The sequence below is a fragment of the Lolium perenne genome, chromosome 1, assembly GCF_019359855.2.
Source record: "Lolium perenne isolate Kyuss_39 chromosome 1, Kyuss_2.0, whole genome shotgun sequence".
Taxonomy (NCBI): domain Eukaryota; kingdom Viridiplantae; phylum Streptophyta; class Magnoliopsida; order Poales; family Poaceae; genus Lolium; species Lolium perenne.
Genome location: NC_067244.2, coordinates 190,664,807 through 190,736,895, shown reverse-complemented (window position 1 = coordinate 190,736,895; position 72,089 = coordinate 190,664,807). Strand labels below are relative to the sequence as shown.

Here is a 72,089-nt window from a genome sequence, read left to right as displayed (position 1 = left end):
TCTAGTACTTGTGTTGTTACTAACCATGTAGAGGAAATCAAAGAGCTCAAGGCCCAAGTCACTTCTTTGAAGACCGACTTGGTAAAGAGTCATGAAGGGAAATGCAAACTTGACACGATGTTAAGTGTGCAACAATCCCCCAATGACAAGAGTGGACTTGGATTCAAATCCAACAACAAGAAAAAGTCCAACAACAACAACAACAACAACAAGGGCCAAGTACAAGTCAAAGACCCGGCCAAGATTGTTTGCTTCAAGTGCAAAATTGAAGGGCACCATGTTAGATCTTGCCCTTTGAAGAAGAAGCAAAAAGGGAAGCGGCCTCAAGCTCAAACTCATATTCAACCTCAAGTTGAAGAAATGTCACTTCCCAAGAAGAATCAAGCCAATGCTCCCATTGTGGAGAAATCTCGTGAGAAGAAGGAGAAGAAAAGAACTTGCTACATATGCTGCAAGTATAAGGTTTGCTCTTGATAGGGTTTCTTTCTCACCAGTCTCATAGTGTAGTTGGAGACCGGTTTTTAGTTTAGTTGTCGTACTATCAAGAGGGCTCTCGAGTGAGTAACTCGATCGTATCGTTCGGAGAGAGCTCAAACCTTTGCATCCTTGCATCATCTTTCTTGGTTGTTATTTGGACCTTATCCATGTGATGTTTTAGAGCTTGTGCTTATTCTCATGACAAGCTCTAGTTCATCGAAAACGGATTTTGCATAGATCACTTGTTGCGTTTTCGAGTTTGGTTCATCATCTTTCTTGGTTATTATTTGGATCTTATCCATGTGATGATTTAGAGCTTGTGCTTATTCTCATGACAAGCTCTAGTTCATCAAGAATGGTTTTTGCACGGGCAACTTGTTGCATTTTCAAGATTGGAGGTTTTACCGGTATGTCTTTTTTAGATAGGTCAAACCTTTCATCATTTGTTTCTATCCTCCCTTGTTGGACTATGATGGTTTCCTGCATGATCTTGTAGAGCTTGTTCCTAGCTTTAAAACAAGCCCAAGATCATCAAAATCGGAGTCCGGATGCTAAAGTTATGCCCGTTTCAGTTTGATGTTTCTGCCAGTTTTCAGGGGGCGGATATTCCGGTCCAAGTTTGGGGCGGATAATCCGGCCCCCCGGAAAAATCCGGTTTTTGGACAAATCCGGGCAAATATCCGGCCAAATGTCTGGCCCCCATCCTGAGAGCAGTTTTCTCATGTCCTTAGCCGTTTTTCGGGGCCCGGATATTTTGCAAATATCCGGCCCGGAAAATCCGGCCTAAGCTGACCCAAATGGTCATATTTCGATGGGAGGGGGTATTTAAGCCCCCCTTCTTCCTCCTTGGGCAGCTACCTCTTCCCCTTTGTGCTCTCCACCATTGTTGACCTTGAGAGCTTCCCTTTCCCTCTACTCCTCCTATGCTTCTTGAATCTTTTTGAGGGAAAAGGAAGAGGAGATCTAGATCTACATTCCTACCAATCAAATCCCACTCTTTGTGAGGGGAATCCACTAGATCTAGATCTTGGAGAAATTTGGTGTTCCTCCTCTTATTTGTTCTTCCTCTCTTATTCCCCCAATAGCTTTTGTAGCTTTGTTGGAATTTGAGAGAGAAGGACTTGAGCATCTTTGTGGTGTTCTTGCCATTGCATTTGTTGCATCGGTTTGAGTTCTCCACGGTGATTCGTGGAGGTGAAAGCAAGAAGGTTGTTACTCTTGGGTTCTTGGAACGCTAGACGGATTCTAGGCCTTTGTGGCATCTTAATGGTGTTCTTGGGGACTGATGGCGTGTAACTCACACGTTCGTTGGGAACCCCAAGAGGAAGGTATGATGCGCACAGCAGCAAGTTTTCCCTCAGAAAGAAACCAAGGTTTATCGAACCAGGAGGAGCCAAGAAGCAGGTTGAAGGTTGATGGCGGCGGGATGTAGTGCGGCGCAACACCAGGGATTCCGGCGCCAACGTGGAACCTGCACAACACAACCAAAGTACTTTGCCCCAACGAAACAGTGAGGTTTTCAATCTCACCGGCTTGCTGTAACAAAGGATTAACCGTATTGTGTGGAAGATGATTGTTTGCAGAAAACAGTAGAACAAGTATTACGATGGGATTGTATTTCAAGATAGAGAATTGGACCGGGGTCCACAGTTCACTAGAGGTGTCTCTCCCATAAGATAAACAGCATGTTGGGTGAACAAATTACAGTTGGGCAATTGACAAATAAAGAGGGCATGACCATGCACATACATATTATGATGAGTATAGTGAGATTTAATTGGGCATTACGACAAAGTACATAGACCGCCATCCAGCATGCATCTATGCCTAAAAAGTCCACCTTCAGGTTATCATCCGAACCCCCTCCAGTATTAAGTTGCTAACAACAGACAATTGCATTAAGTATTGCACGTAATGTAATTAGTGACTACATCCTTGAACATAGCACCAATGTTTTATCCCTAGTGGCAACAGCACATCCATAACCTTAGAGGTTCTTGTCACCCCTCCAGATTCACGGAGACATGAACCCACTATCGAGCATAAATACTCCCTCTTGGAGTTACTAGCATCAACTTGGCCAGAGCATCTACTAATAACGGAGAGCATGCAAGATCATAAACAACACATAGACATGAATTGATAATCAACATAACAAGTATTCTCTATTCATCGGATCCCAACAAACGCAACATATAGAATTACAGATAGATGATCTTGATCATGTTAGGCAGCTCACAAGATCCGACAATGAAGCACAATGGGGAGAAGACAACCATCTAGCTACTGCTATGGACCCATAGTCCAGGGGTAGACTACTCACACATCACTCCGGAGGCGACCATGGCGGCGTAGAGTCCTCCGGGAGATGATTCCGCTCTCCGGCAAGGTGCCGGAGGCGATCTCCTGGATCCCCCGAGATGGGATCGGCGGCGGCGGTGTCTCTGGAAGGTTTTCCGTATCGTGGCTCTCGGTACTGGGGGTTTCGCGACGGAGGCTTTAAGTAGGCGGAAGGGCAGGTCAGGAGGCGGCACGAGGGCCCCACACCACAGGGCCGCGCGGCCAAGGGGGTGCCGCGCCGCCCTAGGGTGTGGCCACCTCGTGGCCCCACTTCGTCTCCTCTTCGGACTTCTGGAAGCTTCGTGGCAAAATAGGACCCTGGGCGTTGATTTCGTCCAATTCCGAGAATATTTCGTTACTAGGATTTCTGAAACCAAAAACAGCAGAAAACGACAAGCGGCACTTCGGCATCTTGTTAATAGGTTAGTTCCAGAAAATGCACGAATATGACATAAATTGTGCATAAAACATGTAGATAACATCAATAATGTGGCATGGAACATAAGAAATTATCGATACGTCGGGGACGTATCAGCATCCCCAAGCTTAGTTCTGCTCGTCCCGAGCAGGTTAAACGATAACACAGATAATTTCTGGAGTGACATGCCATCATAACCTTGATCATACTATTTGTAAAGCATATGTAGTGAATGCAGCGATCAAAACAATGTATATGTCATGAGTAAACAAGTGAATCATAAAGCAAAGACTTTTCATGAATAGCACTTCAAGACAAGCATCAATAAATCTTGCATAAGAGTTAACTCATAAAGCAATAATTAAAAGTAAAGGTATTGAAGCAACACAAAGGAAGATTAAGTTTCAGCGGTTGCTTTCAACTTGTAACATGTATATCTCATGGATATTGTCAACATAGAGTAATATAATAAGTGCAATATGCAAATATGTAGGAATCAATGCACAGTTCACACAAGTGTTTGCTTCTTGAGGTGGAGAGAAATAGGTGAACTGACTCAACACTGAAAGCAAAACAATGGTCCTCCATAGAGGAAAAGCATCGATTGCTATATTTGTGCTAGAGCTTTGATTTTGAAAACATGAAACAATTTTGTCAACGATAGTAATAAAGCATATGTATCATGTAAATTATATCTTACAAGTTGCAAGCCTCATGCATAGTATACTAATAGTGCCCACACCTTGTCCTAATTAGCTTGGACTACCGGATCATCGCAATGCACATGTTTTAACCAAGTGTCACAAAGGGGTACCTCTATGCCGCCTGTACAAAGGTCTAAGGAGAAAGCTCGCATTGGATTTCTCGCTATTGATTATTCTCAACTTAGACATCCATACCGGGACAACATAGACAACAGATAATGGACTCCTCTTTTATGCATAAGCATGTAACAACAATTAATAATTTTCTCATATGAGATTGAGGATATTTGTCCAAAACTGAAACTTCCACCATGGATCATGGCTTTAGTTAGCGGCCCAATGTTCTTCTCTAACAATATGCATGCTTAATCATAAGGTGGTAGATCTCTCTTACTTCAGACAAGACGAACATGCATAGCAACTCACATGAAATTCAACAAAGAGTAGTTGATGGCGTCCCCAGTGAACATGGTTATCGCGCAACAAGCAACTTAATAAGAGATAAAGTGCATAATTACATATTCAATACCACAATAGTTTTTAAGCTATTTGTCCCATGAGCTATATATTGCAAAGGTGAATGATGGAATTTTAAAGGTAGCACTCAAGCAATTTACTTTGGAATGGCGGAAAATACCATGTAGTAGGTAGGTATGGTGGACACAAATGGCATAGTGGTTGGCTCAAGTATTTTGGATGCATGAGAAGTATTCCCTCTCGATACAAGGTTTAGGCTAGCAAGGCTTATTTGAAACAAACACAAGGATAAACCGGTGCAGCAAAACTCACATAAAAGACATATTGTAAACATTATAAGACTCTACACCGTCTTCCTTGTTGTTCAAACTCAATACTAGAAATTATCTAGACCTTAGAGAGACCAAATATGCAAACCAAATTTTAGCATGCTCTATGTATTTCTTCATTAATGGGTGCAAAGCATATGATGCAAGAGCTTAAACATGAGCACAACAATTGCCAAGTATCACATTACCCAAGACATTTATAGCAATTACTACATGTATCATTTTCCAATTCCAACCATATAACAATTTAACGAAGGAGAAACTTCGCCATGAATACTATGAGTAGAAACTAAGGACATACTTGTCCATATGCTACAGCGGAGCGTGTCTCTCTCCCATAAAGTGAATGCTAGGATCCATTTTATTCAAACAAAACAAAAAACAAAAACAAACCGACGCTCCAAGAAAAGCACATAAGATGTGATGGAATAAAAATATAGTTTCAGGGGAGGAACCTGATAATGTTGTCGATGAAGAAGGGGATGCCTTGGGCATCCCCAAGCTTAGATGCTTGAGTCTTCTTAGAATATGCAGGGGTGAACCACCGGGGCATCCCCAAACTTAGAGCTTTCACTCTCCTTGATCATGTTGCATCATACTCCTCTCTTGATCCTTGAAAACTTCCTCCACACCAAACTTAGAACAACTCATTAGAGGGTTAGTGACAATAAAAATTAACATATTCAGAGGTGACAAAATCATTCTTAACACTTCTGGACATTGCATAAAGCTACTGGACATTAGTGGATCAAAGAAATTCATCCAACATAGCAAAAGAGGCAATGCGAAATAAAAGGCAGAATCTGTCAAAACAGAACAGTTCGTATTGACGAATTTTATCGAGGCACCAGACTTGCTCAAATGAAAATGCTCAAATTGAATGAAAGTTGCGTATATATCTGAGGATCACTCACGTAAATTGGCATAATTTTCTGAGTTACCTACAGGGAAAACAGCCCATATTCGTGACAGCAAAGAAATCTGTTTCTGCGCAGTAATCCAAATCTAGTATGAACTTTTCTATCAACGACTTTACTTGGCACAAAAAAACACTAAACTAAGATAAGGAGAGGTTGCTACAGTAGTAAACAACTTCCAAGACACAAAATAAAAACAAAGTACTGTAGGTAAAAACATGGGTTGTCTCCCATAAGCGCTTTTCTTTAACGCCTTTCGGCTAGGCGCTAAAGTGTGTATCAAGTATTATCAAGAGACGAAGTGTCAACATCATAATTTGTTCTCATAATAGAATCAAAAGGTAACTTCATTCTCTTTCTAGGGAAGTGTTCCATACCTTTCTTGAGAGGAAATTGATATTTTATATTACCTTCCTTCATATCAATGATAGCACCAACAGTTCGAAGAAAAGGTCTTCCCAATATAATGGGACAAGATGCATTGCATTCAATATCCAAGACAACAAAATCAACGGGGACAAGGTTATTGTTAACGGTAATGCGAACATTATCAACTTTCCCCAAAGGTTTCTTTGTAGAATGATCAGCAAGATTAACATCCAAATAACAATTTTTCAGCGGTGGCAAGTCAAGCATATTATAAATTTTCTTAGGCATAACAGAAATACTTGCACCAAGATCACATAAAGCATTACAATCAAAATCTTTAACCTTCATCTTAATGATGGGCTCCCAACCATCCTCTAGCTTTCTAGGAATAGAGGCTTCGTGCTCTAGTTTCTCTTCTCTAGCTTTTATGAGAGCATTTGTAATATGTTGCGTGAAAGCCAAATTTATAGCACTAGCATTAGGACTTTTAGCAAGTTTTTGCAAGAACTTTATAACTTCAGAGATGTGGCAATCATCAAAATTCAAACCATTATAATCTAAAGCAATGGGATCATCATCCCCAATGTTGGAAAAAATTTCAGCAGCTTTATCACGGGCTTTCAGCGAGTTTTAGCGATTTAGCGCTTTCTCGCACTTTGCATTAGAAGTGGAAACATTGCTAACACCAATTCTTTTATTATTAATAGTAGGAGGTGCAGCAACATGTGTAGCATTAGCATTACTAGTGGTGGTAAAAGTCCAAACTTTAGCTACATTCTTCTCTTTAGCTAGTTTTTCATTTTCTTCTCTATCCCACCTAGCACGCAGTTCAGCCATTAATCTTATATTCTCATTAATTCTAACTTGAATGGCATTTGCTGTAGTAACAATTTTATTTTCAATATCCCTATTAGGCATAACTTTCGATTTCAAAAGATCAACATCAGCAGCAAGACTATCGACTTTAGAAGCAAGTATATCAATTTTCCCAAGCTTTTCTTCAACAGATTTGTTAAAAGCAGTTTGTGTACTAATAAATTCTTTAAGCATGGCTTCAAGTCCAGGGGGTGTGTTACTATTATTGTTGTAAGAATTCCCATAAGAATTACCATAGCCGTTGCCATTATTATAAGGATATGGCCTATAGTTGTTACTAGAATTGTTCCGGTAAGCATTGTTGTTGAAATTATTATTTTTAATGAAGTTTACATCAACATGTTCTTCTTGTGCAACCAACGAAGCTAACGGAACATTATTAGGATCAATATTAGTCCTATCATTCACAAGCATAGACATAATAGCATCAATCTTATCACTAAAGGAAGAGGTTTCTTCGACAGAATTTACCTTCTTACCTTGTGGAGCTCTTTCCGTGTGCCATTCAGAGTAGTTGATCATCATATTATCAAGAAGCTTTGTTGCTTCACCAAGAGTGATGGCCATAAAGGTACCTCCAGTAGCTGAATCCAATAAATTCCGCGAAGAAAAATTTAGTCCTGCATAGAAGGTTTGGATGATCATCCAAGTAGTCAGTCCATGGGTTGGGCAATTTTTAACCAGAGATTTCATTCTTTCCCAAGCTTGAGCAACATGTTCAGTATCTAATTGTTTAAAATTCATTATGCTACTCCTCAAAGATATAATTTTAGCAGGGGGATAATATCTACCAATAAAAGCATCCTTGCATTTAGTCCATGAATCAATACTATTCTTAGGCAGAGATAGCAACCAAGCTTTAGCTCTTCCTCTTAATGAGAAAGGGAACAATTTTAGTTTTATAATGTCACCATCTACATCTTTATATTTTTGCATTTCACATAGTTCAACAAAATTATTAAGATGTGCAGCAGCATCATCAGAACTAACACCAGAAAATTGCTCTCGCATAACAAGATTCAAGAAAGGTGTTTAATTTCAAAGAATTCTCTTTGTAGTAGCAGGTGGAGCAATAGGTGTGCATAAGAAATCATTATTATTTGTGGTTGTGAAGTCACACAACTTAGTATTTTCAGGGTTGGCCATTTTAGCAACAGTAAATAAAGCAAACTAGATAAAGTAAATGCAAGTAACTAATTTTTTTGTGTTTTTGATATAGCGAACAAGATAGCAAATAAAGTAAAACTAGCAACTAATTTTTTTTGTATTTTGATTTAGTGCAGCAAACAAAGTAGTAAATAAAACTAAGCAAGACAAAAACAAAGTAAAGAGATTGGGAAGTGGAGAATCCCCTTGCAGCGTGTCTTGATCTCCCCGGCAACGGCGCCAGAAAAAGAGCTTGATGGCGTGTAACTCACACGTTCGTTGGGAACCCCAAGAGGAAGGTATGATGCGCACAGCAGCAAGTTTTCCCTCAGAAAGAAACCAAGGTTTATCGAACCAGGAGGAGCCAAGAAGCACGTTGAAGGTTGATGGCGGCGGGATGTAGTGCGGCGCAACACCAGGGATTCCGGCGCCAACGTGGAACCTGCACAACACAACCAAAGTACTTGCCCCAACGAAACAGTGAGGTTGTCAATCTCACCGGCTTATTGTAACAAAGGATTAACCGTATTGTGTGGAAGATGATTGTTTGCAGAAAACAGTAGAATAGTATTGCAGTAGATTGTATTTCAGTATAGAGAATTGGACCGGGGTCCACAGTTCACTAGAGGTGTCTCTCCCATAAGATAAACAGCATGTTGGGTGAACAAATTACAGTTGGGCAATTGACAAATAAAGAGGGCATGACCATGCACATACATATTATGATGAGTATAGTGAGATTTAATTGGGCATTACGACAAAGTACATAGACCGCCATCCAACTGCATCTATGCCTAAAAAGTCCACCTTCAGGTTATCATCCGAACCCCCTCCAGTATTAAGTTGCTAACAATAGACAATTGCATTAAGTATTGCGCGTAATGTAATTAGTGACTACATCCTTGAACATAGCACCAATGTTTTATCCCTAGTGGCAACAGCACATCCATAACCTTAGAGGTTCTTGTCACCCCTCCAGATTCACGGAGACATGAACCCACTATCGAGCATAAATACTCCCTCTTGGAGTTACTAGCATCAACTTGGCCAGAGCATCTACTAATAACGGAGAGCATGCAAGATCATAAACAACACATAGACATGAATTGATAATCAACATAACAAGTATTCTCTATTCATCGGATCCCAACAAACGCAACATATAGAATTACAGATAGATGATCTTGATCATGTTAGGCAGCTCACAAGATCCGACAATGAAGCACAATGGGGAGAAGAAAACCATCTAGCTACTGCTATGGACCCATAGTCCAGGGGTAGACTACTCACACATCACTCCGGAGGCGACCATGGCGGCGTAGAGTCCTCCGGGAGATGATTCCCCTCTCCGGCAAGGTGCCGGAGGTGATCTCCTGGATCCCCCGAGATGGGATCGGCGGCGGCGGCGTCTCTGGAAGGTTTTTCGTATCGTGGCTCTCGGTACTGGGGGTTTCACGACGGAGGCTTTAAGTAGGCGGAAGGGCAGGTCAGGAGGCGGCATGAGGGCCCCACACCACAGGGCCACGCGTCCAAGGGGGGGCCGCGCCGCCCTAGGGTGTGGCCACCTCGTGGCCCCACTTCGTCTCCTCTTCGGACTTCTGGAAGCTTCGTGGCAAAATAGGACCCTGGGCGTTGATTTCGTCCAATTCCGAGAATATTTCGTTACTAGGATTTCTGAAACCAAAAACAGCAGAAAACAGCAACTGGCACTTCGGCATCTTGTTAATAGGTTAGTTCCAGAAAATGCACAAATATGACATAAAGTGTGCATAAAACATGTAGATAACATCAATAATGTGGCATGGAACATAAGAAATTATCGATACGTCGGGGACGTATCAGGGACTCCAATTAAGTTGTGGAGAATCTTCAAGGGCAAGGCCTTTGTGGCATCTTTGTGGTGTTCTTGGGGACTCCAATTAAGTTGTGGAGAATCTTCAAGGGCAAGGCCTTTGTGGCATCTTTGTGGTGTTCTTGGGGACTCCAATTAAGTTGTGGAGAATCTTCAAGGGCAAGGCCTTTGTGGCAATTTGTTGGGAGCCTCCAATTAAGTTGTGGAGATAGCCCCAAGCTTTGTGCGGGTTCGGTGACCTTCCTAAGGTCCCATAGTGGATCGAGGACATCCCTTTTGGTGGGAATTCTCGAGGAGAATACGGTGGCCCTCGTGCATTTGGAGTGACTTGTCCTCCACACCGCTCCAACGGAGAGTAGCACTCGCAAGAGTGTGAACTTCGGGCTACATCGTTGTCTCCGCGTCACTTCGGTTATTCCTATACCCGAGCTCTTTACTTATGCACTTTACTTTGTGATAGCCATCGTGCTTGAAGTTATATATATATCGTGCTATCACATAAGTTGCTTGTCTTGCTTAGCATAAGTTGTTGGTACACATAGGTGAACCATTGCTTAGAATAAGTTGTTGGTGCACATAGGTGAACCATAGTTTATAGGCTTTGGGCTTGACAAAGTAAACGCTAGTTTTATTCCGCATTTGTTAAGCCCATTGATGACCCACAAGTATAGGGGATCGCAACAGTCTTCGAGGGAAGTAAAACCCAATTTATTGATTCGACACAAGGGGAGACAAAGAACACTTGGAAGCCTTAACAGCAGAGTTGTCAATTCAGCTGCACCAGGAAACAGACTTGCTCGCAAGAGTTTATCAGTAGTAACAGTTTTATAGCAGTAGCAGTAGTGAAATAACAGCAGCAGAGTAACACAGACAGCAGTAGTGATTTTAGTAAACAGCAGGATTAAAATACTGTAGGCACGGGGACGGATGACGGGCGTTGCATGGATGAGAGAAACTCATGTAACAATCATAGCAGGGCATTTGCAGATAATAATAAAACGGTGTCCAAGTACAAAGCAATCAATAGGCATGTGTTCCATATATAGTCGTGCGTGCTCGCAATGAGAAACTTGCACAACATCTTTTGTCCTACCAGCCGGTGGCAGCCGGGCCTCAAGGGAAACTACTGGATATTAAGGTACTCCTTTTAATAGAGTACCGGAGCAAAGCATTAACACTCCGTGAACACATGTGATCCTCACATCGCTACCATCCCCTCCGGTTGTCCCAATTCTTGTCACTTCGGGGCCATTGGTTCCGGACAGCGACATGTGTATACAACTTATAGGTAAGACCATAAACAATGAATATCTTGATGAAACAATAACATGTTCAGATCTGAGATCATGGCACTCGGGCCCTAGTGACAAGCATTAAGCATAACAAGTTGCAACAATATCATCAAAGTACCAATTACGGACACTAGGCACTATGCCCTAACAATCTTATGCTATTACATGACCAATCTCATCCAATCCCTACCATCCCCTTCGGCCTACAGCGGGGGAATTACTCACACATGGATGGGGGAAACATGGCTGGTTGATGTAGAGGCGTTGGCGGTGATGATGGCGATGATCTCCTCCAATTCCCCGTCCGGCGGAGTGCCGTAACGGAGACTTCGGCTCCCGCGACGGAGTTTCGCGATGTGGCGGCGTTCTGGAGGGTTTCTGGCGACTTCGACTTCTCCCCGTGCGTTTTTAGGTCGAGGCCGATAAATAGTCCGAAGGAGGGCGTCGGAGGCCGGCCGAGGGGGCCACACCATAGGGCCGCGCGGGCCCCCCCTAGGCCGCGCCGCCTTATGGTGTGAGGCCCTCGGGCCTCCACCTTACTTGTCCTTCTGGCTCCATCAGTATTCTGGGAAAATAGGGCCTTCTGCATAAATTCCGAGGATTTTCCCGAAAGTTGGATTTCTGCACAAAAACGAGACACCAGAACAGTTCTGCTGAAAACAGCGTTAGTCCGTGTTAGTTGTATCCAAAATACACAAATTAGAGGCAAAACAATAGCAAAAGTGTTCGGGAAAGTAGATACGTTTTGGACGTATCAACTCCCCCCAAGCTTAGCTTATTGCTTGTCCTCAAGCAATTCAGTTAACAACTGAGCGATAAAAGAACTTTCACGAACACATTTGCTCATATGATGTATATATTCTCATGCTATGGCTAATACTTAAGTAGTTCATAGTGAGATACATGCAAATAAGATCATCTAACAGCTATGTCAATCATGAAGAGGTACCAACAATTAATAATAAGCATCATGAATCATGTATGTAAGCAGGATTGCAATGTTCATAAGAGAGTATGATAAAGTGGTATCTCGCTTGCCTGTATTTGATTGGCAAAACATAAATGCCCGGGCACCTCTGGAGTTCATAGAAAGACTAGAAGTAGTGATTGTCGAAGATAAAAGCATCAAAGTTATACCACAATCAATCATATTTTGAGACAAGCATATTATACTAAGAATGAAAGTTGTGCTCTCAAGATAGTGCTCAAAGAAATAATGGAGACACAACATAAAAGTAAAAAGATTGACCCTTCGCAGAGGGAAGCAGGGATTAACATGCGCTAGAGCTTTTCATTTTTGAAATCAGGAGTAGAATCATTTTGAGAGGTGTTTATTGTTGTCAACGAATGGTAATGGGTACACCAACTACCTCGCCAACCGGACTTCCAAGAGCGGCTCCCATGAATTATTGCATATTTATGTGGCACTCCTTCCAACCTTTCTTACACAAACCATGGCTAACCGAATCCTCGGGTGCCTGCCAACAATCTCATACCATGAAGGAGTGCCTTTTTATTTTATTTTTATTATGATGATGACACTCCCCCCAACCTTTGCTTACACAAGCCATGGCTAACCGAATCCTTCGGGTGCCGTCCAACAATCACAAACCATGGAGGAGTGTCTATTTAAGTTAATTAATTCGGGACTGGGAATCCCATTGCCAGCTCTTTTTGCAAAATTATTGGATAAGCGGATGTGCCACTAGTCCATATGAGAGTCCGTCAAAAGTAAATGACAAGGTTGAAAGCTAAACACCACATACTTCCTCATGAGCTATGAAACATAAACACAAATTGAGAAGCATTTTGAAGGTTTTAAAGGTAGCGCATGAGAATTTACTTGGAATGGTTTGAAATGCCATGCATAGGTATTTATGGTGGACACTCTGGAATAACTTGGTTTTCATGTGTTTGGAAGCACGAGCAGCGTTCCCGCTCAGTACAAGTGAAGGCTAGCAATAGACTAGGGAGCGACAAATCAAGAGAGCGATGCTTGTCATAATCATGCTTGCGGCAAAATAAATTAACGGAGGCATAAAAGTGATACAAGAACTCTGAAGCAATATAGATCATCGAGGCTTAATTGACTTTTTGTTCAGTCATATGCATGCGTGAGCATGTGCCAAGTCGATATAAATGAATTATTTAGAAGAGGTTACCACAATGCCATACTTACTTATGAATAAAACAATGCAAGCAAACATCCATGACATGCTACTCATATTAATAAATTGGAGCTAAACATGAGAGATCATAAACTACTAGACTTTCTTAAATAACATATACCTCACATGAACCAACTAAGCATGCTCACATGGATGAGTATATGTACAAAAATGAAAACAAATAGAGTTCATACCAGCCTCTCACCACAATCAGATTGTCGTAGATCGTCATTATTGCCTTTCACTTGTGCAGCTTGGATAATATGAAATGAAAACCACGCTCCAGCCACCGAAGACCATTGAACTCAAGATGAACTTTACAAAACCAAAGAAGAACAGCAAATATTTTTGGTGTTTTCTAATTGCAAACAAGAACAAAAAGAAACAAGCAAACAAAGCAAAATCTTTTTGGGTTTTCTTATAACAAACTAGCAACAGCAAATAAAGCGAAACAAATGCAAGAAACCAAAGCAAACAAATGGTGAAGAGAAACAACAGAAATATTTTTGGTCTTTTTGTGTTTTGGGAAAGAAACAAAGCAAAAACAAGAAATAGCAAACTAAAAGAAACACATAAAAGCGAGATGGCAGAAATCTGCCAAAACCTGACAGCAGTACAGAAATCGATTTTTACAAAAATCTTACGTTGCTCAGCTCGAAAAGTGTTAAACTAATGAAAGTTAGATAACAACCTGGGGAACCTGCACAAAAATTGGCAGCTCAAAATAACGCTCTGGCTGTGCGCACGAATTTTTCTAGTAACAGTCCAGAATCTGTTTTCAGGCAGCACTTCCCCAAATATCATCTTCCTCTCATTAGAAAACCACTCAAACGAACAAAACAAATATGTACAAGTATCCAGCAACCATAATATGCAAAGAATGAGTGATGCCGGTATACCTCCCCCCAAGCTTAGGCTTTTGGCCTAAGTGGAGTTCAACCCCAACGAGGATCGTTGTTCCTTGCCGGTGGGTAATTCATGGAGTAGTCATAGTAAAGTTCCTGTGCAGAAGAAAAACGTGGAGGCTCCACATGTCCAACATGTTGATGCGAGGAACTTGCTGCATCGGATGATGAGTCGAGGTGCTCCTCGACCTCCGTGTCGTCTCTTGCATGCTGACCTCCTCTCTCTATGTGTGCATCCAGTGCACCTTCTGTGACCGACCAATCTCCCCTGGAATCAAGGTTAGACAGAACAGGCGCAGGCAATCTTACTAGTTTCTCAGTTTTCTTAGTTATTCTCCAGACTTTCTTATAAAATGTTATCTTGTAAAACAGGTTACCCAAGTTGGAGGAATCAGAAACAAATTCATGTTTAATCATAGAGGCTATGTCAAGTTTTTCTATGGGGAATGGAATATCAAAATGATGAGGTTCTACATTATGAAAAGCTAGTAAATGAGAGGCGATGAGACCTCCACAAATTCCACCTTTCTCATGGTTAGTAGCAAGTCTATAAGCTATCAATGCCCCCAAATTATAAGTCCTACTACTTTGCAGTGCCGCAGCTAGAAAAGCTAAATCCGGGATAGAAAGTTTACCACCAATCTTTTTAGCAAGAACGCATTTGGTAATAAAATAGGCAAAGTAGCGGATAGCCGGGAGCTGAATGCTAGTGATTTTACCACTATCCTCTGAGAAACTCCTTCCATAGCAAATCATCTTGAAGAGATTCAAGAGTTCTTGCGGCGATCCCCTTATCTTCTCGCATGATCCCCATTGCGGTACTCTAATTGCTGCACAAAAATCACTGAATGGCAAGTTGACAGCTTTATTGTAAATTTTATACTGGACCATAGGGTTAGATCGCGACCAATTGAACTTAAAGTCCTGCACAAAAGACATAGTTAATTTTTCATATTGTCTTGGCTCTCCTTCAACAAAGTCACTCAGCCCTGCACGAGAAATTAGACTTTGAACATCTTCAAATATTCCTGTGCTTCTCATGAAATCCGCGCACGGGTAGTAAGAGGGGTATACTCCCTCTTCACGATTGACTCTCATAACTTGTTGGACTTCCAATTCTTGTTGGTTCAATTGATATCTATTCCACTCCATTTTCTGAAATTTTCAACAAACAATATAAAAATTTGATTTGGTGACATATAATTGAGGGAAACTACCATAGGAACTTGCTAGAGTACTAATCATGCATCAAAACTAGTTTCTACCACTTAGAACAAGCATGCAAGCTCACTAAACATGTTACCTACAGCAGCAAAATATTCAAGATATACTCAACCAAACAAAATTCTACTTGGATGGGTGGACGAGTCACATACCAAGGAGCAAATGTGCCAAATTTCAGCAAGAAATCTGGGCTGAACAAAGAGATCGAGAAATCTGGAGCTCTTGAGCAAAAACGCGAGTGAGAGGAACCTGGTACGAGTTTTTTCGGGAAAGAGAAGGTGCTGGGAGAAAGAGATGAGATAGTGGGGCAAGGAGGGGCCCACACCACAGGGTGGCGCGCCCCCCTCCTTGGTCGCGCCGGCCTGTGGTGTGGCACCCCCTGGTGCCCCACAGGTCATCCTCTGGTGCTCCCAGGTGCCTCGTCGAAAAATAGGACCAACGGTATAATTTTTGTGAATTTTTGAAAACTTTGAAAAATGCACATTTCTGGGTATTTAATTTATTATTACTGGCCAGGAAATTTTTTGAAATCTCCAATTAACTAAGGAACTTTGCAAATTAAAAATGCTACAACAACTAGAGCAAGTGGAGGAAGAAAGAGATGTTGTTTACCTCCTCTATGCATATAAAAAGTATTCGTTAACAAGGTTGATCAAGTCTTGCCACCAAATAAATTTTACATAGCATAAGAAGAAATAAACCTCAAATCAATCATGTTACCTTGAATTGTATTGATATGGATCCAATCACAAGAGTTTGATATTCTTCTTTAGGCTCATATATAGGACAATCAATAGTTCCCACTTTGATAGTTCTCACATTAAAAATAGTATTGACTCCACATACTTTATCAATCTTCTTGGGGAAATAGACGGTATGCTCCCTATCATCAACATTGAAAGTAACCTTTCCTTTATTGCAATCAATAACAGCCCCTGCGGTGTTAAGAAAAGGTCTCTGATACGTCTCCAACGTATCGATAATTTCTTATGTTCCATGCCACATTATTGATGTTATCTACATGTTTTATGCACACTTTATGTCATATTCGTGCATTTTCTGGAACTAACCTATTAACAAGATGCCGAAGTGCTAGTTGCTGTTTTCTGCTGTTTTTGGTTTCAGAAATCCTAGTAAGGAAATATTCTCGGAATTGGACGAAATCAAAGCCCAGGGGCCTATTTTTCCACGAAGCTTCCAGAAGTCCGAAGACGAAACGAAGAGGGGCCACGAGGCAGCCAGAGCATAGGGCGGCGCGGCCCCTGCCCTGGCCGCGCGGCCCTATGGTGTGGGGCCCCCGTGCCGCCTCTTGACCTACCCTTCCGCCTACTTAAAGCCTCCGTGACGAAACCCCCAGTACCGAGAGCCACGATACGGAAAACCTTCCAGAGACGCCGCCAACGCCGATCCCATCTCGGGGGATCCAGGAGATCACCTCCGGCACCCTGCCGGAGAGGGGAATCATCTCCCGGAGGACTCTACGCCGCCATGGTCGCCTCCGGTGTGATGTGTGAGTAGTCTACCCCTGGACTATGGGTCCATAGCAGTAGCTAGATGGTTGTCTTCTCCCCATTGTGCTATCATTGTCGGATCTTGTGAGCTGCCTAACATGATCAAGATCATCTATCTGTAATTCTATATGTTGCGTTTGTTGGGATCCGATGAATAGAGAATACTTGTTATGTTGATTATCAAAGTTATATCTACGTGTTGTTTATGATCTTGCATGCTTTCCGTTACTAGTAGATGCTCTGGCCAAGTAGATGCTTGTAACTCCAAGAGGGAGTACTTATGCTCGATAGTGGGTTCATGCCTGCATTGACACAGGACGATGTGAGAAAGTTCTAAGGTTGTGTTGTCTTGTTGCCACTAGGGATAAAACATTGATGCTATGTCTAAGGATGTAGTTGTTGATTACATTACGCACCATACTTAATGCAATTGTCTCTGTTGCTTTGCAACTTAATACCGGAGGGGTTCGGATGATAACCTGAAGGTGGACTTTTTAGGCATAGATGCGGTTGGATGGCGGTCTATGTACTTTGTCGTAATGCCCAATTAAATCTCACTATACTCATCATGATATGTATGTGCATGGTCATGCTCTCTTTATTTGTCAATTGCCCAACTGTAATTTGTTCACCCAACATGCTGTTTGTCTTATGGGAGAGACACCACTAGTGAACTGTGGACCCCGGTCCAATTCTCTTTACTGAAATACAATCTACTGCAATACTTGTTCTACTGTTTTCTGCAAACAATCATCTTCCACACAATACGGTTAATCCTTTGTTACAGCAAGCCGGTGAGATTGACAACCTCACTGTTTCGTTGGGGCAAAGTACTTTGGTTGTGTTGTGCAGGTTCCACGTTGGCGCCGGAATCCCTGGTGTTGCGCCGCACTACATCCCGCCGCCATCAACCTTCAACGTGCTTCTTGGCTCCTCCTGGTTCGATAAACCTTGGTTTCTTTCTGAGGGAAAACTTGCTGCTGTGCGCATCATACCTTCCTCTTGGGGTTCCCAACGAACGTGTGAGTTACACGCCATCAAGCATAAATTTCTGGCGCCGTTGCCGGGGAGATCAAGACACGCTGCAAGGGGAGTCTCCACTTCTCAATCTCTTTACTTTGTTTTTGTCTTGCTTAGTTTTATTTACTACTTTGTTTGCTGCACTAAATCAAAATACAAAAAAATTAGTTGCTAGTTTTACTTTATTTGCTATCTAGTTTGCTATATCAAAAACACAAAAAAATAGTTACTTGCATTTACTTTACTTATTTCATCATTTTTCCTCCTAAGTTTGTTCTTAAAGATGTACCGGTAGGCCGAGGGTCTATCCTTGGGAAAGACAATATAGAAGATTTTTTCACTCATATTAGTACGGTCGAAGATTTTGAAGATAGACACTTGGTAGAACTTGCCCCCACTTATGAAATTGCTGTTGCTTCTTTAGTACATGCGTTAGAAGCTAGATTTGTTAATCTTAATCCTGTGATTCAACATATGTTTCTTACACTCAGTGATATGGAAGAAGGAGAAAAGAAAGATTTTGTATTAGAAACCCTTCTTAAAGAATTTGGGGGAATAGCGAGAGAAGCTAGGAAAGTTTTCACTAAATATAATATGCTAGGCTCTCATACCAACTTTGCCAGTACCCTTGAGAAGATGGAAAAGGATAGACAAAAGTACACTAATAAAGTTAATTGTGAGGGGGATATTAAAACATCAATACCTTGTAAGCTCTTGGGAATGTGTGAGGCATTAGAAAAGAATTTTGATTGGATTGTTCCTGAAGATTTGTTTGATGAGGGTAGCAAGCCCAAGACTAATGAAAAGGGAGCCTCTGAAACTCACATAGAAAAGATAATATGCATAATTGAGAACACTCCGCACCCCGCTGAGAATGCACCACCCTTCGATAATACTTGATACACACTTTCTGCGCCTAGCTGAAAGGCGTTAAAGAAAAGCGCTTATGGGAGACAACCCATGTTTTTACCTACAGTACTTTGTTTTTATTTTGTGTCTTGGAAGTTGTTTACTACTGTAGCAACCTCTCCTTATCTTAGTTTTGTGTTTTGTTGTGCCAAGTTAAGTCTTTGATAGTAAAGTAAGTACTAGATTTGGATTACTGCGCAGTTCCAGATTTCTTTGCTGTCACGAATCTGGGTCCACCTCCCTGTAGGTAGCACAGAAAATTAAGCCAATTTACATGCATGATCCTCAGATATGTACGCAACTTTCATTCAATTTGAGCATTTTCATTTGAGCAAGTCTGGTGCCATTTTAAAATTCGTCAATACGAACTGTTCTGTTTTGACAGATTCTGCCTTTTATTTCGCATTGCCTCTTTTGCTATGTTGGATGAATTTCTTTGATCCACTAATGTCCAGTAGCATTATGCAATGTCCAGAAGTGTTAAGAATGATTGTGTCACCTCCGAATATGTCAATTTATATTGTGCACTAACCCTCTAATGAGTTGTTTCGAGTTTGGTGTGGAGGAAGTTTTCAAGGATTAAGAGAGGAGTATGATGCAACATGATCAAGGAGAGTGAAAGCTCTAAGCTTGGGGATGCCCCGGTGGTTCACCCCTGCATATTCTAAGAAGACTCAAGCGTCTAAGCTTGGGGATGCCCAAGGCATCCCCTTCTTCATCGACAACATTATCAGGTTCCTCCCCTGAAACTATATTTTTATTCCATCACATCTTATGTGCTTTGCTTGGAGCGTCGGTTTGTTTTTGTTTTTGTTTTGTTTGAATAAAATGGATCCTAGCATTCACTTTATGGGAGAGAGACACGCTCCGCTGTAGCATATGGACAAGTATGTCCTTGGTTTCTACTCATAGTATTCATGGCGAAGTTTCTCCTTCGTTAAATTGTTATATGGTTGGAATTGGAAAATGATACATGTAGTAATTGCTATAAATGTCTTGGGTAATGTGATACTTGGCAATTGTTGTGCTCATGATTAAGCTCTTGCATCATATGCTTTGCACCCATTAATGAAGAAATACATAGAGCATGCTAAAATTTGGTTTGCATATTTGGTTTCTCTAAGGTCTAGATAATTTCTAGTATTGAGTTTGAACAACAAGGAAGACGGTGTAGAGTCTTATAATGTTTTCAATATGTCTTTTATGTGAGTTTTGCTGCACCGGTTCATCCTTGTGTTTGTTTCAAATAAGCCTTGCTAGCCTAAACCTTGTATCGAGAGGGAATACTTCTCATGCATCCAAAATACTTGAGCCAACCACTATGCCATTTGTGTCCACCATACCTACCTACTACATGGTATTTTCCGCCATTCCAAAGTATATTGCTTGAGTGCTACCTTTAAAATTCCACCATCCACCTTTGCAATACATAGCTCATGGGACAAATAGCTTAAAAACTATTGTGGTATTGAATATGTAATTATGCACTTTATCTCTTATTAAGTTGCTTGTTGTGCGATAACCATGTTCACTGGGGACGCCATCAACTATTCATTGTTGAATTTCATGTGAGTTGCTATGCATGTCCGTCTTGTCTGAAGTAAGAGAGATCTACCACCCTATGGTTAAGCATGCATATTGTTAGAGAAGAACATTGGGACGCTAACTAAAGCCATGATCCATGGTGGAAGTTTCAGTTTTGGACATATATCCTCAAATCTCAAATGAGAAAATTATTAATTGTTGTTACATGCTTATGCATAAAAGAGGAGTCCATTATCTGTTGTCTATGTTGTCCCGATATGGATGTCTAAGTTGAAGAATAATCAATAGCGAGAAATCCAATGCGAGCTTTCTCCTTAGACCTTTGTACAAAGTGACATAGAGGTACCCCTTTGTGACACTTGGTTAAAACAGTGCATTGTGATGATCCGGTAGTCCAAGCTAATTAGGACAAGGTGCGGGCACTATTAGTACACTATGCATGAGGCTTGCAACTTATAAGATATAATTTACATGATGCATATGCTTTATTACTACCGTTGACAAAATTGTTTCATGTTTCCAAAATCAAAGCTCTAGCACAAATATAGCAATCGATGCTTTTCCTCTATGGAGGACCATTCTTTTACTTTCAATGTTGAGTCAGTTCACCTATTTCTCTCCACCTCAAGAAGCAAACACTTGTGTGAACTGTGCATTGATTCCTACATACTTGCTTATTGCACTTATTATATTACTCTATGTTGACAATATCCATGAGATATACATGTTACAAGTTGAAAGCAACCGCTGAAACTTAATCTTCTTTTGTGTTGCTTCAATGCCTTTACTTTGAATTATTGCTTTATGAGTTAACTCTTATGCAAGACTTATTGATGCTTGTCTTGAAGTGCTATTCATGAAAAGTCTTTGCTATATGATTCACTTGTTTACTCATGTCATATACATTGTTTTGATCGCTGCATTCACTACATATGCTTTACAAATAGTATGATCAAGATTATGATGGCATGTCACTCCAGAAATTATATGTGTTATCGTTTTACCTGCTCGGGACGAGCAGAACTAAGCTTGGGGATGCTGATACGTCTCCAACGTATCGATAATTTCTTATGTTCCATGCCACATTATTGATGTTATCTACATGTTTTATGCACACTTTATGTCATATTCGTGCATTTTCTGGAACTAACCTATTAACAAGATGCCGAAGTGCCAGTTGTTGTTTTCTGCTGTTTTTGGTTTCAGAAATCCTAGTAAGGAAATATTCTCGGAATTGGACGAAATCAAAGCCCAGGGGCCTATTTTTCCACGAAGCTTCCAGAAGTCCGAAGACGAAACGAAGAGGGGCCACGAGGCAGCCAGAGCATAGGGCGGCGCGGCCCCTGCCCTGGCCGCGCGGCCCTATGGTGTGGGGCCCCCGTGCCGCCTCTTGACCTACCCTTCCGCCTACTTAAAGCCTCCGTGACGAAACCCCCAGTACCGAGAGCCACGATACGGAAAACCTTCCAGAGACGCCGCCAACGCCGATCCCATCTCGGGGGATCCAGGAGATCGCCTCCGGCACCCTGCCGGAGAGGGGAATCATCTCCGGGAGGACTCTACGCCGCCATGGTCGCCTCCGGTGTGATGTGTGAGTAGTCTACCCCTGGACTATGGGTCCATAGCAGTAGCTAGATGGTTGTCTTCTCCCCATTGTGCTATCATTGTCAGATCTTGTGAGCTGCCTAACATGATCAAGATCATCTATCTGTAATTCTATATGTTGCGTTTGTTGGGATCCGATGAATAGAGAATACTTGTTATGTTGATTATCAAAGTTATATCTACGTGTTGTTTATGATCTTGCATGCTTTCCGTTACTAGTAGATGCTCTGGCCAAGTAGATGCTTGTAACTCCAAGAGGGAGTACTTATGCTCGATAGTGGGTTCATGCTCGCATTGACACAGGACGATGTGAGAAAGTTCTAAGGTTGTGTTGTGCTGTTGCCACTAGGGATAAAACATTGATGCTATGTCTAAGGATGTAGTTGTTGATTACATTACGCACCATACTTAATGCAATTGTCTGTTGCTTTGCAACTTAATACTGGAGGGGGTTCGGATGATAACCTGAAGGTGGACTTTTTAGGCATAGATGCAGTTGGATGGCGGTCTATGTACTTTGTCGTAATACCCAATTAAATCTCACTATACTCATCATGATATGTATGTGCATGGTCATGCTCTCTTTATTTGTCAATTGCCCAACTGTAATTTGTTCACCCAACATGCTGTTTGTCTTATGGGAGAGACACCTCTAGTGAACTGTGGACCCCGGTCCAATTCTCTTTACTGAAATACAATCTACTGCAATACTTGTTCTACTGTTTTCTGCAAACAATCATCTTCCACACAATACGGTTAATCCTTTGTTACAGCAAGCCGGTGAGATTGACAACCTCACTGTTTCGTTGGGGCAAAGTACTTTGGTTGTGTTGTGCAGGTTCCACGTTGGCGCCGGAATCCCTGGTGTTGCGCCGCACTACATCCCGCCGCCATCAACCTTCAACGTGCTTCTTGGCTCCTCCTGGTTCGATAAACCTTGGTTTCTTTCTGAGGGAAAACTTGCTGCTGTGCGCATCATACCTTCCTCTTGGGGTTCCCAACGAACGTGTGAGTTACACGCCATCAGTCTCCCAAGAATAATAGACATATTATCATCTTCAGGCATTTCCAACACAACAAAATCAGTTAATATCAAGCAGTTAGTAGTAACTTGAACAGGAACATCCTCACATATACCAACAGGAATAGCAGTAGATTTATCAGCCATTTGCAAAGATATATCAGTAGGTATCAACTTATCTAAGTAAAGTCTCTTATAAAGAGAAAAAAGCATAACACTAACACCGGCTCCCAAGTCACATAGAGCAGTCTTAACATAATTATTCTTAATAGAACAAGGAATAGTAGGTATACCTGGGTTGCCCAACTTCTTTGGAACTTTGCCATTGAAAGAGTAATTAGCAAGCATAGTAGAAATTTCCTCATTGGGGATTTTCCTTTTGTTAGTAACAATATCTTTCATATACTTTGAATAAGGTGGCAATTTAATAGCATCAGTCAAAGGGATTTGCAAGAATAAATGTTTCATCCAATCGCAAAATTTATTATAGTGTTCTTCTTCCTTTGATTTTAGTTTCTTAGCAGGAAAAGGCATTTGCTTTTGAACCCAAGGTTCTCTTTCATTACCATGTTTCTCAGCAATAAAATCTTTTTTAGTATACTTTTTATTTTTAGCATGCTTTTCAGGTTCTTCTTCAACCTCTTCTTTATCAGGAGTATCATTCTTATCATTATCTTTATCATGTTCATTACCACTTTCAGTTTAAGATCGTAAATAGAAATACTATTAGGATCATTAGCAGGTTCAGAGGATTCTACAACATTTTTATGTTTCTTCTTCTTTTTCTTCTTAGAAGGAGCACTAGGTTCAATGCGTTGAGAATCTTGTTCAATTCTTTTGGGATGTCCCTCAGGATATAAAGGATCCTGAGTAGAAACACCACCTCTAGTTGTTACTTCATAAGCATGTTTCTCTTTAGAATTATTCCCTAACAAGTCATTTTGCACTTTAGTGAGTTGATCAATTTGAGTTTGAATCATATGAAAATGTTTAACAAGCATCTTAACATCATTGGAGGTTCTCTCTATAATATCATGCAATTCACTAATAGCTCGAGAATTATCCATTAAATGATTCTCTACTCTCATATTAAAATTTTCTTGCTTAACAATATAATTATCAAACTCATCTAAGCATTGTGCAGGAGGTTTCGAATACGGAATATCTTCCCTAGTAAAGCGTTGAAGGGAGTTTACCTCAATCATGGATGAAGGGGGAATTATCTCACATATATCTTCTATGGGAGGAAGATTCTTCACATCTTCAGATTTAATACCTTTCTCCTTGAGAGACTTCTTGGCTTCCCTCATATCTTCATCATTCAATTTAATTAAACCCCTCTTCTTCAATATTGGCGTTGGAGTTGGTTCAGGCGTAGTCCAATCATCATGATTTCGGCCTATTTTAGCCAATAATTCTTCAGCGTCATCTGGAGTTCTTTTCCTGAAAACACAACCAGCACAACTATCCAGGTATGCCCTAGACTCAATGGTTAGTCCACTATAAAATATATCAAGTAAATCATGCTTTTCCAAATCATGGTCAGGCCGAGCTCTAATAAGAGAGCAAAATCTCGCCCAAGCCTCAGGCAATTTCTCTCCATCTCCCTGGTCAAAATTATAAATTCTCTGCAAAGCAATATGTTGAGCACTAGCAGGAAAGTATTTACGGAAGAAAACATCAAGCAATTCTTTTAGACTTTTAATAGAATTAGGTGGCAAACTATTATACCAAGTTTTAGCGTCATCCTTTAATGAGAATGGAAAGATTTTAGCAACAAAGTAAGTACGCATCTTGACATCATCAGAAAACAAGCTACTTAGAGTAGATAACTCAGTCATGTGTTCAACAGCACTTTCTTTTTCAGTACCACAAAAGGGTGTTTTCTCAACAATAGCTATATGAGATAGATCAAGAGAAAAATCATAATCTTTATCCTTAATGTCTATGGGAGATGTGGCAAACTTAGGATCAGGAGACAGTTTATATCTAACAGCATGTTCTGCAAGTAACTTTTTAATTTTACTTGCATCAGTAGTAGCATTGCATTTTTCAATAAAATCATCATTAAGCTCCACATAATCTTCATCAGGATCATCACTAAAATAATCAAGTTCAGGTGAATTAACAGGTGTAGTAGCATTAGGAGTTTCAGTATTTTCAATTTGTCTAGACCTAGCAATTGTAGCATCTAGAAAAGATCCCAATGAACCACTATCATCAAGCACAGCAGAAATATTATCAATATTATGAGATTTTTCAGATTCAGCAGAAGCACCCGCATGTGAAGCATGTGGCGGTGAAACAAGTTTATCAATCACAGATGGTGAATCAAGTGTAGCGGAGGTACTCAGAATTGTACCTTTTCTCGTAGTGGATGGTAATATGGCGATCTTAGTATCGCGAGGTTTACCCATGATGGAGAATTTGCAGCGAACAATATTAATCCAAGTGAACTTCCAAATAAAGCTATGCTCCCGGCAACGAGCGCCGGAAAATAGTCTTGATGACCCACAAGTATAGGGGATCGCAACAGTCTTCGAGGGAAGTAAAACCCAATTTATTGATTCGACACAAGGGAGACAAAGAACACTTGGAAGCCTTAACAGCGGAGTTGTCAATTCAGCTGCACTGGAAACAGACTTGCTCGCAAGAGTTTATCGATAGTAACAGTGATTTTATAGCGATGGCAAGTAGTGAAATAACGACAGAGTAACACAGACAGCAGTAGTGATTTTAGTAAACAGTAGGATTAAAATACTGTAGGCACGGGGACGGATGATGGGCGTTGCATGGATGAGAGAAACTCATGTAACAATCATAGCAGGGCATTTGCAGATAATAATAAAACGGTGTCCAAGTACAAAACAATCAATAGGCATGTGTTCCATATATAGTCGTGCGTGCTCGCAATGAGAAACTTGCACAACATCTTTTGTCCTACCAGCCGGTGGCAGCCGGGCCTCAAGGGAAACTACTGGATATTAAGGTACTCCTTTTAATAGAGTACCGGAGCAAAGCATTAACACTCCATGAACACATGTGATCCTCACATCGCTACCATCCCCTCCGGTTGTCCCAATTCTTATCACTTCGGGGCCATTGGTTCCGGACAGCGACATGTGTATACAACTTATAGGTAAGACCATAAACAATGAATATCTTGATGAAACAATAACATGTTCAGATCTGAGATCATGGCACTCGGGCCCTAGTGACAAGCATTAAGCATAACAAGTTGCAACAATATCATCAAAGTACCAATTACGGACACTAGGCACTATGCCCTAACAATCTTATGCTATTACATGACCAATCTCATCCAATCCCTACCATCCCCTTCGGCCTACAGCGGAGGAATTACTCACACATGGATGGGGGAAACATGGCTGGTTGATGTAGAGGCGTTGGCGGTGATGATGGCGATGATCTCCTCCAATTCCCCGTCCCGGCGGAGTGCCAGAACGGAGACTTCTGGCTCCCGCGACGGAGTTTCGTGATGTGGCGGCGTTCTGGAGGGTTTCTGGCGACTTCGACTTCTCCCCGTGCGTTTTTAGGTCGAGGCCGATAAATAGTCCGAAGGAGGGCGTCGGAGGCCGGCCGAGGGGGCCACACCATAGGGCCACGCTGGCCCCCCTAGGCCGCGCCGCCTTATGGTGTGGGGCCCTCGGGCCTCCACCTTACTTGTCCTTCTGGCTCCATCAGTATTCTGGGAAAATAGGGCCTTCTGCATAAATTCTGAGGATTTTCCCGAAAGTTGGATTTCTGCACAAAAACGAGACACCAGAACAGTTCTGCTGAAAACAGCGTTAGTCCGTGTTAGTTGTATCCAAAATACACAAATTAGAGGCAAAACAATAGCAAAAGTGTTCGGGAAAGTAGATACGTTTTGGACGTATCACCCATCTCGTAAAAGTTTTAAATCGCCTATTCACCCCCCTCTAGGCGACATCCGTGTCCTTTCAACATCTATGTCGCTCCTCTCTGCGAACGTCCCAGAAGAAGACGAGTCCTCACGTCGGTTGCGTGCATCAGCTGGTGGCGGTTATTTGCATTCTCGGTGGACACCTCTATCATCGATGCGATCTACGGTGACTAGTTGCAGCTCTGGTGTCAGCCCCTTGCTCTAGGGTTGGCCCCTTTTAGCAACCCGGCGCCAGCCTTGATGTAAGCATGGTGGTGCTCGTAGCTCTGGCATGCATGAACGTCTCGCAACACTAGCTGATGCAGTCATTAGCATCGTGGTTGCTATTTCTCGGTCTGAAGTCTAAACTAGCACCGCAAGATGATACAAGTATACATGAACCTGTGTCACCAATTCACTTCAACAGTAGCAATTTGCTACACCAAAAAACTTTGGATGCAAGATAGAAAATGACCAAGCATAAGTATTCCAAATGACGATATGCCTGTCCAGATGATTCCAGCAGAGGAAGTAACACCAGTGTTCTGGTTGCTGGTTAATCGGAGAGTCGCACCGTAGAGCAGCACATGCTGCTCGAGGTGAGGGTTCATCGCGTACTATAAATAGTGGCAGCAGATGACTCAGTCGGAGATGCGGTGACACGTAGCTCGATCGAAGATGGGACGACTTCCTACTGCGACAGGGTGGGTGAGGCGAATCGGTGGTGGCTATGCGTTGTTCCCAGGCAACGGTGATGGCCAGACCAGATGACATCGACGCGAGTATTGGTTGGTGGCGAATCGATGACATAGTCGCGGGAGAGAGGGGATTGAGGTGTGGGAAAATATTTCCAGTCGCCGATGAGTGGAGACCACCCGTATGTTTCCTACGTGGTTGGCGTCCCCGAACCAGCCCGTATGGGTCGAGGCTCGCGTTGGGTTGCTGAATGCCGGCATCGAATTGAGGTAGGGAGTAAGAATGTACTTTTTGTTCCTCCTAAAACGTACGTAGCCGTTTACATCATGGCCGTGGCTTCGATGGCCGTTGTTTCTCGGTGGTGTGTATGGTGTTTGTGCTAGCGGTTGCTCTTTAGGGCATATACAATGGGAAGTGCTTAGAAAATAAACCAAATTTAGGCACCTCTCCTATACAAATAAGCACTATTGCTTGATACAAAGCTCCCATTGCATTGTACTTGGCTTTAATCTACTTTCCTGTTCAAAGGATACACTATCTATATTTGGTGCACACTTTTTTTTTCAAGTGCTTGTTTTTTTAACAAGTATAGGGGCCTCGAATGGACCTGAAGGTGTTGCATTAATACTGGGCGATTGCAAAGATTTTCATACAGGACCCCAAGATATTCAAAATTACAACACAACCCTAGATTCTAGCACAAAGGAACCTAAAAAGCAAAATAGGAAAGCAATTCGGTCCTTGACCTCTGTGCCTCGACTGGAGCTCCATCGCAGGTCACTCTCACTTCCATTGGGCACCAGACCAGTTGGTGCAGCAAGAGCGTTGAGTGTCGACGACACTCCAAGAAAAGGCCTCCATATCGAAGGTTGAACTGATGCCAATAATGACATCTAGCCGGAGAGGCCACCTGCAAGGCCATAGATCATGGCGACAATCAACGGCCACCATGTTTTCTTCTCCTATCTGTAGCATCAACGATCCCGGGATTCCTCCAGATCTGCAGGCCCCGCATCGCTCAACTCCATCTCCTTGCCAACACGGGGCCAGAATGAGGAGCAACAAAGAAAAACTTCAGAGGAAGAGGGTCCCCAACAGCGAAGTTCAAGCTTAATTAGAGGGAAGACGTCGAGATCCACCATGTCCACCTCTTGCCCAACCTCCACAGCGCCCTGGACATGAAGATTGCCACCGCTAGCCACAACCACCAAATATAGCTCGAATGCACTAGCAGCATGATCCCCTTTGGCATAGCACCATTCTCCACTTGGGTAAAGCTAAACCAAACTTACCTATAACTACTAAATACAAGGAGACCTCCTTTCTCCCACACCTCAGGCCAAAGCCGCCGGAGGCGTGAGAGAGAGGAGCCAGGGCGGACCAGCCGACTCTCAAGGGGAAGAAGAGAGAGAGAGAGAGAGAGATAGAGATAGAGAGGAAAAGAAACCGTGTGCAGATAGATAGAGAGATCCAAAGAGCAAAATATGCACGTATTTCACATAAGATCTATGGATGCAATCCAATTGTATCCAATTGTATGCTATTTTTCACAAAAACAAACACAATAACTAGAGACAACTCAAATGCACCATCAATGGGACCCCCTTTGGCATATCGCCATTCTTCACTTGGGTAAAGCTAAAATAAGCTAACTTATAACTACCAAATACAATCAGATGCTGGCCTCCTCTCTCCCACGCCTACGGCTAAGGCCGCCGAAGACGTGGGAGAGAGGAGCTAGGGCGGACCAGCCGACTCTCAAGGGGAAAGAACCAGATAAAGAGCGAAGGAGAAGAAAGGGAATCGTCTAGGGGGCGTTTGGTAGGCTGCATCCATTTTCTAGCTCACTGCGCCAGTGAGATGGGCTTACCCGCGCGTCGCGAACGGGCCATGTTCCATAAAACGCGGGTCGTTTGGTAGCATGGGCGGCCATTTCTGCACCGGAGAGGGAAGCCATGCCCCATTGTTTGGTTGCCCATTTCCAGCCCAACTTGCACGCAAGAAAACATAAATCAGCTGTTTGGTTGCTCAAATCATAGTTCCATATGCTTACCACAACTCAAATAGGGTGAGAATACCATGTCATAGCATGTTACATACGATCAGACACCATTCAGAAGAACAAGATCCTCACAATCACCACGATGAGGAAGGCGATGATGTAATCTTTGATCCGACTCGGATGTACCTCCGGTGGTGCTCCTTGTAGATCATGCACTTCCTTCGGCGGTAGCTGTGCTAATGGCACTGGCTCATCGATGGCCTGATCTTCCAGGAACTCATCTTCCACGAAGGTGAGGTACTCTTGCTCTGCCTCCTCCAATGTTTCATACCCTCGGTAGCTGTTGTTGGAGTAGCCACTAACCTGGTCTTGACAGACCCTCCATGAGCTGTAGATTCCTCGAACCCGTCCGCGGAACACCACATACCACTAGCACGACATAAGAAGAACATGTAATTGATCACACCCATGAATCAATTCATAACAGAGCAATAGAACTACACAAGTATTGACAACAAACGATAAACTAATAGGGGCATGCACGATCATTCCAAAAGTGGATCACAAGTTCATCCTACACTACTATGGTGTCATCCTACCACCACAACAAAAGTGGGTGTCATCCTAACACCGCAAGTTCACCATCACGTGAGGGGTTAGTATATACCACCTCATCATAGTTACAAAAGGGGGCCATCAAATGTCTTTCAACCCTAGCTACTGCCAAAATGTACATCATCATCATCATCATCATCATCATCATCATCATCAAGTTCGTCACCTCCATGCATGCATCCCCTAAACCACTGATACGTCTCCGACGTATCGATAATTTCTTATGTTCCATGCCACATTATTGATGTTATCTACATGTTTTATGCACACTTTATGTCATATTCGTGCATTTTCTGGAACTAACCTATTAACAAGATGCCGAAGTGCCGATTCTGTTTTCTGCTGTTTTTGGTTTCAGAAATCCTAGTAACGAAATATTCTCGGAATTGGACGAAATCAACGCCCAGGGTCCTATTTTGCCACGAAGCTTCCAGAAGTCCGAAGAGGAGACGAAGTGGGGCCACGAGGTGGCCACACCCTAGGGCGGCGCGGCCCCCCCTTGGCCGTGCGGCCCTGTGGTGTGGGGCCCTCGTGCCGCCTCTTGACTTGCCCTTCCGCCTACTTAAAGCCTCTGTCGCGAAACCCCCAGTACCGAGAGCCACGATACGGAAAACCTTCCAGAGACGCCGCCGCCGCCGATCCCATCTCGGGGGATCCAGGAGATCGCCTCCGGCACCCTGCCGGAGAGGGGAATCATCTCCCGGAGGACTCTACGCCGCCATGGTCGCCTCCGGAGTGATGTGTGAGTAGTCTACCCCTGGACTATGGGTCCATAGCAGTAGCTAGATGGTTGTCTTCTCCCCATTGTGCTTCATTGTCGGATCTTGTGAGCTGCCTAACATGATCAAGATCATCTATCTGTAATTCTATATGTTGCGTTTGTTGGGATCCGATGAATAGAGAATACTTGTTATGTTGATTATCAATTCATGTCTATGTGTTGTTTATGATCTTGCATGCTCTCCGTTATTAGTAGATGCTCTGGCCAAGTTGATGCTAGTAACTCCAAGAGGGAGTATTTATGCTCGATAGTGGGTTCATGTCTCCGTGAATGCGGAGGTGACAAGAACCTCTTAGGTTATGGATGTGTTGTTGCCACTAGGGATAAAACATTGGTGCTATGTTCAAGGATGTAGTCACTAATTACATTACGCGCAATACTTAATGCAATTGCCTGTTGTTAGCAACTTAATACTGGAGGGGGTTCGGATGATAACCTGAAGGTGGACTTTTTAGGCATAGATGCAGTTGGATGGCGGTCTATGTACTTTGTCGTAATGCCCAATTAAATCTCACTATACTCATCATAATATGTATGTGCATGGTCATGCCCTCTTTATTTGTCAATTGCCCAACTGTAATTTGTTCACCCAACATGCTGTTTATCTTATGGGAGAGACACCTCTAGTGAACCGTGGACCCCGGTCCAATTCTCTATACTGAAATACAATCTACTGCAATACTGTTCTACTGTTTTCTGCAAACAATCATCTTCCACACAATACGGTTAATCCTTTGTTACAGCAAGCCGGTGAGATTGACAACCTCACTGTTTCGTTGGGGCAAAGTACTTTGGTTGTGTTGTGCAGGTTCCACGTTGGCGCCGGAATCCCTGGTGTTGCGCCGCACTACATCCCGCCGCCATCAACCTTCAACGTGCTTCTTGGCTCCTCCTGGTTCGATAAACCTTGGTTTCTTTCTGAGGGAAAACTTGCTGCTGTGCGCATCATACCTTCCTCTTGGGGTTCCCAACGAACGTGTGAGTTACACGCCATCAAGCTCTTTTTCTCGGCGCCGTTGTCTGGGAGATCAAGACACGCTGCAAGGGGAGTCTCCACTTCTCAATCTCTTTACTTTGTTTTTGTCTTGCTTAGTTTTATTTACTACTTTGTTTGCTGCACTAAATCAAAATACAAAAAAATTAGTTGCTAGTTTTACTTTATTTGCTATCTCGTTTGCTATATCAAAAACACAAAAAAATTAGTTACTTGCATTTACTTTATCTAGTTTGCTTTATTTACTACTACTAAGATGAGCAATCCTGAAGTTGAAGTTCGTACGTTTAAGCAACGAGGGGGAGAATGTCTAAGAGATGCTTGGTATAGAATTAGTGATGCCCATAATAGGTGCACTAAGAAACACTCCACTACTATCTTACTCAGGAATTTTTATGTTGGCATCTCTAGCTGGAATAGGTATGTTCTTGATAGTCTTGCAAAAGGTAACTTCCTAAGTACTCCTGCATTAGAAGCTAGTTGCATTATTGAGAGTTTATTTGGAATACCTCCTATTGATGAAGTTAAAACTGAAATCTCTCTTGAAGATGTCATGAAAAAATTGGAAACAATAGAGAAAATTTTTCCTAGTATTGAAGCTAAATTGGAAATATTACTTGATAAAACTGATGAACTTGATAAATCCTTAGGAGGAATTGATGAAAGAGTTAGTGTCCTAGGAACTTGTGTTGTCCATGATGATCAAATCAATAGGATTGATGAACTTGAAAAAGCTATGGGAACCTTGGGTTCAACATTTTCTTCTCTTACATATAAGGAGAAAGCTTATGTGGGTAAGGAGCAAAAGTTTATGTATGTCTCTAAAGTGCCTAAACCAAAGAAGTATTATTATAGGCCTAAAATTGATAAAGCCCTTAGTACCACTACGGATGGGGGAGCTCATAATAACGATACACCATCTCCTGATAATACTTGATACACACTTTCTGCGCCTAGCTGAAAGGCGTTAAAGAAAAGCGCTTATGGGAGACAACCCATGTTTTTACCTACAGTACTTTGTTTTTATTTTGTGTCTTGGAAGTTGTTTACTACTGTAGCAACCTCTCCTTATCTTAGTTTAGTGTTTTATTGTGCCAAGTAAAGTCGTTGATAGAAAAGTTCATACTAGATTTGGATTACTGCGCAGAAACAGATTTCTTTGCTGTCACGAATCTGGGGTGTTTTCTCTGTAGGTAACTCAGAAAATTATGCCAATTTACGTGAGTGATCCTCAGATATGTACGCAACTTTCATTCAATTTGAACATTTTCATTTGAGCAAGTCTGGTGCCTCGATAAAATTCGTCAATACGAACTGTTCTGTTTTGATAGATTCTGCCTTTTATTTCGCATTGCCTCTTTTGCTATGTTGGATGAATTTCTTTGATCCACTAATGTCCAGTAGCTTTATGCAATGTACAGAAGTGTTAAGAATGATTGTGTCACCTCTGAATATGTTAATTTTTATTGTCGCTAACCCTCTAATGAGTTGTTCTAAGTTTGGTGTGAAGGAAGTTTTCAAGGATCAAGAGAGGAGTATGATGCAACATGATCAAGGAGAGTGAAAGCTCTAAGCTTGGGGATGCCCCGGTGGTTCACCCCTGCATATTCTAAGAAGACTCAAGCGTCTAAGCTTGGGGATGCCCAAGGCATCCCCTTCTTCATCGACAACATTATCAGGTTCCTCCCCTGAAACTATATTTTTATTCCATCACATCTTATGTGCTTTGCTTGGAGCGTCGGTTTGTTTTTGTTTTTTGTTTTGTTTGAATAAAATGGATCCTAGCATTCACTTTATGGGAGAGAGACACGCTCCGCTGTAGCATATGGACAAGTATGTCCTTAGTTTCTACTCATAGTATTCATGGCGAAGTTTCTCCTTCGTTAAATTGTTATATGGTTGGAATTGGAAAATGATACATGTAGTAATTTGCTATAATGTCTTGGGTAATGTGATACTTGGCAATTGTTGTGCTCATGTTTAAGCTCTTGCATCATATGCTTTGCACCCATTAATGAAGAAATACATAGAGCATGCTAAAATTTGGTTTGCATATTTGGTTTCTCTAAGGTCTAGATAATTTCTAGTATTGAGTTTGAACAACAAGGAAGACGGTGTAGAGTCTTATAATGTTTTCAATATGTCTTTTATGTGAGTTTTGCTGCACCGGTTCATCCTTGTGTTTGTTTCAAATAAGCCTTGCTAGCCTAAACCTTGTATCGAGAGGGAATACTTCTCATGCATCCAAAATACTTGAGCCAACCACTACGCCATTTGTGTCCACCATACCTACCTACTACATGGTATTTCCCGCCATTCCAAAGTAAATTGCTTGAGTGCTACCTTTAAAATTCCATCTTCACCTTTGCAATATATAGCTCATGGGACAAATAGCTTAAAAACTATTGTGGTATTGAATATGTAATTATGCACTTTATCTCTTATTAAGTTGCTTGTTGCGCGATAACCATGTTCACTGGGGACGCCATCAACTACTCTTTGTTGAATTTCATGTGAGTTGCTATGCATGTTCGTCTTGTCTGAAGTAAGAGAGATCTACCACCTTATGGTTAAGCATGCATATTGTTAGAGAAGAACATTGGGCCGCTAACTAAAGCCATGATCCATGGTGGAAGTTTCAGTTTTGGACAAATATCCTCAATCTCATATGAGAAAATTATTAATTGTTGTTACATGCTTATGCATAAAAGAGGAGTCCATTATCTGTTGTCTATGTTGTCCCGGTATGGATGTCTAAGTTGAGAATAATCAATAGCGAGAAATCCAATGCGAGCTTTCTCCTTAGACCTTTGTACAGGCGGCATAGAGGTACCCCTTTGTGACACTTGGTTAAAACATGTGCATTGCGATGATCCGGTAGTCCAAGCTAATTAGGACAAGGTGCGGGCACTATTAGTACACTATGCATGAGGCTTGCAACTTGTAAGATATAATTTACATGATACATATGCTTTATTACTACCGTTGACAAAATTGTTTCATGTTTTCAAAATCAAAGCTCTAGCACAAATATAGCAATCGATGCTTTTCCTCTATGGAGGACCATTCTTTTACTTTCAATGTTGAGTCAGTTCACCTATTTCTCTCCACCTCAAGAAGCAAACACTTGTGTGAACTGTGCATTGATTCCTACATATTAGCTTATTGCACTTATTATATTACTCTATGTTGACAATATCCATGAGATATACATGTTACAAGTTGAAAGCAACCGCTGAAACTTAATCTTCCTTTGTGTTGCTTCAATACCTTTACTTTGAATTATTGCTTTATGAGTTAACTCTTATGCAAAACTTATTGATGCTTGTCTTGAAGTGCTATTCATGAAAAGTCTTTGCTTTATGATTCACTTGTTTACTCATGTCATATACATTGTTTTGATCGCTGCATTCACTACATATGCTTTACAAATAGTATGATCAAGGTTATGATGGCATGTCACTCCAGAAATTATCTGTGTTATCGTTTTACCTGCTCGGGACGAGCAGAACTAAGCTTGGGGATGCTGATACGTCTCCGACGTATCGATAATTTCTTATGTTCCATGCCACATTATTGATGTTATCTACATGTTTTATGCACACTTTATGTCATATTCGTGCATTTTCTGGAACTAACCTATTAACAAGATGCCGAAGTGCCGATTCTTGTTTTTGTTTGTTTTTGGTTTCAGAAATCCTAGTAACGAAATATTCTCGGAATTGGACGAAATCAACGCCCAGGGTCCTATTTTGCCACGAAGCTTCCAGAAGTCCGAAGAGGAGACGAAGTGGGGCCACGAGGTGGCCACACCCTAGGGCGGCGCGCCCCCCCCTTGGCCGCGCGGCCCTGTGGTGTGGGGCCCTCGTGCCGCCTCTTGACTTGCCCTTCCGCCTACTTAAAGCCTCCGTCGCGAAACCCCCAGTACCGAGAGCCACGATACGGAAAACCTTCCAGAGACGCCGCCGCCGCCGATCCCATCTCGGGGGATCCAGGAGATCGCCTCCGGCACCCTGCCGGAGAGGGGAATCATCTCCCGGAGGACTCTACGCCGCCATGGTCGCCTCCGGAGTGATGTGTGAGTAGTCTACCCCTGGACTATGGGTCCATAGCAGTAGCTAGATGGTTGTCTTCTCCCCATTGTGCTTCATTGTCGGATCTTGTGAGCTGCCTAACATGATCAAGATCATCTATCTGTAATTCTATATGTTGCGTTTGTTGGGATCCGATGAATAGAGAATACTTGTTATGTTGATTATCAATTCATGTCTATGTGTTGTTTATGATCTTGCATGCTCTCCGTTATTAGTAGATGCTCTGGCCAAGTTGATGCTAGTAACTCCAAGAGGGAGTATTTATGCTCGATAGTGGGTTCATGTCTCCGTGAATCTGGAGGGGTGACAAGAACCTCTAAGGTTATGGATGTGCTGTTGCCACTAGGGATAAAACATTGGTGCTATGTTCAAGGATGTAGTCACTAATTACATTACGCGCAATACTTAATGCAATTGTCTGTTGTTAGCAACTTAATACTGGAGGGGGTTCGGATGATAACCTGAAGGTGGACTTTTTAGGCATAGATGCAGTTGGATGGCGGTCTATGTACTTTGTCGTAATGCCCAATTAAATCTCACTATACTCATCATAATATGTATGTGCATGGTCATGCCCTCTTTATTTGTCAATTGCCCAACTGTAATTTGTTCACCCAACATGCTGTTTATCTTATGGGAGAGACACCTCTAGTGAACTGTGGACCCCGGTCCAATTCTCTATACTGAAATACAATCATCGTAACATCGTTTCTACCGTTTTTCGCAAACAATCATCTTCCACACAATACGGTTAATCCTTTGTTACAGCAAGCCGGTGAGATTGACAACCTCACTGTTTCGTTGGGGCAAAGTACTTTGGTTGTGTTGTGCAGGTTCCACGTTGGCGCCGGAATCCCTGGTGTTGCGCCGCACTACATCCCGCCGCCATCAACCTTCAACGTGCTTCTTGGCTCCTCCTGGTTCGATAAACCTTGGTTTCTTTCTGAGGGAAAACTTGCTGCTGTGCGCATCATACCTTCCTCTTGGGGTTCCCAACGAACGTGTGAGTTACACGCCATCAACCACCCCCTCAAGGGCACCACTACACCTTACATTGGTACTTGGCAAGGTAATTCCTTAGCCAGAGGATGCGGTGTGGCTCGATCATGCCCACAAAGCTGCAATCCTAGGCCTTGTGGTCGAAGAGGTGGCTCAATGCCGCCATGAAATCATCATCGGTGAAGCCAAGCATGTCCATGACCGCATTGTACAGGTTAGGGTGCATGTCTGTGGGCTTGTTGTCCCTAATGGCATGTGCGACGTCCTTCACAATAGCAGTCATGTTGGTGAAGGCCACCAGCTCGCGTCGCCGAAGGCGCCTCTCTTCCTCTTGCCGGCGGTCGCCTTCTCAGGTGCGTCAGCAGCCTTTTCAGGTGGCCCATCGAGGTTGATCGTGTCGAACTCCTGGGTTTCAGCATCCTCAGGTAAAAGATTTGCTGCAGCCGAGCCTAGGGGCTCGCTGCATCCCATGGCGTACCTGCCGATGGCGAGGCTGAAAGAGAAGATGGTATGCATCTCGTCCTAGTTGGCAATGGACACATTCAGGTACTCCGCGTCCTTTTGATATTCCTACGACACGAAGAGACAATGATGTTAGTTCTGCTCGTAGTTGATCAAAAGAGTTAGTGAGGTGGACTGAGCGTGCTCACCGCGACGTGCCCGCAGTAGTGCTCACCCTCAAGGATGATGCATTTGGTATCCTCGCACCACTGAGTCCCGCTTAGATCGCGGAGCCTGGCAATGGTGAGCCACCTCTGCCTCCACTTCCTCAGGTGGTTGTACACCTGAGTGGAGCACGCGGAGACACTACATTGTTCATACAGGCCCTTCGCCACAACAGTCAGATGGACTTCCTTGAATCCTTTGTCAGTTCTCACTTCGGTCTTGATCAAGCTGCACATCTTCTCCAAGACGAAGCTGGACATGAATGAAAGCCATTTCATTGTGTCGGTCCCCTCCTGTGAGGCCTTCAAGGCCCTGTCCGCTTCCGTGCGGTTCTTGTTTTTTTTTGTGGTGGCCAACCTAGCCGCGACCTCTGCCGCTACCTGAGCCACCAGGTCAGCCACATTGCAGCTGTGAACAACACAAACCCCTAGCAAGATCATGGTAGGTCAGCACATTTGAGACAAACAAGCGACCAGAAATGTGGAACCCTAGCAAGATCATGATAGCTCAGCACAATACAGACTAACCCCTGGTACAAGACCAAACCCTGCCAAGATCTGACAACTCCTAACCTAGATCTAAACATAACCGAGGTATTAGGATAAGAGAATCCTTACAGCCATGGTCGGAGGTGAACAAGTGCCGGACCAGGAAGAAGATGAAGCCGCCCAGATGTAGTCGCCGCCGCCGCCGCTGCCACTGTCGCCGGCCAGAGATGCGTGCGCCTCTTACCTGCTTTCCGACAGGAGGATGAGCTCGAAATTTGGGGAGACAATGTAAGAGGGGGTAGAAATAGGCGATGGGGCGCGGCGGGAGGTGACGTAATCCTTCCCGCCCTCTTTTTCGCTTTTCGTCGATGCGCGCCGCAGCTCCCGCCATCTCCATCCTCGTCTCCGCGCGTGCGCAGAACATTCGCTTTTGCATCAGCCGCGTTCGAGTTTGCCCGCACCGCTGAAAACTGTTAAACTGGGCATTCCTCCAGGACCTAGCCCGAGGGTGCTTTGAGAACCGATTCGTGCAACAACGCGAATCAACCCAGCCAACCAGCAAAATGACTGAAGGCAAAAAAAAAAAAAAAAAAAAAAGAAATGAAGAAAATGTCGCAGGTCGGCAGAAACCCAAGCAAGGCCATTTCCAAATTTGAAAGTCGAGAAGAACAAGCCCAACTCCGAAAATTACAAAACCAACGCATCGCCCTCACCGCCTTCCTTCCGTAAGCAACCTCCCTTCCCCTTCCCCTCTGCCCTGCCACGCCTTTCTTCCCCAAATCAACCGCGCCCCTCCAGACCAGAGCCTCCCCCTCCGATCAGCCGCCGCCGGCCGATGCCCCAGCGCCGCCGGGGCTGACGCAGGCGGTAGCGCCCAACCCCCCGCGCTAAAACCCTAGCCGCCCCCAACCCAGCCCCCATGACCAGCCCCCACCTAGGTCTCGGCCTCGCGCCGCCGCCGCCGCCATCCGCCGACCCGTCCGCCGCGCCGCCACCCCGCCGCGCCCCGCGGCTGGCCAAGCGCCGCCACGCGGCCCCCACCTCCCGCTCCCGCGCGCAACCGTCCACCTCGACCTCGGCCACGTCGTGGAACCCATTCGGCGGCGGCGGCGGTACGGATGCATCGGGGCAGCACGGAACTGCCACCGGGCCAGCGAGTGCGGACGGCGGCGGCGGTTCCGGGTTCGGGCAGAATGAGGGCTTCGTGTTTGGGTCCGCTCCGACAGCGAGGCAGCAGCCTCCGCAGCCGCCGACGCCGGGGTCGTCATCCAGCGAAGCCCCCTTCGTGTTCGGGAGCGTGAGGGACAGCCTGCCCCGGTTCGACGAAGGCCCGTCAGCTGCTTCGAAGCTGGACGACATGATGGGGAAGATGAACCTGCAGAGTCCACAAGGTAAATGCAGCGTTGATGCTGGTAAAGATAAGAGCTCAGTTTCTGGCGTCGCTATACCACCTAGTTTGGCTTCCGACAGCGAAGCGAATGTGCTCCCGGAAAAGCTGACGCGGTTGAATTTAGGTACCGGGGCGCCATTACAGGATGAGCCTGCTAGCAGTGTGCCGAAAACGTTTGTGTTTGGGAGTAGCGGAGCTGGGGATTTTCCTGACAGCACGCTCACTGCTTCCTCCCGTGCAGATTCTAGTTCAGTCCAGGTTACTGCGGCAAATGGTGCGCCTGGAAGTGGCCGTGCAGATGGCAGCAAGGATGTTGCCCCTGGTGGTGTTAATATCAATGCATCTACTGCGGATTGCGGTACCGATGATGCAAGCGTGCTTCCGGAGAAGATAACACAGCTGAATATAGGAGGTGGCACGTTCCAGTACATGAAAGAGGGTAGTGGTACTCATCAAACTCCCCAAGTGTTTGGCTCTGGGGCTGGCGGAACTACATACACTCCTTTTGGCAACGTTTCAAGCAAGGGTTCCGGTAAGGCCAATGCACTTTTCTCTTCTGCAAATAGCAATGCTTCTAGTTCTAGTGGTGCTGTCAATTTGACTTCAGAGTGGGCTTCTACTTTGAATATAGGGGGTGGAGTTACGCAGAGTGTGAGAAGCGATAATGCAAATTGCCCTCCAGAGGCATTTGTATTTGGAACAAATGGGAGCACAAACTCTGCTTCGGAACATCCAGCTCATGGTAAATTGGAAAGCACACTTGCAGAGAAGATGACAAATTTAAATATACAACGTAGCATCCCACCTCAGGGCATGAAAGATGAAGCTGCTCGGAAACCAGAACCGTTTGTTTTTGGAAGTAGTGCAACTTCAAATTATTCTGTGAACACCACATCTTTCACAAGTTCTCAAACTAATGTATCCTCAGAAGGCAGTAGAAATGACTTGGGCAGTGATGATACTAGATATTCAACATATTCCAAATCAAACATTGATAAAGGCTATGTGACAAATAACTTTGTTATCGGTAGCGGTAGCAGTGCACCTGCTCGATCTGAAGGGGCTGCAGGAAAACATGCACTGCAAGATGGAATCAAGAAATTGAACATCAACAGGGAAGGACCATCAGTTGGACGTGTTGAAGTGAATGATGCTTCCACTTTTGAATTTTCATTTGAGAGCAAAGCAGAAGCTACTCCAGGACATGGTACCGTTCCTCAGCCAAAATTTCATGGGTCATGCCCGTTTACTCCTTTGAATCATTCATCTAGTTTCTCTACATCTGCAAGTGAGATGCCATCTTTCATTTCCAACCTTATGAATGCAGGAACAAGAACTGCTACCGGTGAATCTAATGCAGTCAAACATGATCCGGCTAGTTGCACCAGAGAGAGCTTATTTGGTATTGACTATATAAAATCAGCTTATAGAGACAAAAAGGAAGCTCATAAGAGCTCAAGAAAGAAAAGACCAAGTAGGCTAAAACAACATGCTCAACTCCATCAAGTTCCGCAAGAAGCATGCACCGACAGACAAACCTCAGATTTAACAGGTGACTATTCACCAATGGATTGTTCTCCTTATCAGCCAACAGTTGAACAAGTGTCAAGAGAGTCATCTGTGAGTTGTGATCCGTCCATTCACATACTTGATAGTAGCGTCTCAAATCAGCAGACCAGTTGTGCTGAAGATGATCTAGTATCTGCTACTGAGCATCTTGTTATCGGGGCAGAGCTTCCAACATGTCAAGATGAAGGCAGAGATCCCACTGTGGATGCATCTGAGAGTAATTTTGGTAGCAACTTCTCTAGTTTCGATGGAGAAATAAATTTCTGTGATGTATCACAGCCCCTTTTCACTAATATGAGCGTTGACCCTACTGGTGAACCTAAAATGTACACAACTGAAGCTTGGGTCGATGGTTTTGAATGTAATATAAGTGGGCAAACTTGCGAAGAGAACAGCTCCAGAATACAACATGAGTCTTGTGAACCTGTTAATACTCAATCAAGCTCAGCAGATTTGAGTGGGCTCAACTTCACCTTTGGTGCATCACTGTATCCCGGAAGTTCTTCTTCGGCGCAAAAACGTACTTCAAAAAGAAAGTTAAGGACTAAGGGCAGTCAGGTGCTTAAGTCTTCATCCACCCAAGCTTCTGTACAGCCCAAAAGCCCACAAGACACAAAGATGCAGTTTTCCCCAGAAACAAGTGAGACAAAAAATTCAGTTAAAGAGCAGTTTAGCAGAGATGCATCAATTTTGTCAGGTTTGGAGACTTGTGAGACCTGGCGTACAAGGTTTGTCTGGACATGGTTTTATTTTGTCTTTATATCTCACATTATCATTTAGAAATATCTTATTGCAGAAACTTGTGTGACTACTCTATTTTTTGATATATCATTGTTTTGTTTGTTTCATTTGGGCACAGTGGGAATCAAGCCTATGCAAATGGTCACTTTGCCACTGCAGAGGGCTGTTATACCCGTGGAATAAATTCTATTTCCCAGTATGGAACTTCTGGACGCTGTTCCCGTGCATTGGCGATGTGCTATAGCAACCGTGCAGCCACTAGAATGTCTCTGGGGAGAATGAGCGAAGCTCTTCAGGATTGCTCGATTGCGACATCAATTGATCCCACCTTTCTTAAGGCTAAAGTTCGTGCTGCAAAGTAAGTACTTGCTATCCTCAACTCAAGTAATTCTTCCGTATACCAGCTAAATACCTGTGCGTTGCTACAGATCAACAAATTAGATTGCCTCAGCATGTCCAACCATTGTTTTTCTGCTCCTTACACCCTCGGCGTCTCAGTCTTTGGCAGAGCGTTGTTTGTGGGGGACCACTTCCTTGGAAAGATTCAAATTTCTAGATTTTGGGTCGGTAGACGAGGGGAGGAGAGGCATTGTTGTTGGGGTCTTCCTAGAGGCATATAAGTTTTGCATTGATATATTTCTTCTCATTGCACCAATATGTCTACTTCAGTAATGAACGTGACTGCATCCGTTAGGTGCCCAATAGTGGTATTTTCTGTTTCTATCATGGAAGATTATGTTAGATTTCATTAATATTTTGAAATGTATATGCATCTGGAACATCAGAAATGGGTTTTCTGGATGTATTAGCACTACCATGCTGAGATAATTCAGATATACTCTGTATTACCACGGTACATTATTTACAACAAAATCTGGAGTCCACAGGAGAACATTTCTGTTTGGTTGGCTTGATTTGTACATTGGAGGGATCATTAACTTGGTAACTTTATCTGTTGATACTTTCTTATCGCCTACCTTCTTAAGTGGTTGTAGCCTTAAGTTCTTACTATCTGCGTGTGATTGCTAGGTTTAACTTCTCACTATCTACAAATGCAGTTGCCAGCTAGCACTTGGAGATCTTGAAGGCGCATCAAGCAATTACACAGCCTGTTTGAAATCTAGTAACACTGCTGATTTTGACATCAAAATGTCTGCTGAGGCTTCTAATGGCCTGGAAAGAGTCAAGGCATGCTTTTTCTTCTCAAAAGATCACCTTAAGTTTTTATTATATCAGTATGTTTACACTGTTGATCTTTTCATCTCTAAAACCTACAACTGTGTCCTTGTCGCTGCATGTAAGGGTTCAATCGACTAGCCCTTAACATCTTGGTGAACACTTGCAATCTTATAGGTCCTATGTTTCATTCTCTTGTTTATACATCTTCTGCATGGCAGCCTTAGTCAGTTCACCAAATGCCATTATGCCCAAAGAGGGTATCAAATGACTAAATACTAATATGGTTACCTTAACCTAGGAATGAGGTGGGTACTCTACTGGTGTTCTAATCAGGTAGCGGTAGCTATTTTACTGAAAAATCTGCCCATTCCTAGTCATTGCCTTGGTGCTGGCACACCAGGAATGTTGGCCATTACCCAGTATGGGCAAACAGTTGTCGTGGCTAGAACTAGAACAAGGTTTTCCAACAACATAGCAGCTGTGTATGAACAATGATATAACTGCTTTAGTGCCTGCATTGGATGTTTTGCAATACAATTTTAAGCACTACCCTGGTTCGCAAATATAACATACTACCGCACATAATAACACATAAGTAGATGTTGATTTTCTGTAGTTCCAGTTACTGAATAACCAGCTTCTGCCTTTCATTTATTTATTTGCATCTTAAGTTGCTGGTGATGATATGGACATATGGTTATACCAAAGCTTATAATAGATAATAATAGACGGCTAGGCTATAGCATTGTTGATAACCATGATGTACAATTTTAAGCATATTCCTCGAGTTATGTGTGTGTACCTGGTTCTTCTATTATGCCTGGCATTGAATCTGAAAATGCATACTTGTTCAACACCCTCACCGCATCACCATAATATTTCTCAATGCATTTTTTCAAAACGAATTTTGTTTGTTATCCTCAACCACCACGAGGTCATCAAAATGCTCATTTTTTGTGCTAAGCAGCTTGCGAAATTACCATGTACAAGACTTACTGTTTGTCTATTTTAGAGGAATTGTGTGCGTGGACTTGATACACCTTCCTTTGTTTGGGCCTTCCGGGATTATCTTATGCGCACTAAAGCTCAATGATATAAGCTAATCTACATAGCCTACCTTCATTTAAAATTTGAAGATCATGTTTGATCTTGCTAAAATAATTTCAGTGTTTCCTAACATTTGTGTTTGAACTGGAAGACCTAGATGATTGTACAAGCCCCATAGGTTATACTACCTGGCCAGTATATGCAGAATCAAATACTTGAATTTTTTTAGTGTTGGCTTGCTGCCCAAACCTTTGTGGTTTTTGACTTGCATAGTTGCACCTAGCTATTGATATGCGTTTCATACATTTTGCTTATTGGTTTGTTTTGGATGTACTAGTTGTTGAATGATCATTTCCTTGAGTACCCACAGTTTATCTCTTGAACTTCTCAGTAGAAATAAGATTTAAGTTAGCTGCTTGTTCTAGCATTATATCTCATTGGCATCCTTTTACCAATACTGCAGAGGGTGACAGATTGGGTATCCCAGTCCAGGGAACTTCTCAAGAAAAGAACATTGCCTGAAGCAAAAACAGCTTTTGAATTTATCTCCAGTGCATTGGAAATAAGTTCACATTCAGATATCCTAATGGAGATGAAAGCAGAGGCACTGCTGACGGTCTGTATTTCTAAAGAACATTTTACACCGATGAATTGTTGAAGAATAATTATGCAGTCATGTGTTCAAGTGATTTCTTGCTTTTATCACAGCTTTACTAATATGGTTGCTGCCCTGAACAGCTACGAAGATATGAAGAAGTAATCGAGCTATGTCAAACTGTAGATTTGGCTGAAAGAAGTGCTGTTTTAATTAATTCCAATGGAGAACCAAATAGTTCAAATGTATCTGGAAAGGCAGAATGCTCTGTAACACTTTGGCGGCCATACCTCATTTGCAAGTCTTACTTCCTTCTAGGCAAGCTTGATGAGGCTCTTGACTTGCTAAAGAAGCATGAGCTAGTGACACCTGAAGAGAGGTAAATTGCCAGGTCCTGTGACTTCTGTTCTTTTTTTCTTTCACCTTTTGTCTTTGATATTTAATTTCTGAATGATGACATGCAGTGATGGGAGCGCATCTCGGAAATGTTTCTCATCATTGTCTACAAGTATAAGGCAACTTCTTTCCTTCAAGGTATATCTCCTTTTCTAATGATTTCTTTTCATCCTCTAGCACACTAGCAAATATGAAAACTGCTGATATATTTTCTGTCATATATACCCATGGTATGCGTATGTTGCTTATATTTTGTGAACCGTGTCTTATTATTTATGTTTTGTTGAACAATTGTGTTTGATTTTGTCAAGCATGACTTGTCCTTCCCATTGGCACCTATTGCTTTGAATGCTATAAATTGTTTGTACATTATCCGTGCATAAATTTATGCTAAGTATGCAATGGAAGTAGGAAAGATAAACAATCAAGTTCTCTAATTTCAGTGAAGTCCATACACAGTGGTTGCTAAAGTATTTGCATCTTATTGCCATCTCATTGCTGAGTCATATTAACATGAGCCGCTGTTCTCCCTATAGCCGCCCTTTGGTTGTACTTAGCATCAGACTGTGATCACGAGTTCATGGACCAAAGACAAAGAGCAGAAATAAAACAAAAAAGAAAACATGAAAAAAGAAGCCTGGCCTCAAATTAAAGCCATCTTCCTAGGTAAACATAGTTTGGAACTTGGCCTTAGACTAACATAAGAAAACTTCATGTTAAGTCTTCACGTTACTTGCAGCAAACATGAAATGCAATATGAAAGCAGCCTCGTGTCGATTTTAGATATCAGTCGCACCATAAATATAATAGGCAAGATAAACTTGGGCTTGGTTAGTTTTTCACATCATCTGCGCTAATTGACAGACAGAAACCACGGTACAAAGAAACGAACAGGATTAGTTAACAGAAGTTCATTCTGGTGCATCAGTTCCTTTGTTCCATGGAAGTTCGAAAAAATATCATCACTGGTCAGCATAGGACAATATCGCGTTTCATTCAAAGCAAGCAATTATAGGCAGTGACATAGGTAAATCTATTCTTACAAGCAGCTTAAAATAGTTGAAGGTGCATCAGCATATGTCCATGTGCAGCTGTAGCACCACTAAACCATCAGTATCCAGCAAACCCAACAGAAGATGTGCAGCTTATGTTCTCAGTTTACCATTGGATATTACCACTGGCCACAACAGCAGGGTACCCCTGCAGCAGAATTAACTTTTCACAGTTATTGGGTGGTGCAGACATTCTCAGCTATCTTCTGGCATTATCAGTGGCCGCAATAGCTGGGTGCCCCCATAGCAAAATTAACACTCCACTGTCATTGGGTGGTGCGAGGGAGGGAAGGAGGGGGAGGTTGTGTGTGTGACTTGACAAGGAGAGGCAGAGTGCACCTGTGAATGCATGGATGCAGCATTGTATGCCCCACATTTGCATTTATTTCCTATTTTGCATATGCCGGATCATCACCCAAGGAAGAATATGGGGAACCAAACGAGGTATTGCTTGTAGAGTGGGTGATAGGTGAAGGGACATTCAGGCAACAAAACAGGTCCTTGCAGACTGGGAATCAAAAACTACATGTCTCTTTATTTCATACGTTTGGTGCAACAACACAGACTAAGACATATATTTGTTAGCCCTTACATTTTGTTGATAGTAACTTAAAGTTGACATTGTCCTTTCTCCACCTGTGATCCTTATTAGGCTGCGGGGAATGAAGCATTTCAAGCTCGCCGATATTCAGAAGCTGTGGAACAGTATTCATCGGCTCTGGCATGCAATAGTGAATCACGGCCCTTTTCAGCTGTCTGTTTTTGCAACCGTGCAGCTGCATATCAAGCACTTGGTCAACTTACTGATGCAATCGCAGATTGTTCACTAGCCATGGTTCTTGATGCAAATTATCCTAAGGTATAGTTTTAGTATCTTTTGTTCTATCTTATGAGCTTTTTTTTTTTTTGCTCATATCTCAATGTATAGAATACCAGCTGAAAGATTAAGTATGGACTGTCTTGACTCTACATTGCTATTTAAGGATTTTCTCTAATAGCTTCTTAATTCCAGGCAATTTCTAGGCGAGCCACATTATACGAGATTATAAGGGATTATGGGCAATCTGCTAATGATTTAAGGAAGCTAATCTCACTTCTTCAAAAGCAAGCCAATAAGCCTGGAGCATCACCAAAAGTTGTGAACAAGCATAGTGACCTGAAGCAGGCGCGAGCCCGACTTCTGTCTGTGGAGGATGAAGCAAGAAAAGATACTCCCTTGAATTTTTATTTGATCCTGTAAGTTTTCTATTCCCTCCGTCCGTAATTAACTTACTTGCATTTGTCTAGATTCACATGTATATCTACACACTAAAACACGTCTAGATACATGCGAATCTAGACAAATGTGAGTCAGTTAATTCCGGACGAAGGGAGTAATTGAAATATCTGTTTGTCTAGTAGTGTTTTCTTTTCCACAAGTTCAGTTCCTGAGTTGCATTGTGAAACTAATGCATGGATTGTAGATTCTTTTTACACCTTATACTCCCTCCATCCCAAAATCACTTGCTCAACTTTGTCTAGATACAGAAGTATATAGACGCATTTTTGTTATAGATACATCCGTATCTAGACAAAGTTGAACAAGTTATTTTGGGACAGATGGAGTATAATCATTGAGAAGCAAGTAATACAATGATTATGCCTACAAGAAAACTGACGGCCTTTAATGTATATATGCTCTCTGTGCCTTTTGATGTTTCTGAAATTGTTTGCAAGAGCATTGACTTCACATTGAGATGACATTTTGGCTAGAAACTTATGCTATAGCACGATGTTGCATGGGAACTTCATGCATCTCATCGAAAGTTTCTAAGGACAAAATTTAGCTTATTTTTACCAGTATTTTAGCTACTGAATTAGTATTATGTTGGATACTATTATCTCATAACATTTGGCGAACTATCCAGTTTTCATGCAATAAAGCAAATTCTGACAGGTGTTATCTATTATTTCCAGGGGGGTTGAACCATCCTGCTCTCCACCGGATATTAAGAAGGCCTACCGAAAAGCTGCATTGAGACATCACCCGGACAAGGTTCCCATTGTTTCAGAAAATTTATCATTGTTTTTTCATATAGGCAAAGTTTGCTTACAACTTTGACCTGCAGGCCACTCAACTGCTGGTCAGAAATGAGAATACCGATGATGGGTTTTGGAGGGATATTGCCAAGGAGGTTTATTCAGATGCTGATCATCTGTTCAAAACGATTGGAGAGGCATATAATATTCTTTCAGATCCCGGCAAGGTAAAACACATTTGCATCAACTGTGATTCCAGAAAATGTAAATTGACTAATGTTTGCATGAAATATAATTGGCCTCCTCTCTTTACTGTAGTTCTTATATTATTAGGGAAAGCACACCCAACCAGTTACATGCATAGTAGAAATATAAAAAACCAGAATTGATTACCTTGTGTGTATTAAAGTGCCAACTGTAATTTAAACATTCTACTGGGGAACAATGCGAAGTGGTCTTAACTCTGAATGGATAATGTTGCTAGTTAAGTGGATCTGAGCGGTCAGCTCCAGGGTTTGGGACTGAACTAGCTCTCAGGGGCTCAGACCACTTCATGAACGGTTTTGGTTTCTCCTCACTTAGAGGAAGTAACTGTTCAGAGTGTTCCTGTGAATTCAAAAAGTGAAGTTGAAGATGAAAACTGGACAAACCTGCAAGGTTGTGTAAAAGTTCAGAAGAAAGCTCTATTAGTTGATTGGCTAGCATCGCTTCAGCTTCATTAGTATGTGTGTTGTAGAATCCTCTTCCACTTCACTTCGTAATTATGTAGCTCCACCCATGTAAATATTTTTGTACTTGGACATGGTTTTTCTGTTGTTGTTAAATAAATAGAAAATATAACATAAGGGCATCCCCTGCCGTTCCCCTCTAAAAAAAAGAAACCTGCGAGCTTTTATTTTCCAATATTGGATTCTTGTTTCAGTACCCAAATCCAAGGAGTATAGGGAATAACCAATTTTCTGAACATTGCTGGTGCACATTATCAACTAAAGGCCCATGACTTATAAGTTTGATTCTGATGTTGCACGTTAATTGACACTTCTTTTAATGCCTTTAAGAGTGATTTTTGCAAATATAAAATGAGACCTATGCACTGCATTCAGTTTATCAGTTATTATAGCCAACTTCTTTTCCCTTGAGTGAAACCTCTCTTTTTGCTTGAATTTTGCAGCGTGAAGAGTATGATATTGAAGAGAATCTAAGAAATGCTGCCAGGAGAGCTTTTAAGGGGAGGAATACACCAAGGTCACCTGAACAGCACTATAGGAAACAATATGACAGGGGTTTTAGTCCTCGTCAGTGGCAATCTGCGGGGCAGTCAAACAATGGTGTGCCCCGCTCACGTTGGTCCGGATACGAATACGCTGATGACTACTGGTAAATTTTTTCGGTAGATGCTTGTGGTATGATCTTAGCGTGGAATCTGCAGCATCGGCTGCATATGAGCAAGGCGGACCTCCTTGCACCAAGGTGTGTGGCCTTTGTCCTCCTGGAGTTGTTAGATGCCACTGCTAACCTGCCATCCTCCCTCCTTGGCATCTAGGGGATGCATTGCAGCTTCGCTGCCTGTCTGCTCAATTCCGTTCTTTGGAAGAGGATGGAAAATTGTGGTTTGAATGGTCTGCGTGATGGTTTGGTGGTTGAATTCTTGAACAGCATGGAATACTTGGTTGACATTGTCAGTCTGCACCACCATGAAAGATTAACATCAGAGGGAGAGTTTTGGCTTGCCCCATAGGCAAACACATTGCTTGTTCATGCACATAGGGATACACAAATTATTTTTGGTGGGCTGAGATCAAGAGTTTTGTTCTATTTATGAATGCTTCAGATATTGTGCCTACCTGAAGGAGAAACAATGTTGTTCTGTAGAAGTATGGTATTGTTCATGTCTGTAATTCCTAATTAGGTGGAATTAGGAAGACATTTGCTGAAGGAACCAAATTTTCCTTTGCGGGTATTTCTTTAAATGACATGTAACCAATTTTCTGCAAAGATACAAGCGCAGAGTGAAAATTTGACAGTGTATGTGGGCCAACAATGTTTGGCTATACATTTTAGAATGACTAAAATGCATCCACTATCACTGAAACATGTTTGACCTAGTTACTTGTTTTGGTCACTGTGTTGTTCAGTTAAGTACAACCTACGGTCATTATGGTTGCTAAGTAGGTTATGTACAGTCTTTTCTTGAGAATTTGCTAATTTATTTGTACTTGATTGACGTTCACAGTCAAAGGGTCAATTCATTTTTTAAGATTCAACTTCTAATACTATAGTATCATAAGTTGAAGGCGCGGTAGCAGCTTAAATTACACCCTAACAATTATAGCCATTGTACAGAGAAGGGATAGACAGATCAATTGTTTGCCCGTCCCATTTGTAGAAAGAATTTGCCCGTCCCATTTGTAGAAAGAACTTACTGCCTTCAATTCAAATTAATTGACTCCACTTTATCTAGATCTGGTGTATCTAGATGTAATTGTTGACTAGATACATCCGTATCTAGATAAAGTTGAGTCAACTAATATGAATTGGAGGGAATACTTGTTTTACCAAAATCAATATGCCCTCCACCTTAGCGATGTTTCATCAAGGTTCCACCAAAATTTCATACATGATTAGTGGTAGAAAGTTTATTCAAGTTTCAAGAAGAATTCACAACATGTTCTCATGTTCCGCTGAGGATTCACATATTTTTTTGCAAATGTTCATAGAAAGGAAACATAATGCTATGAAACATTTTGGCGTTCAAAACTATATCATGAATGTGGGCTTTAGGTTGACTTTGATAAATACATACTTTTTTTTTGCAAACGTGTTGAATTTCGAAGTGGAGTGGGTTGATTGGTAAAACACAAGGTTCTATCTGCAAATGTCAGGCAATCAATAGATCTTATCTATAGCTTTTCTATCCGGTGGCCTAGAGTATATGCGTTGTAGCACTTGTGTATGTTCTTGTGCTTGTGCATGGTTCTTGACTTCTTGTGGACATGCAGTCTAAGCTAGCCAAGGGGATCATTGATGTCATGAATTAGTGTATTAAGTGCTACTTTTTACGAGTAAGTACTCCCTCCGCTTTTAAGATATGTTTTAGCTATAGATTCATCCGCATCTAAAAAAAGTTGTGAAGCTTTTTTTTTTGGAACGGAGGGAGTACCAACCATCGTTAATTTATAATAAATTAATTGGAGTAAGTCATTTGTGACACTATTGCAATGTTAGTGATCAAGCATACCTAAGGTAATCCCTTCGTTTTATATTAGTTGTCGCATATTCGGATTATCTATACACATTTTTGGGAGTAACAAATACAAAGAGAAGACCATATCTAATTTGCACTTTTCTACTAATGCAAGCAATAAGTCGTACAAGTTACCAGTGATGCAACTTACCATGTAACTTACATCAGCTATGGATATCAACACGGCATTTTCGTTTGGCGGTGGACCATTGACACTCGTACCAAAACATTTCTGCCACCCTAGCAAGTAGCACAGTGTGATCCAATCTTGCTAATCGCTTGTGCTAGAAAACATTAAACTCATTATATGTCTTCAAACTATTTTCAAGGTCTTAGGTAAGTCTTGGAAATTTCATCGAATGGTGCCCGTAAAACGTTTGCTCATGAAGCGAACAATAACTTGAGGACCCACCCTAGCACGAGTTACATCAAGGAAAAATATGATGATTCTTACAACTCATGACCTAAGTGAGACCCTAGAAATAATTTGAAGCCATATGGTACAATCTACTTAGATACACCATGAAAATGGAGACTGAATAGAATGAACCGCACGGCATTTGAGCTTCGATATCTGACCACACATGGGTCATCGTGATGCGTCGAAGGAAAGGAGCGGGCAGAGTTTTTCTGGCTTAAATCTTCAGTGAATACACGCTATGTACGCCTAGTGCATGTGGGCCTGTACGAGGATTGATGGCGAAAAGTCTGGTTCCTGGTACTGGATCGGACAGTACCCCCTGCACCTGTCGGCTGGTAAAAAATTGTTGTTTCACATCTTGGCCTAGCCCGCTAGCTATTAACTCCGGCCTGCGCCGATTCCGTGTCCACAACCAAGTACTTCTTCTTCCCCAACCACCCACCGGACCCAAAATTCCTGCGCCTGAGAAATCGTGTAGCAACAGCGAGGAACTCCCATATCCACCTGACCTGTCGAGTGCTGTTGGGGGGATGACCCCCGGTATGCCAAAGGCATGATAAAAACCTGGCATCATCTATGATTTTCCGGAGAGATTAAGCCGGTTTTCTTGCACTGCAGCAACTTGCTGCGGACCGCACCTTTGAGCCGGAACAGCAGCGCCAAGAGCAACACCGGGATAACCGGAATAACAAAAGAAGGGAAGATTTTCCGGATCGAAGGTACGGTCCGCAGCAAGTTGCTGCAGTGCAAGAAAACTCTGAGGCCAGCGGCAGTCAGAGACAGAGAACCGGATCGCAGCCATGGGCGGGTCCTAAAAAACAGTGGGTAGAAAAGAAGCCCTGGGTTCAGAAAAAGAACTGGCAAGAACCCGCGAAGTACACCATGGAAGCTGCCATGGACCAACCTTGCCGGTGGCACACACCGAACCCGGCACACCCGTCAAACCATCTGACGAAGGATTGCACTTGGACCAAGTACTTGATGCAAAAAGGAACGGCAAAAGATGCACAACCACCACAAGATATGCCGCGGCAACAACAGCTACCACCACCACCACCGCTTACCGGGGTAAACGCCTTACCGGTGCAGCCAAACCGGCAGCTAGATTTCAAAGAGTTAACCAGGTGATGGAGGGCAATGACCAACCACCTCCACCGGCACCTTTGGGCCGGAATATTTACAAAGATCCAGATATGTGCTGCGTTGTGTTCGTAACTGAGCCAACTGATAAATAAAGCCTGTATCGCCGTTCTATGGAAGTGAACGCAGTAATGCCGGCAATACCAAAATACATGCTGTGGTCTGATCAAGAGATCTCATGGTCATTCAAGGATCACCCTAAGGTCATGCCGAACCCGGGTGGCTATGCCCTCGTCTTGGACCCAATCATGCAAGGGCCAAACGCTCGAGTCAAGTTCAGCAAGGTGCTGATAGACAATGGGAGCAGCATAAACATCATGTACAGGCACACCATGAACATGCTGGGCATAACAGAAAACATGCTTCAGCCAACGCGCACAACGTTCCATGGAATCGTTCCGGGACTGTCCTGCGCACCGGTTGGAAAAGTCCGGGTGGATGTGTCGTTTGGAGGACGTGACAATTGCCGGGTTGAAAACCTTGAGTTTGAGGTGGTGGACTTAGATAGTCCTTACCATGGACCGGCGTTGGCTGCTTTCATGGCCTCGACTCACACGGCGTATCTCAAGATGAAGATGCCGACACCTCGTGGACCCTTGACTGTGGTGGGAAACTACAAAGTCTCGCTGGAAACAGCTTCCGCCGGATCAAACCTGGCAGAATCGCTGGTGATTGCTGAAGAGAAGAGGAGGATGCAAACCGCGGTTGCGCTGGCTCAGTCCTCGCAGCTGAGCTTAGCGGCAATGAGTGCAAACTTGGGCACACCGGCGTTCAAGCCAACCAAAGAGACAAAAGACATCATGCTGGATCCAGCTTACCCTGAGCGCACCGTTCGTATCGGTGCCGGTATGAATGAGGCATAGGAAAACGCGCTCATCAGCTTCCTCCGTGGGAATCGAAATATCTTTGCCTGGTCTACTGATGACTTGGTAGGTGTTCCGAGGGAGCTGGCTGAGCACTCACTAAATGTCCGGAAAGATGCAAAGCCAGTAAGGCAGCCGCTGCGCCGGTTTGCTGAAGACAGGAGAAAGATCATTGGAGAAGAGGTGACAAAGTTACTGGTTGCCGGTTTCATTGTGGAGGTACTACACACCGAGTGGCTAGCTAATCCGGTGCTGGTCGAGAAGAAGAAGGAAGAAAACATGGAAGCAAAAGCTCCAAAGGTGTGGCGTATGTGCATTGACTACACCAACTTGAACAAAGCTTGCCCGAAAGACCCTTTCCCCTTACCCAGGATCGATCAAGTGATTGATTCCACTGCAGGATGTGAGCTGTTGTCTTTCTTGGATGCTTATTCCGGTTTCCACCAAATCCCCTTGAAAAAGGAAGATCAAATAAAAACTGCGTTCATTACCCCGCACGGGGCTTATTGCTATGTCACTATGCCTTTCGGTTTGCGCAACTCTGGTGCAACGTACCAGCGCTGTATGCAAAAATGCTTGTTTGATCAAATCGGAAAAAATGTGCAAGTGTATGTGGACGATGTGGTGGTAAAAACTAAGGTAAAGGAAACCTTAATCGATGACCTCCGGCAAACATTTGATAACCTAAGAAGGTTCCGGATGAAGCTCAATCCGGCAAAGTGTACCTTCGGTGTCCCAGCCGGCAAGTTGCTTGGCTTTCTCGTATCAAGCCGGGGCATTGAGGTAAATCCGGTAAAAATCCGGGCAATCGAAAGAATGACAATACCGCGCGATCTAAAAGAAGTGCAAAAGTTTACCGGTAGCTTGGCATCGCTAAGCCGGTTCATAAGCAGGTTGGGAGAAAAAGCTCTGCCACTCTATGCTCTCATGAAAAAATCTGACACGTTCGTCTGGACCCCTCAGGCAGACGCAGCGTTTAAAGAACTGAAAACAATGTTGGCCACAGCACCTATACTGGCTTCACCTCTAGAAAGAGAGCTTATGCTATTATACATAGCAGCAACAAACCGGGTTGTGAGCGTAGTAGTTGTGGTTGAAAGAGAAGAGGAAGGAAAAACCGTCCAGAGGCCGGTATACTACCTGAGCGAGGTGCTCTCCCTCTCAAAACAAAACTACCCTCACTTCCAAAAGATGACTTATGGCGTGTACATGGCCGCCACAAAACTCAAGCATTACTTTGAAGAACATCCTATGAAGGTGGTGAGTGAAGCACCAATCTCCGATATCATGTGCAACAAGGACGCTAGCGGAAGGATTGCAAAGTGGGCAATCCAGATATCACCATATGTACCAGCGTACGAAAGAAGAGATGCCATAAAATCACATGCTTTGGCTGATTTCCTCGTCGATTGGGCGGAGATGCAATACAAACCGCCAGATCAGAAGATAGAATACTGGAAAATGCACTTTGATGGATCCAAACTCAAAGAGGGTCTAGGTGCTGGTGTGGTGCTTACCTCGCCAAAAGGAGATCATCTCCGGTATGTTTTGCAAGTGCATTTCAGGGCATCGAATAATGTCGCTGAATATGAGGCCTTGATCCATGGATTAAAGGTCGCAAAAGAAATCGGTGCGCACCGGATCATTTGCTATGGAGATTCAGATCTTGTGGTGCAGCAATGTTCCGGCGATTGGGACGCGAAGGATGCAAACATGGCCTTGTACAGATTTCACGTGCAAAAGATTGCCGGCTTCTTTGAGGGCTGTGAGTTTCACCATGTGCCAAGGGCAGAAAACGAAGCCGCGGATGCTTTGTCCAAGCTGGGCTCATCTAGGCAGGAAATTCCTCCTGGAATAGCCTTGGAACACTTAAGAGTACCATCAATCAAACCAAGCCCGGAATCGGAATCAATTTTCGTACCGGAATCGCATGTAGTACCCATGGATATCGATGAAGGAAACCCGGGGACTGCACCGGTACACTCGGGATCAAGCTCCGCAAGCTCGGGATCGCTGTAGCCGTACCGGAAGAAACGATGCTGGTAGATAGCATGGAGATAGATGCACCGGTGTTTTTGGTTCACGAGACACCGTCGTGGGTTAAACCTATTAAGGAATTCCTGATCAACGGCACCTTGCCGGATGACGAAAATGAATCAAGGAGAATCCAAAGAAGGTCCAAAGCGTATACATTCATCAATGGTGAGGTGTACAAGAGAAGCGTTACCGGTGTCCTTCAAAGATGTGTGGAACCGGAAGAAGGGAAAGAAATGCTTGAGGAGATTCACCAAGGAGAATGTGGGCATCATGCTTCATCAAGGGCGCTGGTAGCAAAAGTATTCCGGCATGGGTTTTATTGGCCCACTGCTTTGGAAAACGCTGAGGATTTAGTAAGAAAATGCAACGGGTGCCAGAGGTACGCCAAGCAAAATCATACCCCAGCGTACGGTTTAAAAACAATACCATTAACATGGCCGTTTGCCGTTTGGTGCCTCGATATGGTCGGCCCATTCAAGACTGCAAGGAGCAGCATGACTCACATCTTGGTTATGGTGGATAAATTCACCAAATGGCTAGAGGTGAAACCTATCGCAAAATGTGATGGGCATACAGCGGTGAAGTTCTTAAAAGATGTCATTTTGCGGTATGGATACCCGCACAGCATCATCACTGACAATGGAACCAACTTTGCTCAAGGTGAGTTCAAAAGGTTTTGTGAGGACAACAACATCCGGTTGGATTTGTGCTCAGTGGCACATCCACAAGGCAATGGCCAAGTGGAAAGAATGAATGCTTTGGTACTTTCCGGTATCAAACCAAGGCTCGTTGAGGCGGTAGAAAAGTCACCGGGGTGTTGGCTTGATGAGCTACCATCAGTGTTGTGGAGCATAAGAACAACTCCAAACCGGTCCACTGGGTACACTCCATTCTTCATGGTATACGGAGCAGAAGCAGTCATACCAACTGACATCATTCATGATTCACCAAGGGTACAGCTCTATACTGAGCAAGAGGTCAAAGAGGCCAGAGAAAATGATGTAGACTTGCTAGAAGAAGCAAGAGAGCTGGCTTTGGCAAGAACAGCCATTTACCAAAGAAACCTCGCACGCTATCATAGCCGGAAGGTTAACCCGAGAGTTTTCCGGGAAGGAGATCTGGTGCTACGCCTAGTGCAGCGCACTGAAGGCCGGCATAAGCTCTCACCACCATGGGAAGGTCCCTTCATTGTAAGCAAAGTGCTTCACAATGATGCATACTACTTGATCGATGCGCAGGAGTGGAAAAAAGGAAAGGCGGACAGGTCCGGAGAGGAGAGCAAGCGTCCATGGAACGTAGCTCTGTTGCGTCCTTTCTACTCTTGAAGTTGTGGAGTAAGAAGTTCCTTTTTGTACCTTACATGCTATGAATAAAAGATGTCGGAACCTCAAATGAATCTCGGGGACTACCCCAACCTAAGCTGCATGCAACATGTTTATTTTTTCAGTTCACCGGTTGCTTGGTGAACATTTTTTCTTTTCGGTTTAGTAGCGTGCTAAACCTACCGGAGTCTTCGACTCTGCTGCTGTCCGCAAACCGGCTTCATGGCAAGCAAGATAAACCGGTAGCAACTAAGCACGCGAACCGCGAAGAGAGAGAGTGGGAACAAACAATCTGGAAAAATTTAACTAACCCCGGTTAAACCGGTTTTTTGCAAAATTTCGAAGTTATTTCTAAGTTCAAGAAAATGCTTGTTTGGTGAAAGAACCTTGTGCTCATACGCCAAAGAACGCCCAGAGAAGGCAGGCAGAGCCAAGGCAAAAGAACCAAGTGTGCATCGAATTGGATGCAGAAACAATTTGGAAATCTTTGCAGTGCAGGATAAGAGCAAAACCAAAAGCAATTATACTAAGGCAAACTTAAGATAATTGACCACCGGTATAACTTACCGGCATAAACTGTTGTACGGCAACCAAAAGCAAACTTAGAGTTTTACATCATAAACCCCGGCATACCGGGGTAGAATTTAACGGGACATTGTTTTGAGATAAGCAGGACCAAAGGACATATCACAGGCAAACTTTAAACAGTAGAGGATCAGGCAGCAGGGGCTTCCGGAGGAGTATCGCCAGCACCAGCATCGCCCAGAGGCTCCTCCTCGGCTTCATCCTCCTCCTCGTCGAGATAATCTTGGACCTCAGGAGGGGGAGGGATGAAGGTGCGCATGTCAGCGTACTCCGCGATGTGGTACGCGCGATCCTGCTGCTTAGCGGTGAGAATCGGGTCCAGATCGGTTTCCGCGCCTTCGCGCACTCCGGTGAGGGCATCCAAGTTCAGCTTCGGATACCATGAGCAAGCGACGCGGAGGGCAGAGTCTGCTCCAGCGCGGGCAGCAGAGCACTGCCACTCGCGGATCCTCTTGCCGGCGCCCTTAAGGCGGTCGCTGATCAGTGAGAAAGTATCCGGCACCTCCTCGCCAGGCCACAGAGTCCTGAAGAGCTGGGTAGCTACATCAGGAATATCAGACAGGTTGCGATCTATGGCGCGCATATGAGACACCCGCGCGCTCAGCGCGACCAGATGGTCATAGGGGGTCCATGGCACGCCAAGATTCTCTTGGGCCTGGGCAGTGCGGTGCTCGTCAACCTTCTTGACAGCAAACCTCTGAGAGTCTGGGAAGAGGCCTGTGCAAAGAAAGAAAAAGGCTAAGGAAAGGAATCCGGAAGAAAATGCAACCGGAAGGAAAGATAACGAAAAGAAAATGCGATCGGAAGAAAAAAGGCTTGTGGGCAGTAATCGGAAAGTGCAAAAGGAAAGGACTTACGGTAGGCGTGTGCGTCAGTTTGCACGACCAGCCGGTCGTACTCCTTCTGCTCCGCCTCCAGCCGTGCAGCTTTTTCCTCGGAAGCCTTCCGGGCTTTGGCCAGCTCCTCCAGCTCAGTCCGCAACACCATGTTGGAGTTGCCGGCATCTTCAAGAGCCTCATGCATCTTGGCCGCTGCATCAGCTTCAGCAGTTTTGAGAGCCTTAGCATGGTCAAGCCCCAGCTGGATGAACTGGGACTTGAGCTCCTGGTAGCTGGTCTTCTGGGCGCTCAGCTCCTCCTGATGCTGCCGGATGAGCTGGTCCTTCTCCCCTGAAACCCGGAAAAGAAGGTGTTAACAAAATTGTGCTGATTAAGATGAAAAGAAAACCAAGCTAACAGGAAAGAGGGAAAATTGTACGTTGGGCGGCGGCGAGCTGCTCCTTGAGAGCCTCAATGGAAGCTTCCGGGATCACTGTTAAGCAAAAATTATAAATGTTAGAAGGAAAAAAGGTTTCCGGTAAGAAGATGCCGGTGGTACAAAAACTTACCTTGGCACTTATCATGTGCCTCAGCGAGGTCCCGGTGCTCCCATAGAAGCTCCTCAAAGAGGACCTTCCGAGCGTCAGCCGTGAGCTGCTCAAGAAAAAGAGATTAGCTAAGTTTTGCGCTAAGAACAAGGTTCTTAACCCGAAACTCGGGGACTGGCAGTGCTAGTTTCGCGCGTTTTAAGCTAAGTTTTGCGCTAAGAACAAGGTTCTTAACCCAAAACTCGGGGACTGGCAGTGCTAGTTTTGCGTGTTTTTAAGCTAAGTTTTGCGCTAAGATAAAGGTTCTTAACCCGAAACTCGGGGACTGGCAGTGCTAGTTTTGCGTGTTTTAAGCTAAGTTTTGCGCTAAGAACAAGGTTCTTAACCCAAAACTCGGGGACTGGCAGTGCTAGTTTTGCGCGTTTTTAAGCTAAGTTTTGCGCTAAGAACAAGGTTCTTAACCCGAAACTCGGGGACTGGCAGTGCTAGTTTCGCGCGTTTTAAGCTAAGTTTTGCGCTAAGAACAAGGTTCTTAACCCAAAACTCGGGGACTGGCAGTGCTAGTTTTGCGCGTTTTTAAGCTAAGTTTCGCGCTAAGAACAAGGTTCTTAACCCGAAACTCGGGGACTGGCAATGCCGGTTTCACGCTAAGTTTTTAAGTTAAAGTTTTGTGCTAAAAGCTGCGTTCTCACCACAAAACTCGGGGACTGGGAAGATAGACAAGAGAGAAACCGGCATGAAACTGAAGAAAAGATAGAAAAAATCCGGAAGTAAGGGAACCGGCAAAAGATGAAAAGAGTGCTGGAAACTTACCCTCAGATTGTTCGTGGAATCAAACCACGCGTTGTCAAGCTCTTTCACGGCTCGGCGGAGCCGCATGAAATGCTCCTCGGAGCATCGGTCCCCAGCAGGGTCTGGCAACGGCTGCCTATCCTTGCCCACGCCGTGGGTCGCCCGGGTCACATCCGCGGCGTTCCATTGCTGGGCATAGGGCAGCAGATGCCCCAGCTCCCGGCCCCCGCGCCGGAACTCAGTGATGCGGCCGAGCAGGCCGGTGGCCTTCTCGCTGGCAGCACCGGCGGCCTTGGAGACATGCAGCACCAAGGGCTGCTGTCCACCGGAAGGGGCCTTGGAGGCCGTCGCCTTCCCCTTGACTAGCTTGGAGAGCTTGGACGGCGGCGCAGTTGGAGCAGCCCCGGCAGGTTTGGGGCGAGGCGCATCCGGTGGCGGCGTTGGAGTAGTTCTTGGAGTAGGGGGTGTGCTAGGGGCACCACCCAAGTTGGAACTTTCCGGCACGGAAGTTTCCGGCGCGGAAGTTGTCTTCTTTTCAACGACGGGAGGAGCCGAAGGCTCCGCCCGCCCGGCAGCTTTTTCCTCGGCGCCGATGTTGCTGGCGCCGGTATCCTGGTTCTCTGGAGGGAAGGAAAGATCCTCCTCCGTGCGGTGTTCTGGCGGTGTAGGGGCCACACGCCCCAAACTTGTTGTGCCCCCCAGAGGGGAGGCAGAGGTGTTGCCGGCACCAGATGGTGCCGGGCTTGAGCGAGGAGGAGGGGTTGAGGTCCTTGCGGAACCTTCAGAGCCCGCTGGCCTTGAGCCAAGCTTGAGCGCAGGGCTGAGAAAAAGAAAGAAAAACAGTTAGAGAGAAGCAACCGGAAAAAAAACTTTGCAAAAAGAGGCAAGCAAGAAAACAAGAAACTTACCCGGAAGCAGTCGGCATCTGCTTGCGCCCGTAGCGCCGCATGCCTACTTCCTTCTCCCCCAAAGGCTCCGTCCGGAAGCGTTTAGAGGGAGGGGCCTGGCTGGAACCGGCGTCAGATGCCGGTGCCTTGTGCTTCTGGCCCTGGGCCATGAGCTTGTCCACAAACTCATGACCGGCCTCGGCGCGCAACGGCGGCGTGTGCTCGTGGATCTATAAGTTAAACATAGCTAAGAAAAGATTCGCAAGAAAGCGATAACGGAGAAGTATAAGAAACCGGAAAAGAAAGCTACCTCAAGCATGGACAGGTCATCGGAGGACCCGGTTGGCTTCGGTGGAGACCGGCCAAGGCGCGCAGCCGGAGTCTTGCCCATCTTCAGATCCTTCCAATGGATGTAAGGATCCGGGTCGAAGGAATCAAGCGCGCGCTTCACGCAGATCCCACGCCGCTCTGCTTGAATGAGGGGGAAGCGGTCCTTGGCCTGAAACACGAAAAAAGAGGGTTAACAAGAGCAAAAAAGTTACCGGAAAAACCGACCCTAATTGCGTAATCTCTTACTTCTTGGGTCGGAGGGTTAGTAGTGCTGAGAGGAAGGAGGCCCCATTCCCAGTCAAACGGCATGGCAGTTTGGCAGATCTGCCTAGCCTTTCGGACGACGTCCTTCTTGCTAAGGGGACGGCCTGTGATCTTGGTGGGATCGCCAGGACCGTACATCTCGCTCATCCTATGCACCCGGCGCTTGAGAGGAAGCACCCGGCGCGAAATAAAAGTGCGGATGATATCATCCGAGCAGATGTTAGTCTCCTTCTTCAGAGCTGCCATGAAGCGCACCACCCGGTTGGTTTCGATGTGGTCCGTCTTCGGGTTGTAGCTCCAATTGGCTCTGCTGGGCGGCGCCGCGTTGAAGGGCGGCAAATCGATGAGATTCGCGCGGCCGTTGTTCTTCACGTAGAAGAAAGTTCCTTGCCAGGCGCGACAGGACTCGAGGCCGGTGAACTTAAAGAAAGTGCTCCCTTGGCGGGAGCCGACGATGCAAGACCCGCACTGCACGGGCGGTTTGGGCTTAGGAATTTCCTTGCCCTGAACGGAATTAATCCGCAGAGCAAAGAAGCGGGCAAACATCTCACGAGTGGGACGAATGCCAATATAGGCCTCCATGAAGGTGGCAAAACAGGAAAGGTAAAAAATGGCGTTGCCAGGGAGGTGATGAGGTTGGAGTTCATAGAAATTTAGGAACTCCCGGAAAAAAGGTGAAGCAGGAAGGCCGAAGCCACACTCAAAATGAGCAAGGAAAACAACGTGTTCACCGGGCTGGGGCTCCGGTTCAATTTCGTCACCGGGAAGCCGGTAGGTTACTCCTTCCGGAATCCTGCGGGACCGGTATAGCCAATCGATCTCGTATTCGGTAACATTGGAGCCCATCCAGGCTCCACGAGTGATGGGGGAAGGCTCTACACCGGAAGCTTGGCTAGAGCTACCGGATTCTAGGTGGCTACCGGATTCTTGGCGGCTACCGGATTCCTGCTGGTTGCCGGAATCGGTATCCATCGGATCTGAAGCCGTAGATCCACCGGAAGATTGTCTACGCCGGCTACCGGAGGAGGAAGAAGAAGCAGAGGAAGATTCCTCGCTAGACATTGGTTTGGAGGCGAAAAAACAGAAATCCCACAGTTGAACCCCGCGCGAAGATCTACGAGTAAGAAGAAAATCAAAGAAAAAGAGGAAATAAGAACACTGTCGACCCAAGATCTAGAAAACAAGCAAATGGCAAGCAAAGTGAGATTGGCACTAACCTCGAGCGGCGCAGTCGCTGGGGAAGACGTTCGCCGGCGAAGGAGCGGGCCTACTGTCGCCGACGAGCACCGTCGACGGCGAAGCGGAGAAGGGCGCGAAGAAGAGAGAATGCGGCGGTCGCGACAGAGGCGCAGCGAAGGATTTCCGCACGGCGAGGTCCGGCGGAGAAGCAGCGCGAGTTCGCCGGGCAGCAAAGCTTGAGCGGACGACGGCGGACGGAGAACGGCGGAGGCGCAGCGAGCGAAGAACACTACGCGCGAGGGATGGAGAATGCAAGAAGAGGAAGAAGAAGGGGCAGTTCTCCTTATAAAGAAGAGGGAGCATGGGCCGAAAACCGTCGGGCCGCGGCGGTTCGCCTCGCGGGCCACGACGGTTCGCATCACGGGCCGCCACGTGGCGAGGAAATACACGCGAAAAAATAAGAAGCCACACGGAGGCACACACAAGATCCGAAGTGGCTAGTGGGATCCGCAGTGGTGCATTTAATGAACGCGCGGGAGTCGAAGCGAAGTGACAACTGACACTGGTGCGCCAGTTAACAGTGCGCATGTCACTGACAGGCGCGGGGCCCGAGATATTCTCGACTTCGCCGAGGAAAGAGTAAATGCGAATGATACCGGAGAAAAGAGATGCCGGGGGATGCCTTGCAAAAAGAGAAAAGACAAGTAAGGGAAAAGATGCCGGATCCAAGTTCAAAGCCGGAGAGATTAAACCGGTATCCTAAAAAGATAAAAACCTGGCATGGTCTGTAGGATAGAATCCGCCAGACTATACCAGCTTCGGGGACTAATGTTGGGGGGATGACCCCCGGTATGCCAAAGGCATGCTAAACCGGATGGTTTGAGCCATCGAGATACCGGTTTAATATTCTTACCGGAACACAAAGGTAAGAGTTAGGGCTAAGTGAAGCTAAGCCGGTATCCCCAAAGGGGTATACCGGAACCCGGTAAAGAAGATACCGGAGAGAAGGGCCTGTCGGCAGGACTGGTCAAAGATTCTCTTCAGAGCAAGAAGACAAGGATGAGCTAAGCAGAGCGGCTTTAATCAGAGCCCTGGCGCCAAAGAGAGAGATGACGCTGAAAGAAGCCGGAGGACGTCAGCGTCCCTGATTAAAGAAGACTCCGGCGTCATCTATGATTAAAGTAGCTTTGTAAAGTAGTTTGTCCAGTCAAACATGCCATTAGGGTTTCTTGTTCTGTAAGCCACCCTCTCCCCTATATAAGGAGAGGGGGCACTGCCTCATACGGGCGTGTGTCCACAGAGGAGATTAGACGATAGAACTTGTATCCAAGCACCTGTAATCATGTCGAGATCAATGAAGCAAGCGATCTAGTAAAGAGTTCTTCCTCTTGTCTCTCTTCTTGCATACCGGCCTTTGGTTGTGTTCTTGAGGAAAGCATCCGGAAGTTCATCCGATCTAGTCGCAAACCCTCCCCCGAATCCTCTAGCGCCCATTCGGCCCCAACTTAAGCCATCCCATGGCATCTGCTCGTTCGCCACGACGACAAGTGCTAACCGAGGAGAAACAACTTCTCCACTGAAGGCAAGATGTCTGACATGGGCTCCGGTGTCGATCTAGTTGGAGGCGAGGCACCAGCGTCGGCCAGCTGGTGCAGATCCGACCAGGTAACAACCGATGCTGGACCGCCACCGATCTTGTTTGTTCGCGTGTTATTTCCGATTTACTTACATGGCAAGACTGTGTTGCAGAGCTGCTTGAGGGAGGGAGAAGCTCTCCTCATGGTCTCATCAGCGCAAGAGGAGGCTGAACGAGATGCCCAATCTAATGGACCTCGCTCCCCGCCGTCGGTGGATGGGCCTCCCAGGGATTCTTCAAGCGGTGCGTCGGCGTGTACATCAGTGGACGGCAACAATTGTTCACTGAATCCGCGGGCCGACGCAAGCGTATCCCCATTAGAGCATGTCTAACACGTCCCGTATATTTTCGCCCCTTAAAACCCGAGTAGAGGGCCATGTATTCACTTTTCACCGGCCGAAAACTCGGACGAGCTAGCAGAACCTGTAAACTCACCCTGTAAAATAGAATATTCCCAGAATATGCCAAATCGAAAAAAAATCTTCATCTTCCTCCTCTAGCCAACTGCGTGTTGCGCCGCCCCTGGCCGCCCTCGCCCCGGCCCCGGCCGCGCCGCCCTCGCCCCGCCCCACCCCGGCCGCCTCGCCGCCGCCTGCTCGCGCCGCCCGGCCGCTCTCGCCTCGCCCCGCCTGGCTCCGGCCGCGCTGCCCCGGCCGCCCTCGCCCTCGCTCGCCGCTTCGGCCGGCCGCGCGCTCCGGCCGCCTCGCTTAGCTCGCGCCGCCCGCCCCGCTCCCGACCACGCTGCGGCCGTGCTCGCTCCGGCCAGCCCCGCCCGCTCGGCCATGCTCGCGCCGGCCCCGGTGGCCCTCGCCCAGCCCCGCCCCAGCCCCGGCGGCGCTCGCCCAGCCCCTCCCCGGCTGCAGCTTGCCCCGCCCGGCTGCAGCTCACCGGAATTTAGCCGGATTCCGGCGAGGCGAATCGCGAAAGCAGTTATTTTCTGAAGTTTCAACTCGCCACGAGTGGGGGGTTGGCCCTGTATTTGGCCTCCCACCCCGTACAAGTAGGGGGCGAAGACCCGCCCCGTAATCGAAACCAGTAAAAATCGAAGCGGGGGGCGTTTTTACGGGGTCTGCTAGACGGCCGGGTAGAGCTCAAACCCGTATTTTGGCGGTTATTATACGGGTTTGGGTGTTTTAAGGGGTCTGTTAGACCTGCTCTTAGAGGCACCTGAGGTCTGCAGGTCTCCCTCCTTCATCCAACAGGTCCATCAGCAGCATCTCGCCAGGGAAGCCGATAGTTCTTCGATCCCGCCACGCGCCACACCAGCAGGCTGGAAAACAAGGTAAGAGGAACTCGAGGCTGGGAAGAAGGAAACACTTACGCGTTGATTGGGGCATTTGTAGAAGCGGACGCCTAGGTTAGCTTCGGTGCTCGAAACCCACCAACGGATCCGGACGTTGCCGCACCTCGGACACATGATCAACGGCAATGGCGAGGGTTGGACGCGGTTGCGGCGAGAGGAGGAAGACGACTGAGACATGGCTACTGAGCCTTGGCACATGAGAAAACGACCTGACTAGCTAACTCGCTGTATGTGAAGCCGGCTCTCGGATGATTTTTGAATCTAAGTGTTTGGTTTGGGGATGGGGTGGAATGGAACCATTCCATTCCACTGGCACGGAACCGTTCCATCCTGTGTTCGGTTTGGACAAAACAATTATCACGGAACGGTTTCATCCTTGTGTTCGGTTTTGGAATGGGATGAGAATGTAATGGAATGGATGAGATAATCACCCGATTAATTATTCTAAACTCAATTAATTATTTGCTAAACTTGATTAAATAGTGCTAAACTTGATTAACTATTGCTAAACTTGGTTAATTATTGCTAAACTTAATTAATCAGCGTGTGATAGTCACCCGTTCCACCTCGTCCGGCCGAATCGGAGGAATCACTTCATTCCGGATCTAGAGGGAATATTTCATTTGGAGAAACCACTTCATTCCATTCTAGTTTGCAAGCGAACGCAGGAACGGGCTCTGGGTGTCCCCAAACCGAACACACCCTAAAGCATGGGCAGCTACAAGTGGTCTTCTGCCTCCTCCACCTCTACTTAAATATTGACCGCCGGTAAAAATGACCATTGCCGAACGTTATACAGTGCGAGTCCATGGTCGAACGGTCGGCTTCGTCCTTCGGTACGAACAGTTCAGCTGCAGGTATTGTTGGCCATGGACCGTTCTAGTTGTGCTGTACATCCTGGCGTATACGAGATCTATACCTGACTTGCATGAATAATTGGCTTAGTGGTCCCGAACGGTGCACGAATCCTGAGTTACTTACAGCCTTGGATGCGGCCGGCTCAAATGCCCGGCGGTTCAACTAAGAGTTTTCCATGAAAATGGCAGCACATATCATAGAAGAGATACCAAACTGTACTTTACAATCGTATGATAGTTAAATGATAGAGCCTTGGTCCACACTGACCATAAACGTCTTGCATGGGTAAGGCCACCCACCCACCATAGATTATCTTCTCAAACCCAGTTTGCACTTGGGCTACTGCTCCGTTCAACACCATGTCATTCCTATGCTCCCCAAAAGATGTTGAGAAGTCAAGATCATAGATTGGGACATTGAGTGATGCTTTGCCCGTTGGCTTTGGTGAGAAGACACCTGAAGTACGATAGTAATCTATCCCACATCGACAGAAAATGAAACTTGATCAAGACCACTACCTAGTCTCCACCGCATGGTTTCACAAGACTAGATTCCTACTTCGCAATGATAAGTTGGTATCACTAGTGCTAACTTGTCTAACATTGTTGTGAAGTTTACCATTGTAGCGAAGTTCACTACCATTACATGTGAGTTGCCCTCAAAATCAGTATGTATTATGGATACTAGCACTTTGTTTGTTAGCAACATTATTTACTCGTAGTTTGCCTATCAATGATCTTAAGTTGCCTACTGTTGATGCTCGGTTGACAATACGCTATGAGTTGCGGAGCATTGTTACTAAGTTGTTTATCTCAAAAATGAAGTTCCCTACGATGTTTAAAGTACCGTATGCAACTATTAATTGAACTTGCTTGTCTCAACACAAAGTTGTTTAAAAGATATCACTGAAACATATAAGAATATGACGTGATTCCAAAGAGCTTAACACGAGAGCTCCACAACATATAACAATTCAGATATATTGTTTGAAAGTTCTATATTAAAAAAATATAACTGTATTAATTGCTAAAATGAGGTGAAATTTCACATACATGCACATGCCACTCTGGTGGAGTATGACTCTACTTTTCCTCATGGACCAATTAATGTATGTGTCCAAGCTGCGACCAGATGTTCTTATTTTTGGATCGAAGTACGGGATCAACTCATGTTTTTTTATTTATGCGTGTATGCTTGAAACAACAAAAAAAATGCAACTCACTTTTAAGTAATTAGGCAAGATTATATGTGTATAACATAGTTAAGTTCTGCATATGACTATATTTCCAAGATAGGTTCGACAATTGCCTAGTCAGTTTCATTTACTCATTTTTGTAGGTGACATGTAGCAATGTCCTCTCTTCACTCCATGCAAGGGCTCAACCACCAATTTCTCTAAATGAGCTGTTAGTTGGCTTGCATGGTTATTGAAATGATGACTGCTCAGGGTTGACTCTCCCGAATATCCAAGCAGACACTTATTGCATTTGGAATGTTGTAAAACGCTGAAATGGCGAAAGGTGATTCGCTTGGGTATGGCTTCTATTCGCAGCTGACATTTAGATTACGCCTAGTTTTTTTACATGCCTATCGTGCCTTGGCCAAAATTGAAATCATGTTTGAATGCATGTCATTTTAGTCTAGTCCATTTTTTTCTCAACGCTAGTCAAATGATGAGTAGCATTCTTTATCAGAATTTTCTAGAAACGTTTATTATAAGTTGATTGTTGTAGAAAACTCAGAGATCTCCTTTCCTTTAATATAAAACCAACTATAGGGAACTTGTTACGTGGTGGCTCTACCACCCAGACGCTACCTGAGGACGTCCACTTTCTTGGGACATCACACTTTGAGGATGGGGATAATTCAACCCCTTTTTCACATTTATAAACTTGATACAATCCCCCTTTAATGGCTACGTTAATGTACTATGGCTTGCTTATAGCCATCCTCATCCTCTCACACTCATACTCATGGTAACTCGTCTTGCTTTATGGGAGGGTGACACCCTCATTCTCTTAGATTGTTTTGCCATGTCCGAATCCTGCATCATAATTATAGAATATATATACTCTACATACTCTAGATATTTCATACTACTAAATATCTCACTCAAAAAATTTACCGAATTTTAGGATTTATCTCTAGGTATCTTCTTTCTCGATAATTTTTGGAGCTTCTAGAACATTCCTCTCAAATATCCTCTTCATCATGAAATACTCCATAATCTTCCACAAATTTCTATGTGTCTTTCTCAATATTTGGCTTTTGTAGAATCAGAATATTCGCATGTATGTATTGTTTGCTTGTAACCTTATTTATGAGTTCAGAAAGTTCTTTTCTGTAGAAATATTAAAAACATTAGGTTTATGGCGTGCATAGCACGCCGACAAATGAGAATAAAATAGGAGAATGCTAGACTGGCCCCAACAATTTTGCTTCATTCCATGTTTCTAGTTTTAGCCTCTACCTAAGCAATTTACACGCAGGACAACCTCCTTTTGCGCTTTTACTTTTCAACTTCTTTTTTTCTTGCACCTCTACAACGTTTTTTTTTTTTTGCTCTATTGAAGATTTCAACGTACAACCCAATATTTAAGCAAAGATCCTTTTTTCATAAAAAAGGAGAACATAACAGTATCTCGCAACCCAATATTTCACGTACTGGTGGCCGGCATAGGACATCTACTCCGTCTAACCTGTAATCACAAAGGTTCCTCTTTGGTGGGCATGCCCATCATAGTAGATCTTGAAGCGGCGAAATGATAGTCTTCGAGAGAGCAATCTAACACTGGCATTGACACCATAAGGGTCGAGGTTGATTGTGGGTGGAGGGAAACATAGTTGGCATGCAGACACTACACTACACCTGTGCATGCAGAGTTGTAACTTAGTGTGTGTGTGTGTGTGTGTGTGTGTGTGTGTGTGTGTGGTGGTGGTGGTGGTGGTGGTGGTGGTGATGGTGGGGGGGGGGGTGCGGGTGTTGGCGCTTTGTTGGGCTTAAAAATAAGGAAAAGCCTAACCGTTCCATCCTCAAGCTCGCTCGCGCACCCGATTTCGCAATCACCTATTATCCTAGTGCTACTCAGCCATCGCCGGTTGCGCACCCGGTCTCAGCATCCTATGACCTTTCTCCATCGCCATGGTACCACCATGTCCTTGGTACCACCATGTGCCCTTATCGTTTGTAGATAATCCTCTAACCACGCTTCAAGTTCTTGCACTCCTTCATACTTTATTTTATCCATAGGGAGCTTGAATCCCTTTGGAACAGCTGTCTTGCAAACCCAGCGAGAAAAGCAAGCGGCACCACTAAGCTCTTCCTCATCCTCTTGATCCTCATAATCATCTTCGTAATCATCTTCATCATTTCTGTGTCGACTCCTCCACTCGGCGCGGGTCCTGTCGACTGTTTTGTGTGATATCGTTCTTGGCATCGCCGTGATTTCTAGCAGTTGCTCGAGGTTGGCGTGGATATGTTGAGCGTCGGGGTGCCACCTCTTGCGGAGAACTATTGTGACGTCCTGATGGTGCTACCTCTTTTCGAGAGGGGTTGTTTGGGGGTGCCACTTCCTGCCGAGGACTTTCGTGTGACGGTGTGGAGTGCCCTCCAGATGCTGATCGACATCATTTAGACCTGTGATCAAGGTTCAGTGCACTTGCGCTCGTGGGCCATACTCGGGTTGAGTTGTCATCAGATACGTTTGAGCTGCCACGATTGCTGCTTGTGGGGTTTAAGGATGCATGTTTCCTCTTGAATCATAAGTCATAAACGACACGCGGAGGTCCCTAGTCATCTCTCACCGGTATCATATTCAACTGAGAAGTTCTTCGATTGGGATTTTCTGCTCCTCCTGATGTTGCTGCCGCTCCCGCAGCTCCTGCCCGTGCTCCCACACTTTTGTTTCTTGTGGAGCTCAGCTCGGCGCGTCGACGGCTAGACTCGTCGTCTCGTTCCCTGCGGACATGAGTTCTGATCTCCTTTCCCTTCTTAATTGCCTCTTTTGCATCTGTATCATGTAGTGATATGCCATGAGATCATCCCAGGTGGCATCACTCCCAAAAAAGCATATTCCTTCAAAAGTATCACCACGTTTCTCGAGACAACTCCAACAATGGCCTCCGTCGAGCTCGTGCTCCATTAACGGGTGTTCCTGTATTGCCACCTCCATTGATAGGTGTGCCCGTGTTGCCACCCCCATCGACGCTGCTGAGGCCGACGCTAGGAGTACTCGGGCACCATTAGTTCTGGCGTTAGCAGCGTTATTGTAAGGGTATATTGCCCCTATGTGTGGTTTTGGTAATTAATGACAACCCCTATGGACTAATGTTTTCGTTGAGTTTATATGAAGGAATATTCCATAAGTACTACCGGTATTCCATGTGTTGGATTCAAGTATGGATGCCATGAAGATACAAATATACCTTGTGTATTGGCATCAAGATCATCGATTTGAAGATATATATGTGATATGATCAAGAAGAAGAAATGAAGATAGAGTTCTTATGTGGAACTCAATATTAGCCATGCTCTAGCTTATGTGATAAGCAATGAATGATCAAGATCTTGAGAGCTTGATTCCAAGTGAAGAATTCAAGTTATGGCTCTAAGTCGGTGTCATGACAGTCTCATAAGTTGAGCTATGGTTGACTAAGATTTAGAGCATTGAAACAAATGAAGAATTCTTTATACACCTCAAGATAGTATGATAGAGCATGAGAAGATACAAGGTTGACCAATACAAAGAGTGAAGAATAGATTCAAGTTTGGTCAACACATGAAGCATGAAGAATGTGCCACGTGAAGTCACGTGATATGGTAATCCTTGTCAATTATGCTTCATGAACTAACCCATCATATATGTGCTATTGTGTTGTCTATGTGGGTTAGGTATCTTTCCATGGGCATGCATCAAAAGTGAGATCTCATATAGCCCATGAGAGGATGACGACAAGTGGTGATCGTCATCAAGGTTGAGTTGGGCAAGTTCAAGTTGAGCATCTCAAGAGGATCATATGCTTGAAGCTTGCCGTCCGTTTGGTGATAATGGACATGTGAAGATGTGCATCAATGGAGCTTTTCCATCATGGTGTATGGGGGAGCATTTGTGAGTCTTCACGAAGCAACAATGATCAAGTGAGGCATTCCGGCTTGAGTGGAGCTTGAAGAGTTATCATCAAGATCAAGCGGGATGCACAAGGCAAAGGTATGGCCTTGATAGGTTTTACTTTTACCGGTCTCAAGGTGGTTGATGGGAGACAAGATTATAGGATAAATAGCCACACTATCAAGAGGGGCTTTCGGTTGGGTAACTTGATCACATCGTCTTAGGGAGCTCAATCCTTTGCATACTTTGCATATCCCTATTGCTTCTTGGTGTTTCTCTGTGAGAGGTTCTTGTGCTTTTTGCTAGCTTTACAACAAGCCCAAGTTCATCGAAAACGGAATCCGCATGCATCTTCTATTGCGTTTTCGAGTTTGGACGTCTTCACCGTTTCTTGATAGTGGTTTCATGTCAATCGGGGTTCG

The 72,089-nt window shown here is 44.4% G+C and overlaps 1 protein-coding gene across 4 annotated transcripts; it reads left to right on the top strand.

Moving 5' to 3' along the window:
• The first annotated feature begins 39,071 nt into the window (after positions 1 to 39,071).
• On the top strand, positions 39,072 to 50,437 carry LOC127316576 (uncharacterized). Of its 4 annotated transcripts, none has more exons than XM_051347028.2 (13): positions 39,072 to 39,735; positions 39,859 to 40,266; positions 40,366 to 42,031; positions 42,163 to 42,402; positions 43,103 to 43,232; positions 44,734 to 44,886; positions 45,009 to 45,244; positions 45,330 to 45,399; positions 46,966 to 47,172; positions 47,326 to 47,549; positions 48,270 to 48,348; positions 48,422 to 48,559; positions 49,504 to 50,437. In XM_051347028.2, the coding sequence occupies exons 1-13, from the start codon at positions 39,264 to 39,266 to the stop codon at positions 49,711 to 49,713; spliced, it is 4,233 nt and encodes a 1,410-aa protein (XP_051202988.1). In that variant the 5' UTR covers positions 39,072 to 39,263; the 3' UTR covers positions 49,714 to 50,437. The 4 variants fall into 4 exon arrangements, with proteins under 4 accessions (XP_051202988.1, XP_051202986.1, XP_051202979.1 ...); XM_051347026.2 differs by having other exon boundaries at positions 39,072 to 40,266; positions 40,366 to 40,941; positions 41,062 to 42,031; XM_051347035.2 differs by having other exon boundaries at positions 39,073 to 39,735; positions 39,976 to 40,266.
• Positions 50,438 to 72,089: the final 21,652 nt, after the last annotated feature.

Bases quoted from the DNA above. Each gene is read 5' to 3' on its own strand.
- LOC127316576 (XM_051347019.2), top strand. From the start codon at position 39,264: ATGACCAGCCCCCACCTAGGTCTCGGCCTCGCGCCGCCGCCGCCGCCA. The intron at 47,550-48,269 runs GTAAGTTTTCTA...TATTATTTCCAG, and splicing joins TTGAATTTTTATTTGATCCT to GGGGGTTGAACCATCCTGCT. The intron at 48,560-49,503 runs GTAAAACACATT...TGAATTTTGCAG, and splicing joins TTCTTTCAGATCCCGGCAAG to CGTGAAGAGTATGATATTGA.